Raw genomic sequence first — 72089 nt, forward strand, 5'->3', positions numbered from 1 at the left:
AAGAGACTTTTAGAGATCTCCAGTAGTACCTTCCAACCAAGATTTCTCTGCAGTTCTATGAAACTGATACAAGGTCAGAGACTTGTAAGATTGGAATGTGCAAAGAGTGTTACAGAAGTGATGTCAAGATGATGAGAATGTACCACCAGTCATCCTGTGCAAGTGCCATAGCCTGCCAGCTACCTACCAAACAATAGAAAAGATCAATATTTAGTAATATTAATAGATCTAATAGTTCATTACTAATTTGGAGTCTGGCCCCATTATCATTCATTATAATGAACAGATGGCATTCACAGGGCACACAAAACTGGAAACCCCAAAACCCAAGTAGGACAATGGAGTGATACAAAAGGACCTTCAGAGACTAAATTAGAGGTATGAAATATAAGCAAGATTAATGCTTTTTCTGTCATTTGTTCTCCCAACAACAGACTGCTACCCTGGCCAACTCAGATCCTCAAGTATTGTTTATTAGCTACATGCTATATACAATTAACTTCCTACCCACATTGCAGCTCTGATTGTTTCTGTAGCTCTGACTTTTTTTTTGGCAGCCTTCAAGAAGCCAGAATGCAGTGAATGTCACCAAATGCCTCAGATTATTTTAACAAGCATACAGCTGGATTCCATTATATTTAAGACTTAAAAAAGTAGATATGCAGTGGGAAGAAGAGAACTAGATAGCAACACTACTGAAGAATGGCACTGAAAGCCAAAAGAGAAACACATGGAACAAACAGTTTGATGATACTACCAAAAAATCCTAAACCAGATTGTATAGGAGCATATCATAGTCTAATCAGTTCTGAAAATTGAAAACACCAGAAAGATACTTAAGCTATATCCACCACTATCTACATCTTGCACCATTAGACAGTCAGGAAGACTATCAAGTGATGAAGAATGAAAACAATCACCAGCTCCAGGCATTTGGGATTCTTATAGGACAGACACAGGATGGAGAATTAGAATGAGGGACTACAACTAAAACTGATGGACTTAAGTACAAAAAGAAAGTGACCCAAGTGTCGGAAATGTCCTAACCTGGAAAATAACCTCTCCAAAGGAGAAAGGCTAGAAGCAGCACCACATCAGCTATTTAAAAAGTCTGAGGAATACCCTGGAAAGAATTATCCCACATTGGCTGGGAGATGGACTCCCTGGAGTAATCAGGTCTTTCCAATCCCAAGCTAATAAAATGCTATAATTCAGCATGTTTCCCTTAGGTATATCTATATGAGCTATTAAAAAGCAGCATGTGGGAAGCCATAAGGCAGGACATTCAATTCTCAGCCCCAACTGGGCTAAGCAGAAATCCCTTGGGTGTAACTAGTTGCAGTAAATCAAACAGCAAGACACACAGAAAATGAGGAAATGCAGATCCTCTGAAGCTGTTCTAGTACTTCCCTCCCACCCCACCCCGCTACTATTAAGGGAATTTGCAGGATGGCCTGAACCATCCTACAAAGTTTTACAAGCTTCAAAAGCAAGCGGCAGGGAGAACAAACATAAGCTGATGGCCATCTCTCACCAGCTCATTGACTGAGACTGATGTGAGGAGGAATGACACTATACTCTTCCAACGCTGCTCTCCAGGGGTACCTGCAGATCCCCCAAGCCTTTCAGCCAAGGCCTCCACAGTGGCACACTGAGCCCGGCTTCTCCCTTACATGGGGCCAGATCCCACAGCATTTCCCATTTGCTAAAGACCTACAGCCAACAGTAACTAGAGAGCCCAAGCCTAAAGTAAAAAGCTGCAGCCAGTTCTTCACAAACCCTTTGGTTCACCTGGAGGCAGGTACTGGTGCTTATCTGATATAAAAAGCAGTCTACAAACTAGTCTTTTCTTAAAAGAAAAGAGAGATTTAAAGAGGTGTCTAATACAGGGATATAGGTCATGCTGTTACTTATAAGATGGTGACTCCTGTCAATACTTCCACTATGTTCCTGAACTTTATCTTCCATTAGTGACAACAACAGACTGAGTGGTATACAAGAGTCCTTTCAGGCTTCTGTCTGTAGAGCTGTACAGAACAATTATGAGGAAATTCAAGAGTTAAATACCAAAACAGTCACCCTCAGTAGAAGCTTTTTCCAGATTGGACCCTCTCTCAATACGCTGAGAAGAAACTCATTGGATTATTCTCACTATTAATCACAGAGTGGCTGAAGTTGGTAGGGACCTCTGGAGGTCATCTGGTCCAACCCTGCCGCTCAACTGGGGCCATGTGTACAGCTGGTTGCCGAGGACCATGTCCAGACAGCTTTTGAATATCTCCAAGGATGGAGACTCCACAATGTCTCTGGGCAACCTGTGCCAGTGCTCAATCACCCTCACAGTGAAAACAAGTGTTTCCTGATGTTCAGGGGTAACTTTGTGTTTCAGTTTGTGCCCAATGCGTCTGGTCCTGTCACTGGGCACCACCGAAAAGAGCCTGGCTCCATCTTCTTTACCCCCTCCCATCAGATAGTTTTTGATAAGATCCCCAAGAGCTCTCTTCTCAAGAGTCCCAGCTCTCTCAGCTTTTCCTCACAGGAGAGATGCTCCAGTCCCTTCATGATCTTCATGGCCTTTCATTGGACTCTATCCAGCATGTCCATGTCTTTCTTGTACTGGGTACCCAGAACTGGAGACAATATTCCAGGGGTGGCCTCACCAGTGCTGAACAAAGGGGAAGGATCACCTCCCTTGACCTGCTGGCAATGCTCCTTCTAATGCAGCTCAGGATACTTTTAGCCTTCTTTGCTACAGGAGTACACTGCTCATGTTTAGCCTGGTGTCTGCCAAGCTGCTCTCCAGCCAGTCAGTCCCCACCATATACTGGTGGTGCATGGGGTTGTTCCTCCCCAGGTACAGGACTTTGCACTTCTCCTTACTGAATTTCATGAGGTTCCTGTCAGCCCATTTTTCCAGCCTGTCAAGGTCACTGTGGATGGCCGCACAACCCCCTAGTATGACAGCCACTCCTCGTAGTTTTGTATCACCTGCAAGCTTGCTGTGCGTACATTCTGCCCCATCATCCAGATCATTAATGAAGATGTTGAACAGGCTTGGACCCAGTTACTGCTAGTTACTGACCTCCAACTAGACTTCATGCCACCGATCACCACCCTCTGGACCCAGCCATTCAGCCAGTTCTCAGTCCATCTCACTGTCTACTTATCTAACCCATACTCCATCAGCTTTGCTGTGAGGATCTATGTGAGACAGTATCTAAAGCCTTACTGAAGTCTAGGTAGACAATATCCACTGCTCTCCCCTCATCTACCAACCCAGTCATTTCATCACAGAAGGTTGTCAGGGTTGGTCAAGCATGACATCCCCTTGGTGAATCCATGCAGACTACTCCTGATCACCTTCCTATTCTTCCTGCACCTGGAAATAGTTTCCAGTTCCATCACTTCTCCACAGATCAAGGTGAGTGTGACCAGCGTGTATTTCCCCGGGTCCTCCTTCTTGCCTGCTAATTTTCCAGAAAAGAAAGCTGACAAGTGTCTGGCACCTACACTGTGTTCCAAAGGGGGGAATGGTAGATTTAGCCATATAGAGAGCCAGCACAGCTCTCAACAACATTACATTGCTAATTTGAGGACTTCAATGCCATGTAAATAATGTACAGACTTCAGGTTGAACTTCCCCAAAAGTGAATACTTTTCCCTTTACAGGAACAAAAATCTATGACATAAAAGCATATAGCAGACCTCAAGAAAAAGGAACTGCTGATTAGGTCATAGTATGAAAGGCCAACATACAAACAGAAAAGTATATAGAAAGTTAAATAATTAAGAAAAGGTACCTTTCATTTAAGAATTATGCCTTTTTTGAAAGCAGCTGATCTGGAGTTCGAAATAAAATCAGACTTCCCACTGACTGCTTCCCTCCCCCATTACTTGATTAATTTTCCTCAGAGCATTTGGACATAACTGAACTCCAATTGATTCAGCTACCAAACAAACACGTCACGTTGTCCTTAGGCATCTTGTAATAATATTTAAGTTGAAGTTAAAGTCTATTCAGTGTAAGGATAATTAATAATTTTTTATTAACATTCCTTTGGCTGAACTACTTGGGGTCAGCTAAAAAAAGTTTTCTTCAGTAAGAAGAGTTTCTGGAAGAAACAAGTGTTCTAAGAGAGTCCTTTTTCTTTCAAGCCTATCAGTTTAGGAGGCAAACCCAGTGCAAAAAAAAGAAAAATAAATGATCAGTTGGATGTTTTAATTGCTGTTATTAACAAACAAGAATTACAATATGTGACAGTTGGCTTTTTTTTTTTACTTATAACTCCAGACCAAAAATACGCTTTAAATATTTTTCTCAGGTACCTAAATTAGCAGATTCTATCAGTAACTTAACAGTTTAAATAGATGCATTTTTTCAATCCATTTGGAAATGTGCACACAATCAGTTGCTGCTAGGAAAATATTTATTATTTGCAAGGTGCAGCTATAAACAATTGCACAGCTATTTCTGCAGCATTATTGATTACCAACAAAGATGACAGCTTCATGCATCAAGAAGAGTGAAGTGCTGCCCTGTTTTCTGTTTGCACCAGAAGAATACCACTCAGCATTATCTAACTAGGATCATTATCTGACTGGCAGTAAGAAAGCTAGATAAATCATTTTTGTTCCAAAGCTCATTAAAACATGCTTGGAAGGACCTAATGCAATGCCCTTTCACATCAGTGGAAAACCTTACTTCTTCATTGAAAAACCTTCATCAACATCAAGTTTTATCTTCCACATAACTCACTGAAAATTAGTCTGCATAGCATAATTATTCCCTTACTGGGAAGCATTTAAACCCTAAAGTTTCAGTCACCACTTCAGGAGAGAAATTACTCTTAAAACCAGTAGTCAGGACTTGCGTAAAAGTTCAATTATCTCTGAGGGGCTAATACTACTCCTGGGATTCAGCAGGTTCGCACTTACTTATGCACAGAAAGGTTATGCTGCCATCAACAGAAAATAAAACAGCAGCCTACCCACTTAAACAGATCCTTACAGCTGCCACTGCACAGAAAGGATGCAGCGAAGGCATAAGTAAAATAAAAATGGCTTGTGTGATGCATTCACATTAACTGCAAAACCAACCTTTCCCAAGAAAGCCCTGATTAAGTACTGGAGACAAGCCAGATAATAAATGAAGCATTTCTATGAAAATTTCAGTTACTGATTCATTTCTATTGGCTGCAAAGTTGTTTGTTTAAAGATGTTTCATTCCCACCACACATTTAAAGTAAACAAGTACACAAAAAGCTTTAGGACTTCTTCAACCTTTCCCCTCCTCCTTCTGCCCCCAGTTCTTAAGGTTCTCTCAGCAGCTTGCAAATGGACTGTCTTTCTGTACATCCTTTTACCACTGTATGTACACACCAATTCCCTTCTTCCAGCAGAAATGCACATAAGCACGAGCCGTGCATGCTGGTTCAGCACTGAAAGCAGAGGGAAACGGCGACTTGGACTGCCTGGCCTCAGCATTTCAGATGGGGTTGATCTTACTGGCTGATGTCTATATCTGCTACATCAATTAATTTATCATGGGGATTTTGTTTGCTTGCTTTTGAGCAAAAAAGAATGAAAGCATTTGCTGGGGGAAGAAAAACCACTATGTACAGTCTCCAGAAATGGTCCATTTTCAGCCAATTCAATTTAATTTATAATTCATCTTAATTTATGATACAAGGAGTCTGTAATAAGCAAGTGGATATTAGTGACAAAGTAAAATGACCACAATGAATCACTTAATACATCTGCATGTGAAGTGGGGAAAAGCATTCTTTGACAGTTACTACAGTTCTGTTAAAGCAATGCAAGCTGCTCAAGGTAAGCCTATGCCACAGAATTGAGTAGAGCACCAGAGTACCTAAAGCGAGCTCCAGCCCCACACCAGCCCATGCACACTCTGCCCCACACCTCCCAGCAGAGGTTGCAGCTGGGACCTCACATCAGCAGTACAACAGCTGAGGATCTGCCTGGGTGAGCAACTCCTGCCTCTCAGCTGCCATGCTGGTGGCCCTTTCCCATCCTGGGGACAGCACAGCCTCCCTATGCACAGGAGGACTTGCGCTAGGTTTCTTTGCTCTGCCATGCCCGCAGTGCCTCAGTGGGGATATTTTCAAGGCAAGATCTCAGTCACCTTTAGCCCATGTGAGACTGTACTGCCACTTGAAGGAATGGTCCTCACTTTTTGCCCTGCCCATAGCTTTGGGTATCCTATTCTTCCCCCACTCCCCCATTTTGCACCAGCACCACTAACCTTCTAGATACACAGTGATCAGACCAGCAGACTGATCAAGCTGAAAGCCAGTTTTCAGCCAAGCTCGGGGAGCTGACTGAGTCACAGCACAGCTTCAAGAACACCCAAGTAGATATGGGCTTGTTGGGAACATTAGCTGAGCGCAGGCAGAAAAGCTGCTCCTTTTGGCAGCAGATTGTAATTCAGTCAGGATAAGCTGACTGTGAAGCCACATTCTCAGTCAAACACTTCTTTTAACTCAGCTCCAACAGCTGTAGCCACAGAGCAATATACAGTTAGCCAGTAGGTTGCAAAGCTCCCTGGACTAAGAACCACATTTTCACATGTCTTTGTGCTACTCCCAGAACCAAAAGGCATCCCAGCTCAAGCGACATTCTTGAGCCATCCCATTTTTAAACATTAAATTATTATAATCACCATCCTAGATCCATGCTGATCATGCCATGTCAGACTCCAACTCTTTCTTCTGAGCAGAAAACAGGCATATGTTTCACAAGCATGTTTCACTCCTAAGCATACCCTGTCCCCAGGTCCAAGAACCAAGATCTCGGTTCTTTTCCCTCTGAACCCTATTAGGGCTTTCTGCAATCTGCTATCTCTGTGACAGATGCTTGTATAACTGACAGATCAAACTAAATAAGATATCAGCACCCCCATATGCTCCAACCACTCCAAGTTTAGTACTCCTATTGTATGCAAGGCCTAAAGACAGTAAGATGAAACAAAAACATCTTTCATGTTGAAGTATTCTTCAGATTGATGATGCCTCAGCACAAGGCCTCTAAAGCTTAAGAGGGGAGGCAGGGGATGACACCTCCCGAGAGTGTCATTAGGAAATTAAAAGCATCATTTCCAACTCTGTAGCAATCCCCAAATGAGGATACTGCACTCTGACAAGCAATGCAGTTGAGCTTAACTGTGTTTACCACCACGGGTACAAAACCCGCATGCTATGGAAGCTCACTGTCAGAGAGCAGCACACTGTAGACAAGACCAGCTCAGCTTGGGAGGGGACTGTCATATTTTCTAGGCCTGTAGGCCAGAAGCAGATGTTCCTCATCTTGCTCAACAGAGCAAAGCTGGCCTCTTTTCCAGTGCTTCGGGGACAAACACGGGTAGAAAAACTGTTTTCTTCTCCTCCCCCAGAGCCGCAAGGCTCATATGTCCTAACCGACAGTGAAATCAGGGAAAAGAAACCCTTTGCAGACTGAAGAACACCCAGCACCCACAAAAACTATTGTTTCTGTAGAGCTTTTCACCTTGAAGTAACTCAGAGTGCTTTACGTACTGCAAGTAGCCGTCATTTCACCCACCACAGAAACCCAGCTACCCATCTGGTGAGAGGTGGCAGCTGCTTAAGTAGGCTATCAGGTGAAAAAAATACTTTCAGCATGGAAGTGGAACATACCATTGAGAAATAGTATCATGGGGGAAGGGAGAGCCACATTTAATTAGGGGAAATATAAATACCCACACAGGACTTCAGCCAGCTACTCTGACTCGAGAAGCCTGTTAACCACAAGGAGCCAAACCCTTCATTTTTGTCTCATATAAAAACCATTGACAATGCAAATACCACACTGTCTTCTGGTACCATTGCAATGCACAGATGCAGTACTGCATCGGATGAGCCAGAGCTACCGATACCATTTTCGAGGTTTGACTTAGGAGTCCCCTGTTCAGGTACTGTCTGTTTTACAGTATGACTTGTTTTGTGAATTAAAATGCAACCTAAAGATCTCACACTGGTTTTGCAGTCCTGCTTACTACAAACAAAACTGACTAGCCCCTTCTGACTCCGCACTTAAGTTCCACTGAAGACAATGACTAAGCTTTGGGTGACTTCAGCTTTAGAGTACATCCCAAAGGGTTGAATACCTATCTATCATCTCCAACAACAGAGAGTTGGCTAAAAAGCTAGATGCTATGCACCATCAATCAGAAAACCCTCCCTTGCCTGCCTGTTCCTTAAACTGTAAAGCACAACCACACCAACTGAAACAGGGAGTACATTGTGCCTCTAAACTAAAGAATTATGTCTCTTATTTTATTACAGCTTTCCCCCTTCTGCATTTCGATGTAAGTTAAAAAGCATGAAGACATCGATACCCCATTTCTATAAGTACTCCTATGCTCAAAACAGATCATTGGTCTCAAGCACCAAGAGCAAGGGCTGCACAAGCATAGAGAGCAAGCTAGGAGGCAAGAGCAACTGAAACACAAGCATTGCCCTCACCAACCAGGGCACAGTGCCGCAGCACCCAAGTCGAGCCACCATAGTCACAGTGACCAGTTCCATTGACAGTCCCATAAAAGATGAGGTAGAAAGTCAGATCTAAAGTCAGTCCATGGAGACCAGTCAGAAACAGCAGGAGATGGACCCAGAGACAGGACTAGATAGAAGACTATAACATATGCATGAAGAACGCATAAAGAAGATTACACCCGAGAGAGGGCCAAAGAGAAAATAGAAAACAAGCTACCTAATATCTAGTTTTGAGACTCATCTCGGGGAGAGAGCTAGAGACAAAGCTATCTACAGCATACATCCAAAATCCATCTAAGAAAGCCACTCAGTAAGCCAGGAGAACAAAAGACAAGACTAGGTACAAGCATACATACCACACAAGTCAGACTGAGCCTACATGACCCCCAGCCAGAGCTTAAATGGAGCTCCTGGGGCAATAGGTGTCAGCTGTGCTGTGGAAGTCTCAGGTGAAGCTGATCAGGGTAATTAAGTCCTATTAGTGTCCTCAGGATCATGACACCAAGCACAGAAGGTAGCTGGAAATTGTAAACAAAGAGACTGAGAAAGGGTGGGCAAAATTCCTGTCTCATGTTCAATACATCAAAACCTTTAGATAGCTGATAGCCATAGGATACAAACCCCACACCTCAGAGAGTCAACACAGAGAGAGACAGAAGCTTCCAGAGAGCTTAAGACAGGAATGGCAAATGCATGGAGGAAAAAGCTGATCAGGATATAGAGCAGGAACCAACAGTGACTTGATAATAGTGGTCTCACGGGCATCTGCTTGTCTGCTATCTCCCCAAGTCATTCAAACTACTTAACAGTTCCCAACTTGAAACAGCCCTGACGTTGCTTATACGACCTTTCTCCAGCATTGGAGCCTCACTCAGACATCTTGAAAGCTATCTGTACTTCAAAAAATCAGCAGCTGGCCACTGTGGGTGGTGGAACGTAACCCTAGTATTAGCAACATCAAACATTATCAAAGAATTTGGGTCCCAGAAATGACTAGGAAAAGAACATAAGAATGGGTCATCAAAAGACAACTGTTATGAGAGGTGGCCATAGTTTCAACAAGTATGATATGAGAAGTATGCTTATGCTCCATTTAGGAGGGGAGGAAGAGGACAACTGAGTCCTCTGACCACAAGGTCAGTGCTGCAGAGAGTATCTAAGAGATGTGCTGAGATAAATCATCACTGAAGAAGCTGTTACTACAAGGTGGCATAGTCAGAACAAAGGTGAAAGGGACTTCTACAGTTCAGTCCCTACAGTTCTACAGAAAGGGAGGTCTACAGTTCAGTCCAAAGTAGGGCTATCTTAAAAGCTAGATCAGGTTGCTCAGGGCCCTCAGATCTCCTATTTTGCCAACTCCCACTGACATGACTTCCCAGTCAGGAAAGAAAGAGGATAGGGTTAGATATTCCAAATTGCCACCCTTTTTTGGGTGCTTCAGTGTTAATCACCTAGCTTGAGACACAGAGAGTAGGACTTTCATGCCTGTTCAACAGCAAAGGGAGAAGATCAGGGTGAGAAGATCGTTAAAAACTCTGTCCGTTAATACTATCAGAATAAACATAGTAGCAAAAACCATTGACCTCACTTTGGACATTTTCACAAAAGTACTTATTTTTAGCCAATTAAAACCCACAGAATGCCTTTTAAAAAAGAAGATGAAGATTTTTCCTTTTCCAGACAAGCTATCCTGCAGCAATATCTGCTCTTCTCTAACTGTTCAAACTGAATAATAAATATTTGCTAGCCTAAGGAAGTGTTGAAAATCGCCACTGTCAAACTGCATACTGCTATAACTCCACTGAAGGATTTCATCTCAGTGCAATCTCCTTCTGAAAGCACAAACTTTTTAGCAGGCAAAACAAGCTGTGAACATACTGTCAAGAAAACTTTTCAAAAGGCGTTCTTCAGAGCAGTTACAGAACACTGACGCAAATACTTGCAACAGCCTCACAGAAAGTCATGCACAACTTTTGTGCCAATATTTTTTTCCACTGGAAAATGCAGGTATTTGATCTGTTTCAGTAGCTTTACTGATGCATGTGTAAAACACAAATTCAGTTAAACGAGTGTTCAGCTGTCACTGGCATGAATAATTTTTAAATGATCCAGGCCCTTTCCTTCCCCATGAATTTTGTTTTATGTAAAACTTTTTTCCCCCCCCTGCTTTGGGAAGCAAAACAGTGAGTCCAAGAAAATCTAGTTCTCACCCAGATCAACATTTCAATAACTTCTACAGCATTTGGTCAGTAGGCACTTCTTATTATATATAGGTGTGAATTCAGGATTCAAACTTGCATGACCATTGCCTGAGCTTCCCCAGGGGTGAGACTGGAGTCAGGCACCTGGAACAGGTCAGGAAGAACACAGTGAGTTAGTTCTTTGCAGACTTTGCATGTAATGCAACAGCAATTGATACATTGTGGATTTTTAAATATCCAATTAAGACTCGGGACTGAACAGTGATTGCAGCAGGGCCCTATGGGGACCATACACATAAATGAGATAAATGAGTTTGTGTTCCCATGGTAATGTTCTAAACAAATCATTACAGTATGTCTATCAAATACTTCCAAGGACATTTGCAAATGATCATGGGGAGAAATCTTTTGGCTCAAGGAATGGATACAGCATCGTCTCCTTTCTACATTCTTGTAATGCCTCCATGGTATCTGGGCATCCTCCCACTGTAAATTCAGAGATGTGACTGCTGTCTGCAACCTCTTTCCCAGAATGACCATAGGCGAGCAGAAGTCATCTCCTTTTCCCCAAAGGAGTCTGGGTGGGAAAGCACAAATGTAAGACTGATCAAGCCCATGCATTGAAGGGCACGATTCAGAGACACTTACCGACAGAGATGAAATGGGATGGCAAAAAAGGAAAGCACAGCCATTGGGACCATGACAGACCCATGCTGAACTGCTCCAGTTAAATGATTGCCTGAACTACGGCCACTATGCTTAGCCCTTTCCACACAAGGGAGAAACAGTGATTCCACAGGCAGCAAGAAGCATTTAAGCCCTTGTCCTGGTTCTGGCTGGGACAGAGTTAACTTTGAGGACAAGGTGAGGCTGGGATGAAAGGCTTTTAGCCGTTCTGTGGTCCCAGCACAGCACTGGCAGCCATGGATGGGCTACACTGGTGCTGTGGCCCCTCTCTAGTGGGAAAGCGAGGACATGTCACCTCCTCAGCTTGTGTCGTCTCTGGATACCCTGGTGCATTCAAACTGGGTTTTCAAGAACCATGCTCTCTTCCCAAAGACAAATGTCTCCCTATAATTTTAGTTCTACCTGCTTGCTCCTCTTTCTCAGCTCAGCTATAGTAAGAACTCCCACCAGAGCAGAGGTGACCGCTGTTCCCCATACACACAAACATAGCAGCAATAAAACACCTGGTACCAGACCACAATCATTTCACCCAGCTCAGGAACACCAACTGCACATGCTGGAATAAAACACCGAAGTTAGAAGAAAGTGGCATCTTCTCCCCAGTGTATGAATATGGCAGAAAGCATTGACATCTCTGTTCTATATCATAAAAAACCTCTCTTCCTTCAGTGCTGCTACAGTCCCTGGGCTGAAGTAGTTTGCACAAACTAAGCCACAGCCCCTCTGCACCAGAAGAGACTGGATGATGCATAGCACTGAAGCGCTCAGCATTCACCTGTCCCTTCAACCCTAGCATTTCCCACAGTGTAATCTTTCTGCTGCAAATCATCTGCAGAGGCTGCTTCGTTACCGGCATGCAATGGATAGGCAAGGTGATTTCTGAGCTGCAGGCTGCAGCTCCACTAGTCTCAGAAGGATCTGTGTTGTCTTGCTCTCCCCTATCTCTTTTTATGCACGTAGCATCTAGTCTCAACACAAAAGTATTAGTTGGAAGTGACCCTGTACTGGGTTTTGGCTGGGATGGAGTTAATTTTCTTCAAAGTAGCTTGTATAGGGCTATGTTTTGGATTTGTGATGAAAACTGTTGGTAACACAGGGATGTTTTCGTTATTGCTGAGCAGTGCTTACATGGCATTAAGGATTCTCACACCACCCCACTGAGGGGGAGTGAATGAGTGACTGTGTGGGGCTTAGTTGCCGGCTGGGGCCAAACTACGACAAGAGGTCATCTAGGATCAACCTCCTGCTTAGAGCAAGATTATTATCAATGCTAGATCAGGCTAGCTGCAGCTTCATCTAGCCAAATCTTGGAAATTTCAAAGGTTGGAGTTCCCAACACCTCTCCAGGTGACTCATTCCATTGCTAAACTACCCACCTGGTGACTTTTTTCCCTAATGTCCAATCTGACTCTCAGTAATATCACTGGAGACCTCCCACATGGATTTTTCTCTACCTCAATATCATTCCTCTTTCAGATAGCTCCCATCCTTATCCATCAAATTCTCACACTGATACACACCACTTTGCCCTTATATTTTCAAAAGTTTATATAGGACATACAGCTGTAAAGCTCCTGTTAAATATGACCTAATTTGGTTCCAAGTTTAGTATTACCAGAAGGACAGTTTCAGGGATGGGAATTTCACAGGTTTGTGCAGTCATGTTTTTAAGAAATAGTATTCAGGTGCAACATTTTCAGTGAGGCACTGAAGAACAGGATGTTTCTGAAGGTGGTTCCAGGGGACTGCTGTTTTCCAGTGTTTCTAGGGTCTCAAAAATTACCAAGGCCCATTTGGCTGTCTTACACCAACACAAATTCGTGATTCTGTTTCAGTCAGCCTGCACCACAGAATGCCCACGGAGACTGCCAGGCACCTTCCAGAACCTCAAGTGTTATTTTAAGAGCATCACAGAGAGACCATGCAAAAGGTCAGGAGATCTGAGTACCAGGAGCATAAACTGCAATATCAGACCTTCCAAACATGAAAGAAGCAAGCCAGGCAAGTCCTGCCTCTACATTCTCAATGGAAGATAATAATCAAAGGAAACCTGCAAACTGTGAGGATACAACTGCCCTCGGTCACACTGTGCAGCTCCCCTTGAAGCCAGCAGGACCTGTAACTATGTACCCACAGGAGAATATACTTCTGAGATGATACAGGGGTGCTTAGAGCACTTAGAGTTACTTTAGAGGGTAAAAAAACGCCAAACCTCAAAATCCATGTTAGAAAGACTTGATTATATATTCTGACAAAAGAACAAAATGAATGGGCATAAGGAGGCAGGAGATGCAGTGTAGGCGACTCTCAGCAAAGCACTTAACTGTCTCTCAAAAATTATGCTTGAAATATAACTTGGACATAATAAATAGGTTGAAAACCAAGTATAATTGCATAAATGAACAGTAGCAATGGGCTGCACTGTATCAGAAAGCATTAACAACACATTGGAGGTGATAAGAACTTCTTAATCACCTCAATGTAAAGGAGGGACGTGGCTGCAGCTGGACAGCAAGAGAAATCAGAATGGTAGACAGCAGCTATGAAATCCAGCTTGGAAATCCCACAAGGTAATCATGAAATCTGATTCTTCACTGACCAGTACATCAATACTAAAGCAGACCCATGGTTTTCAAAACAATTTGGCATAGTAAGGGGTTGAAAATAGTCCTAGGGGGTGAGGGGAGGATCAGTCTGAATTTAAGAATGGCAGATTGATACTGTTTCCACAGCAGCCAGTGGCAAAACTCAATCCTCTACTGCCTTGTACTACTGTGGCCAAGCAGCACGCTCATGCAGATTGAATGTAAAAATAGTACCGCACCAGTACAGCCATTGGAAATAACTCATGGAGTGGGTATCAAATAACAATGCAAAATACATAGGAATTGTAAACAGAGGCTAATAGTTTCAATGGGAGAAGGGCAGGACCATTAGAAGAATGTGTCAAGAGATCTGGGATTAGCAATATTCTCACAGGCTATACATAAACTCTGTTACCCGATATGTCCAAGCTGCCAGTATCCTTTGCAGGGTTTGTCTGCACCAGGAAATGGATGAGTGGGCAGAGATACCCACTTAACGAGGGAGCTCCAGAAACAGTTTTACAGCCACAGCAGAAATGAAGTGCCCAGAAGTCAATGAACTAATTTAAGATACAGCTTCTCTGCAGACATAAGGTCCATGTCTACATAGTGCTGTAAATAGCAACATGGTATGGATTCTCCAGCTGGTACTGTGTTGACATGCTGCACAGATATTTAGAGAGACTGTACCTCAAATTACTGCATTGATTTCTGGGATCACCTGTATTGAAAGCATAGCAGCAACCTGGAACAATTCCATTCAAGTGTGACAAAAAGACTTCAAGGTATCTATTTATGAAGAAATTATTTCTCCCCATCAGTCTGCCCTGCTTTTATTCTCCCTTTTGCTTCCAAAGATCTACCCAGTCTCTCTCATATGGCAAGTTACATAAAGTCCAGGTAAAAAGCCAAGGGAAGTGACAGACATCTGCCATGCACTTGAAAGAACCAAAAGGCAGGGTGGGGAATTAGCTGTCACATACTACAGGGAAAAGTCACAGTAAAAAGATACTGGGGAAAAGAAAATTTAGTATGTCACACTTTCCAATGATTAAACCCTTTCTGAAGATGTGTGAATGGCAAGGAAGATTGCTGGGGTTTTTTTGTCTCTCATATAAAACCAGCATAACTGGGACTTCAAAGGTCCCGTGCTCAAAGGACTATATTTGGATCTTCTAGATGTATGAATCAGGAGTTACTGTTAGTGAGATTAAAATACTCTCTAGAATGGACAAGCAGAAATTCATAGAACAGTGAATTTTTTTATGCCTAATCACTATACTGATGGGATTCCCATTACTAGAAATTTATGGCCACAAGCCTTGTAAACCCTGAAAAACATCAAAATAATAATCATTTAGACTGACTGAAAACTATCCATCAAAGCCTTTTTCAAGAGAAAGATGTGATAAAGGTAAGTTAGTTTTCCTATAAAATGTTGAGGTTTACAGACTCATATTGAGTCTCTAAAGCCTTTGGGATTTCTGAGTTTAAATAGGAATGAGTATTGCCTCTTACTGCATCACATAATACAAATACAAAGCTTCTTTCAGCTGCCTTCAGGGGCTACCTGAGCTGTTTTGATCACATATCTATAGAATCAAGACTTCCCTGTTGACCCTTCAGTAAGTTATATTCTTCTCTCTACATGACAAGCTCTGCTCTCCCCCCCTCTAGCTAGCAGAGAAAGATGTAGCTGGAGTGGAGCTGTGAGAGGTTGAGAGGGGAACAGGGAGCAGTAAATACATTAAGAATCAGTTTCGCAGGTAAGGACTTATATAAATCAGGGTGCTCGCTACAATGAAGTCTGCTTAATGTGAGGGGTTTTTTCAATTTTCAACTCCCTCTCACCCTCCAAAAAAACCCTGACAATAAGTCTAGAAGTCAAAATTATTTTTGGTTTGGGGATTTTTTTTTTTCTCTTTTGACAGCCAAATGTTTTCTTCTGGCAACAAGAGAAGTCTTGGGTATTTTGCTGAAAATTTCCGGAGAAAAGAAAAAGTTTCTATTTCAAACCATGTTTTTGCATGTTTCAAAAAGCTTTCCAGCTAGTTTTCTCTAGTTGAGATTTTTATATTGTTGAAAGTAAGTAAACCGAGGAAAGTGAAAGCTCCTCTCTCTTCTGCTTCAGCTGCTGGTTTGTGAAACCCCATCAATATTTCAGGAAGGGTTGTTTTTAATCTCTTTCTTTAGGCCAAAGATTCACCGTCTCTTCCTTCTTTTGGTCTGGTAAGCTGGGAAGTGAGCTCCGTTCAGTGACACACTCCTGCTTTGTGTGACTCCACACCAGTCCGATCCCTTCTTTGTTTTCTCTGACTCTTATGCTCACACCAGAACTTCTGCAGCTGGAAGAAAACTAGCACCCCTCCTTCCACGCCTTCTGGAAATTAGATTTCAGGTCAAAAGATCCCCTAAATCAGAGGAATCTAAGCATCTGCAGAGACTGCTAGTCCCAGTTGAGGACAAAATTCCCAGCCTATAACTCTGTCCGTGTTCCTCTTCATAGACAATGATTGACTAAAATGAAGACATGACTGATTTATAACAGCGTATTCTAGTGCAGAGTTTGTCCTTTGTCTGTGCCTGGATTTGTACAGTGGCGGCATCTGCTTCCCACTGCCATCAACTCACAGCGATGTTTCCACCATCTCCTCAGGCTATGATGAATGTAATTTTTCAGTGTTTGCCTGAATCCCACACAGCAGTAATCAGCAATTATCAAAAACAGCAAACACAAATAATTAAGACATTTCCAGGACATTCAAGCACAGTCTTCCCTGGGATGCGTGCCTTACACTGCCATGGGTAGAAATGTTGTCTGCACCACCCATGTGATATCATGAGGGAAAGAGCAGCTTTACCTCCACATCTTGAGCCCAATTCAAGTAAGTTGGACAAAACAGTGAGGATGAAGTGATTTGACTTTTTCAAAGGAGACAGGGAGCTTGAAAGTGACAGGCTCTGTTCTCGTTCTATAATCAGCCTTGTAAACATGGGGAAGCACAACCAGTGGATTAACTCTGGCTCAGCAACAGCATAACTACCTTCAGTATCTGATGTCATTGCATTTACTTCAGTATCTGACATCATTACATGTACTATGGCTGATCAGCCAATGTCCTTCACCCCCTCATTACCAATTTCTCCCAACTACATTCCAATACCAAGACATTTCAATCTTCATTGCACTGACATGTCTTGACATGTTGCTTATCAGTCACATGTTCCTGTTGTCTTCTCTAGTTTGGGCTCCTTGATCAGCCTCCATTACTGTAACGCACTGCAGTCAGGAGTTCCTATAAAACTTTGACATATGGATATATTTTGCTAATATGTAATATTTCCTACCCCTGATAATAGCAAAAAAAAAAAAATAGGCTTTTTACATACTTTTTCTAATGAAATGCGTCTTTTCCAAGTGAAATTGTTGGACACCCATACAATTAGAGGGATACTAAATGAGTGTGCTTATATATTCAAGTGTACTTACCTCAAACTTAAATTCTAATAAATAATTAATGTATATCTGTGTGCATACTGAAGGGGTGGGAATGCTGGCTGAATAACCTACACACCCATCTCCCCCCTCCTCTCTCCAACTAATTTTTGCTGCTGAAATCACCAGACCTATTTGCATCTGCTGTAAACTGGCATAATTTAGTGGAAATCTATGGACCTACAGCAGTTCCCATTACCTGAGAGCTTCTATGCATACAAGGTACTTACAAATCTAGCAAGTTTCATTAGACTGCTGGTCTACCAAAAGTCCAGTCCTAAGAACATCTACACCCAGAATTAGCATCTTTGCTCTTATCTTATTAACATCTCTGCTTTAATCTTTATGTATGTAAATATGCACAGAATAAACTCTATTCAAGTGAATTGAATCAGCATCAGATCCATCTTAAGAATTCCTTAAGGAACAAGAAACATGAAAGATATTGCCTCCAGATTTTGCATTTTGGTTCTTGCCTTGACCTTCAGAGAAAGAAATATATTCAAAAGAATGTGTGTGTGTACATATATATATATATAATCTCAAGAGTATTTCTCATTACTATAACTACCTGTTTAACTTTTGAAAGAGACACTGAACCCTACCTTTGAGGTTTTAAAGCAATCTCTATGTACCAGAAATCAGGATGAGATTGCATATGAGAATATGTATAAGGTGACTTAGATGGTCCTACATGTATATTCTCTGGGGTGTTGTGCATTCCTCTGTAGCACCCAATGCTACAGAGGACAGACAACTGGACTACCAGTCATACCAGCCAGAGACAGACTCCAAGCTACTAATCTGGCATGTATGTGCAGAGATGGGCCTCCAAATGCCTCTGTCTGAATTCACAGTTACTTGTGATCACACTGTCCCACTTGTGATCACACATCCCACAAAGATCATCAAAGGACTGGAGCATCTGTCATATGCTCCAGGGGAGGCTGAGAGAGCTGAGACTGTTCAGCCTCGAGAAGGAAAGGCTCAGGGGGACCTTACCAATGTGCAGGGGGACCTTACCAATGTGTACAGATAACTGATGGGGGATGGTGTAAAGAAGACAGACTTTTCTCAGTAGTACCCAGTGACAGGAAAACAGTCAATTGGCACAAACTGAACCACAAGAAATTCCATCTAAACATAAGAAAAACACTTTTTTTTTAATCAGAAGGTGGTTAACACTGGAACACATTTCCCAGAGAGGTTTTGGAGGCTCCATTCTTGGAGATATTCAAAACACAACTGGACACGGTCCTTTGCAACTGGCTTCAGGAGACCTACTTGGAGCACGCAGGTTGGACTAGACAATTGCCAGAGGTCTCTTCCAAACTCAGTATTTCTGTGATTCTGTACTACTGCTCAGCAAAAAATAACGACTTTCAATATCTGACCCAACACAAATGAAAACATCACTATTCCTCATCCCTGGCTTTCCGGAGAACTACACTTGCTTGTTGTTAAAAGAGTGCAAAGAGAATGGCAAATATCCCTTTCTGGCACTTTGTGATCAGTATATTAATTCCCCCTGTATCATAAAACTTCAAGTACAGATGAACGTGTCCTTGGAAAGCCAATGTGAGGATGCAGTAACAAGTAAACCAGTTTTGTCTTCCCTATATTATACTTTCCTTCCCTGCTTCCTGCCATGCTACTGACCTGCATCACTCCAGAGCAATGATCCCTCTCCACTAGCGTGAAATTTGCCATGACCTGAACCAGCTCCAGGTTATCTAAATCACAGAGAAAGTATGTGATTAGGATGGAGCAAGGCCTTGTGCTTGCAGCTGGCAAAAGCATATGGTGCCCTCTGAGAAAGGGTAGGTACTACAGGCTATGGAAATATTCACAGATAACATAAATTCTGAAACTGGGAACACAAGGGAAGGTGAGGGGAACAGCAGGGAGGGGAGGCACAGGGAAGGGAGGGCAAGGAACAGTATGCCCTCCCCAACTGCTCTTTATACCACACCATTTCTTCACCCTCCTAAGAGGACAAAACTCTGTTGACTCCATGAGCCACACACCAAACTGTCCATGTGGCCAAGAGCTGTAAGACAAATACCACGTTCCTTGGAGAACTGCGAAGAAGTGGAGTGCTGGGAGTGATTTCCACTCATCTCTCCTCTCCACTGCAAAATGAAGATGGGCACAGCATTCGGTTTTGTTGGCAGCCCTTAATGGTTTGCTCATTCTGCCACGGGAGGGAGATACAGATTACACAGCCTTGCTGCCTGCCATGTGATGCAGTCCCATGACAAGAAGCAGGCCCACACCTTGCCAGCTCTAGATGATTAAAGAGTCAACTAGTTGCACAGCTGTTTATCATCACTTACACCTCATGGTGCTTCTGCTGCATAGGGCAGGCTGAAGTTCAGGAGCCCACAGGGATCACAAGAAACTCCTGCGTGCCCTAGAGACCAGCACGTCAGGGATTTTCTATACCTCTATGGGCAAGGACTCTGCAGAGTAAGGTAGTGACGGAGGCAGTAAGCTGTTAGTACCCAAATTTTCTCACAGCAGATTGTCACCCTGGTCATGTGTGTTGGACATTGTAGACATGGCTTTTTTATGTAGCTATGCATCCTAAAGACTGGGAAGGCTAAACCAATTACTTGGTAGGCTGTAATTTAGTCACATTATCAATAGATTATAGTGTCTCTATAATATTCATAAGCAGAGAGGCATTTACCAAATCCATTTCCTAGCAGACCCATAAAAAGACTAGCATCTTACTGCTTCTACTGAACTTTACTTCATATTACTCAACAGAAACCCTGAAAGAAAGAGTACAGCAAAGAGTAAACTAGTCTTCTATACATCCCATAAAAAGTATTACCCTGGAAATGTTCAAACAAATGAGAAATAGCAAGACCTTTTTTTATCTCCATTTCCCTGTCACTCACAATCTTGGCTTCCACAGAGACACTATTCACACAGGTCGTAAACAAAATGAGGCAAAAAGCTTTTCTCCCATTTATCCATAAAACACCTGCCTCGCTCCAGATGTTACAGAATAGAAATAATCAGAGAGGGCTTTATTTTAAACACTAATCACCAAGATTATGAAAAAAAATCCCTGTTTTAACTCATATTTTTAGTCACACCCTGAGATCCAGGGCTCCATTTTACTTGGTGCTTCACACCAACAGTCCCTGTCTTGAGTGGGCAAGAAGCATGTAAGTTTTATCTGAACTAACTGCCAAACATCATTCAAACAACAGTGTCTACTGCTTTTCCACGTCATTGTTAATATAATTCCTGCTCAGTAACATATTAAGAGGTGCTGAACTCAACAGGAATTTAGGGCACTTGGAAAGATCAGCTCGGAAATGCACGGGTATTCGCAGACAAATGCCCTCAATTGCTCTCTGCTGCCATAAGCTGCTTTTGTACTACAATTTCATGGCTGATGCCTGCTCGTTTTCTTCACACTGGTAATCTCATGGGGCCACTGGCTTCCCTGGAACTCAACCCATTTAAACCAGTTGAACGTCTAAGTGGTCCTTAGTCTGCCTCCGTGCTACAGAGACAGGGGCTTCATTCCCTCCCTTGGCACCATCCTGGAAAAAAGGAAACACTGGCTCAGCCAATGCCTCATGCTGGGCTCAGTCAATTTCCGACATATCCTTCCCAACTACAGAAGACTTAGACCATGGGCCAAGTGGTCCAAACCGCCCATGCTATTCTGTGCAGCAAGGTTTCTGGTTGTTTAAAAATGAATTAAGATCCTTCTGTGACCATAAAATTACCTGGTCAGGCTTTGTGTCTCACGACAGCTGGCAAAAAGCTGAATCATCTCCCACCCTGAAACCAACCAAAAAATCCCGTGAGATGTATCTAATCTTTCTGAGAGATGTAAAGGAGTCACTCACATCCTACCAGCCTTGACACTCTGAAAAGATCCAGCTGTTTTAATTGCTTTATCATCATCACTGCTCATCAGTGTTTCACTATGGAGTGTAAGAAGTCTTGAAGCTGGGTGTAAGTTTTAGTACGGTTTAGACTACATCAGAGAAGATTCAATAGTATTATTACATAACAAAACCTCCAAAGTGCATGTAGGTTATGTTTGTTGAAAAAACTACTGGTATGGGTTTTTAACAATGTTCTGCATGAAGTAAGATACATGAGCAGATTTAAAGTATCATAGCAGAGATTTACTGTGACAGAAATTGTTACTTTCTTCCACTACACTTCTAGATAATATTGATCTGCAGGAGGTTTTAGGCTTTCTTGTAAAAGCAAATAAAGCCTGGAGCATATTAACTTCCACTACAGTAAATCACATCTTTTGATACTGCTACACTAGCTTTATCAGAGGAGTGTTAAAAAAACTCTGGAGAAGAGTAGGAATTAACAAGTTAGCTTGCTCTGTAAATGTCTCCAGGAAAGCTGACATTTCTCCTGTATCTTAGATAATACCAAATTAATTCTCCAGCAATCACTTATGTTTTTCATAAACTGTTCCAAATTAAGTTCAAATCTACGCACAGTGAAAAAGAAGAATTTAAGTCTTCACTGAAACAGCATCATGGTTATGAGGCCTATGGGCAAAATAAAGGGTGTTCATGTATATATTTCATTGCCTCCAACTTTTAATTTTATTATCGTAGAGCACACATTCTGTGTGATCACAGAATACTGTCCAGAGTCACAAAACACCAATAGATGAAAATGTATTTGGTGCCACTTTAAAACATCTCTCCTTTAAAAGAGGGTTTTTTTTCCTATTTATTGTACTACAGTGGAACCTGATGAGCAAGATTCTTCCTTGTTGGCCATACAAAAGCTCTTATTTATGTAAAACATTATCAGATATGAATAGGAAAGAAAGACCCTCAGCTGGCTAGTTCAGAAGAAATAAGTTATGTTGACTTGCACCAGGGCATTTTTCATTTTATATAGGAGCAAAAAGCCACGCAAGATGCAGGCAGTGAAGTCTCAGTTCCCACGTTCTTCATATTGATTTTGGTACCCAAGTCATAGGAGTAAGAACTTAATGGGTATTACCGAAAAGAGACACAGAAACCAAAAGACCAACACCCCTGCACTTTGCTGCCTGTCTCCCCATCACAGATATTCCAACCTAGGATGTGGGGTTGTGTGGACATATCGATCCGTTCTGAAGCAGAACTGAGTTGCTCTTTATGTTAGTGGATTTCAGCAGCCTTTTTAAAGTGTCATAAATAGATAAGATCACAGACATTTGAAGACTGGGAAAAATACATCACAGCCCTGTCAGACAGAATGCATGCTTTGAATATGCATTAGCAATAGTGGATGTATACTATGCAGTGATAGCCAGCTTCCATTTACTACCTTTAATTAATAATTGAGGATATTGACTACCATAATTTCAGATTGCTATTTAGTATCCTCGGATATATATCCTCCGATTGATACCCTATATTAACATGGCACGTGTCATCCGGAACAGTTCCCAAACCCTTTATCAATTTAATAAACTGACACACAAGCTCCCTTCCTAGTTTTGAAACGCAGCTACTTCTGGGACAAAACACGGCTGCTCTTCAACAGCACACTGGAATGCTACCAAATGTCGAGAACAGCACATAAAATATTTAGAGGGCAAACAGACACAAAGCCAAAGTTGACCAGAGCAGAACTCCAGTTCTTCCCAGACACCAGGAAGGCATCACAGTCTTTAAAGACACCAAGATCTTATTGCATTTCTCGTCCCAAATGCTGACAGGATGCCCCTTACTGCCATGTTGGAGATTAATTCAACATCACCCCAGAAGGACTGAATCAGTGGCTTCGAAGTCTCCACACCAAACATATAGACTTGCTGGAGCGTTCAGCAAAACAAATTTCACCTAAGTTAGGGCATTCAATGGTGTTTCTGACAGACTAGCCACAGCACACAAAACATGGCAATGTTCTGGTTCATGCCAGTTTTATGTCTCAAACTCAGGAGGATAAACAAAAGCGTAGAGGAAAAAGGTGCAAAATGTTAGAGCCAAAATGACAGAAGCCAATGTGGCATGAAGTCCGCTGGAAGATGTTAGCCCATCACAACTTACTGAACAAATTTGTTCAGGACAAGCAAGTTTACACCAGATCAGTGTTTTTCTCATAGGCAAAAAGATTTCTCATTTGGTATTTGGAGCCTTAATGTTAATTCATTCTTTTGTTGAACCATTGCCTCACTGAAGCAATGACTCAGGGTGACTTTGCGGTCTTAACCAGGCTCTCAGCTCAGTGGTCAACTCTCAGTTCCAGTTGCATTACTACACTCCAATGACCAGTTGTGTCTGTTACTCCAGAACTGCATAGTCGCCACACCGCAGAGATATCACCCTCTAAACACCGCGCTGTTACTGTACAAACCCAGCGGCTGTTCACGCTATATTCATATCTTATCCTCTTCAGGATTTAAATATTAAGTATCACAAGAGTTTACATTAAAGCCCCATTAGCAGTAAATGCTCTTCTCTTGGAACGCCAGCCATTTTTATCATCTAAATAATCATAACAAAGGAATGTACCCCAAGTAACAGAGATCCTTTTTTATTTTTTTATTCTTTCCCAAATAAGTAATGCCAAGATAACTCAATTCAAGAAAAAAAAAAGACAGTTTCAAAAATTGCCCCTTTTTGGGAGGAAACCGTTCAAGTACATTTTCTGAAACATTCATTTCCCCTTTTACCTTTTCAAATTCCTGAAAAAAAACACAGTTTGCAACTGAAACAACCAAACTTAATGGCATTAATTGAAGCTGCAGATACCAGGGTAGTGGGAAATAAACACTTCTGAGTATTTCAGGAACATTTGAAAGTGATTTATTTGCATCAAAGCCACTGCAACAGTCCAAGTTCAGCAAACCAAGTTCATAACAACATTTGGCTAACTAGAAAAGGAGCCAAAGGAAAGCTACCTTCCTTGTAAGCTGGAATTTGGTTTTTTTGGCTGAAGAGGAATACCGCACACTGAAAACAGAAGGGAAGGGTCAAAGTCGCCAGAAAAAGGCAAAGATACATCTAAACACCTACCATTGCCCGAGTGATTCCACTTGGAGGCAGGACCCTGTTGGCAGTCTCAGCTCCCACAGTCAGTCCAAAACGTGTAGGGAACCAAATGCCATAAGAGTCTAGATATTCCTTCATTCAGAATTTTAACGTGCAGATTTGTATTCAGAACAGCCAAGCAGCAATGAGCTAAATATTCATTAAATTAAAAACTTAGTTTTTTCCAACCTGAAAGAATAGTTCAAGTCTATATTGTGTTCTCAGTATTCATGGAAAAATAGCTGGAGAATCCCTCCACCGTGTATCTGGAGAGCTAGGTTTTTGGATGGCTGTTTTTTGTGTCTTGCTCACCACTGAGTTATTCTTAATAATGTTTAGCCTTATACTGAGCTATGGGCCTGATTCAGGCCCTATGTATTCCTTGTCAAGCAGAAGCAAATCTACCAAAAGTAAATGAGCTACTGTAAAAGTAGAATGTGACTCCATGAATGTGGATGTGTGCGCCCGAGAGTGTAACTGTGGGCTTGCCACTTCTTTCCCCGGTGAACCTGTCTGTATGTATCAAGATGAAAAATATGACTTATTTCTTACAGGGACTGAAATGATAAAGGAAACCCCCCACATATGCCCACTATAGCAGGTACATTTGGATTGTCAAGCCCTCAGGCATTAGCCCTCTTATCACTTGTACAAATCAAAGATGTTTGAATCTTTTTAAGTGACTGTAGGCTGTATCAATGGTATCAGCCTAGGTAACTGTGGGACACTAAACCCCAGTTCACATTGCATCTGAATGTCACATAGCAGGCTTCTTATGTGAACTGAATACAGGTGAACCTCCCATTCCTCACATTCTGCTGTTAACCAGGTGGGGTGGAAATGGTGACTCATGAAACACATCTGTCCTCAGACCTGTCCTCCCTTTAAGGATCATCCAGCCTTTTTTATGCAGCTCTCTCTGTCACACTCAGTGACAACTGCAGGCTCCCCTGCTCAAAAGCCAAATGTGCCAGTGTTCCTACCTAGTGAGAGGAGGTCACCAAATATACCAGCTACAATTACATTTTCATCTTCTTGCTGTAAAAGCTTTCTATTCAAGAGTCATAATTGTCTTCTCATTGGAATAAAATGTGAGATATTTTAGGAAGCTGTTAGAGAAGCTGAGTGGATTGAAGTATTGTTGTGCTAATTAAAGCATCTTTGATTTTCGAACGCTTAATCTCAACACTCTGTAAAGTGAGCATTTTATAGAAAGACCAACCATGGGATATAATGCAACTCTAAAAGTACCTATTAGAAGCCTTGAGTACAGAACGTTTCTCATCTTCTTTTCTTAGCAGACTGAAAGGGAACATGAAATCATGGTCTTTCTACAGTCTTCTGAAGTTAAAAGATACAATCCTATTTACTTCTGTGGGCTCTGGTTTACTTCAAGAGCACAACAGTTCCCTCTACATATTTGCAGAGCTTGGCTGCGGCAGTACATAGCAGCTGCTTTCAGGGATAGCACTGAATCAGATGTCTGATTTTCTTTGGCAGTCAGGCCATCTGACTTAGACTGCTAGCCCTGAAGGCAGCTGCTCCAGATGCTTTAGAGGAAGGATAAAACGTTAACAGTGGGTAACAGCACACCTGTGAGAAAGGTTTCTTTTTGCTTTCAGAGGTAAGAATCATTTTATGCTGTGGAGTATTAGGATTCTTATTTGTTAAAATATAAATAAGGGCATACATATTCACACCTGAGATTCACATGTTTCCATAAAGCAATTATTTTGTATCCATTAATCAAACAGCACATGTAAGCTGAGTAACTTCCAAAACTAAGTGTTGGGTAAATCAAATTCATGTTGAAATCATCAATATTATACAAAGAAGGTAACATATAAAAAGAGCACCTTGTTACTGAATGGAATCTCTCCCTCTCTGTGTTGAAAGGCTGCTGAATTAAGGACAAAATAAGATCATATTAGTCTTTGTTCCCCTTATAACCTGAGTGCCAGTGCATCTGAAGAAGATACGAGCCTCTTCCATGGATCATCAACATGTCTGTTATCTCAGTTACATCTGCAGAGCCACAATTTTTTCCTCAGTGTAGGTTGCTTCAGAGAAAACCTACAAGATAAGGAGGCTGCTTGGTGTAACCAAAGGAAGGACTCAATATGTAAAATTTTTGTAATTCATGAAGCATAAAAGACAAGATAGGAGGATTTGCATTTTGAGCGGAAAAAACCCACACATCTATTTACTTCTGAGATTAACTAAGAAATTAACTCACAGACTCAACTAACCCAGTACACAATGTTGATTTTTTTTTTTTTTATGGAGTCATTTTAGAGGGAAAAAAACATGTCCTAGGACCTGGTCCTGAATGCACGTAGTTTTGCTTAAAAACCTCCACTTAGCAAAACTGACCACATCACAGTAAGTATCTCAGTTCAAGATATACCAACGGGTACAGTGACTGCACAGGCTGTGGGAAAGATGAAGAATCAAAAAGTATGAGATGTTGTTTTGTTAGCATCATGGCCAAAGGAACCTCGTGGGAGCATTTTCCACACAGAGGAAGCAGCACAGAGGTAAACAGGCAAGGTCTTTCTTCAACAGAATGGATGACTGTGATACCAGAATTGGCATTCCCAGACCTAATAGAAAGGAGTTTTTTGAGTTAGATCCATGACAGGTATGATGAGACAGACCACGAAGGGGGTAGGATATCACAAGATGAAGTGTGGCCAAGAAGGGGGGAAACTAATAGAGGGATACAGAAATGGGTAATACGGCATGTGAATTGTAGATTCAGGAAAGCAGGTTACACAGCAACAATATATTTGATCCAAAAAATGCAACATAAGCTTTGCTAAGGACAAAAGGGAGAAGATTGATACTGTCAAGTTGGTAAACAAGCATTTCAATTTTTTTACACAGAAAAGAAAAAAGGAAGAAGCAATGAGACTTTCGAAACACCTAGAGCCACCAAAACTCAATGACAATGATCAAACTCTTCAAGTAAGGCATGGACATGAGTACATTAATTAAGAACACCACCACAGAGCAGCTAACAGACAAATGACTTGGAATAGACCCATTTAAGACTGATAACTGCAAATCCTTACTGTCAGCTCAACAAGACAATTTTTGTCAATTTGTAAGTGAGATTCAGTAACACTCACTAAATATACTTGAAGCTATTGATGAAAGAGGATTTCCTTGATGAAAGCTTTTCTTGACCAAGAAAGCAAAACAACAAAGCAAGGCCACACAAAATATTCTTCCTCATATAATGTTAGGGTATTTTCACTTCATTTCACCGCATGTAATCAGCACTCTACCATGTCTGCATCTCATGTTACAAACTGCACATATCTACAGAAAGACCTGGCAGTCTTTATAGATGGACTTCTAATACACAATACCTTTGGCATAAAATAATTAGCATTTATGTCATTGCCTTCTTTATAAAGAATACAATATTGAGATATGGCATGACTGTATCAGACCAGTTCGCATGAAACGCACCTTGAAAAAACAAACAATTTTCAAAAGAAAACAAGACCAAGACAGTTTGACTTGCTTACATTTAACTCAAACCAAAAACCATGATCAGTCACACAGTTGTTAGAAACCTGATTTCAAGTCAGCACTTATATGATAATGCAACAGGCAGTGGTTCAAATTCAGGAATGCAGCCGTTACATGCAAATTGATACCCACAAGCCTTTGGAGAATACAATCAGTAAACTTAATCTTATTTCCACCGTTTTTGGTGGAACTGAGTGCTGTCTCAGCAGTGAAAGCAGCAGAGTTTGGCCCCAGAACATTACTCACTCAAGGCTAGATCCAAAGCCTATGGAAGCCAAACCCTTGGATTAATTGTACTGTAAAACCTGAGTTGACATTTACAAGCCTCTCAAAGTCCACAGCCACTTTTCCCACTCACTACATTGCCATGTCTTATACCATTCAATAAAAAACCCATCAATGAACCAACCATTCATTTCAGATAGAACTGGCCAGTAGTGACAGCACAGAAACCAGACTCCAGAAAATAACCAGACAGAATAATCCTGGGTAAGATCCTTAAAAATTATCTTTAATTGATGCCAAGTATGAACAGATGAACAAGTACAGAAGCAGGTAAAATTGCATAGATGAAAACTATGCATTTCAAATAGTTCAAGAACTCGTAACATTAGATGTTCTAAAAATGATAAGTCAAACAATTTCACTACTGGAAGTAAAATGAGCTGTAATGTGACAATGAAGTACATATTTGACCCAAAGTGTAAGCGATTTGTAAATGATGGAAATAAGTACAGCTGTGTCAGCTTAAATGGTTTGTTGCCCTGATGGTGCACTTTCTTATGGAGACTATTCAGTTTATATATTTCACATCGGTAATATTTGATCTTTAAAATCAGAGGTATGTCTGAGAGGCCATATACAATTCTATTGACAGCTGTTATTTATTCATTTCAAACCGACATACTGCAAAAACAATAGTTTACATGTAAAGGAAAGGAAAAAAAAATTTCATCTTAGCAGGTTATAGGTAAGGGTTTGCTGAATTTCGTCATAAAAATATCATTTTTACTTTTGTACAAAAGTAAAATATACATTTGATCCCAATTACATTATAGAAATGTCACTGAAACAATAACATGGATCAAAGACTGATGCACCTAAAGGAACTGAATGCAACGTCTTCATTTTATTATAGAAACTAGAAATCGAAGATGATTTTTTTTATAACTTGTAGTGACATTTGCTAGAGCCTGTGAACAGGTGAAATATACAGAATTACATAGATATTAACAGATATTTTGAGACAAATTTCAGTTAAGACCTCAGTTTCATTTTATTTCCTTTGAAAATATCAAAGCATGCTATGCCTTGACAGCATAAATTGTTGACCTCACCAGTGGCAAGTCCACCTATACTAAGTGAAACAGCAGAACACCCTGAAGTTTCATTTTTGCAGATACGAATACTGACACCTTTAAGAATACTTGATAAGCATTTCAGGAAAAACAAATTCTCTACACCTGATTAAGTAAAGCCAGAACAACAGAAAACAGAAAAAGAAACTCAGCCTGAAATAAGTCCAACCAAAACTGAAATGTAGGGACCTGGTTAAAGCATCTCAGAAAAGGAGGTTGTTTCAGACTTGCAATACGCAGGTCTGGAACAAACTTGTCATGTTGTGCAATTGCGAGGACAGCTTTCCAATTCCATCCAGCTCCGTGGCTATGGAGGGTAAATCACACTTTGGAGCTGATTCTGCATTCCTGCGAGTCTGAAATTACTGCGACAATCAGTGGCATCAGGCTGCTGGAAGCCTACGGGATCAGACCATTCCTGGAAAAGCTGCGGTACTTCCCTCTTCTTTATGCTAGGGGAAATTAATTAATCCAGAATGGCACCCCTCTAAAAACAGTTATCAAGCTAATATTTGGAAAGGAATATATTCTCTCCATGTATTACATATGCATGCCGAAGGTCTTATTCTAAAATACAACTTTCCACCTTTTTCTAGTAAATTTCAGATGTTCCTGTGCTAATGTTTATTTTATTTCAGTTAATACATGTGCATATAAGAAACTGCATTGTCTGAGTGTGAACTATGGAAAAGTGAAACTTGCCCTCAGTTCCTTATACTTAAAAATAAGCAGGTTTTTATGTTACACTTGGGATTCCGCTCTCTCATAATAGAAACAAACTTTCTGTACTTCTGTCTAATGAAAACAATTGTCCCTTAGTAAAAGATTTGTCAATAAATGTTGCCACTGCTCCAATTTTTTATTTGGGCCAATGCAGCCTCTAATAAACGATACACAGCTGATTTGCTAAGAAGGGTCTGATCCCTAAAATCTCTACTTGGGCAAAATCACTGCTGAAAACAAGAGGACTCTTGCTGAATTTTGTCCTGTCTCTAGTGCTTTGTACTGTCTTTCAAGTGCTTGTCCACGTGATCAACAGTACGTCAGGCTAAGCACGTGCACAGTTAGAGACTTTGTAAGTGGAAATTAATTTCCTTGGGCCATGATCATTTGTCAGTGTAACTTCCCAGAAGGCAGTGGGATTGATTCTCCTCACACCTACAAATGTGTAATCCAGGAACAAAGGAAGGAAATCACTGGAATTGTTACCAGGAACAAGATGTTAGCCCTCAGTAAGCCAGGCTGTGAATTTCCAGCGCTCACGTACTAAGAGTTTTATAGCATGTGGCCACACTCTGCCCAGCCATCCCCTGCAAAGTAGGGTCAGTTCCATTACACTTAATGATTACTAAAGGTTCATCTGTCTGAAAGAACTTGTGAGGCAGATGAGGTAAACTGCATTAAGCCCCATTGTGTTCAGAATTAAAGCAGCCTTAATTCAATTCAGCTTTCTTTCTTTCCAAAAAGAATGACTCCAAATCAGATTAAGGTTGCTTTTATACTGCAACAGAATGTCCATGCTGGGCTTTAAAGCAGTTTAACAAATCTACTTTAAATGCACACCTTTCATTAATTCGGATTAGCTTTCCTGAAGTCCCCAGTGGAGATAAGGCTTAAGAGTCTCCATGCAGGGAATCTGCATGGGCTTGCTAGGATGCTGTGAACTCACACCCTGGCTTACTGCACACTAACTTCCTTATGAAGACAAGTAAATCCAGTTCATTGTCTCTGCTGGAGCTGCCACACAGAGGATTTGAGCTCTTGGCAGCTTGGCAGCAACCTCTCAGATCTGTGAAGGAAGGGGGTATAGAGCCTTGCATTTTCACTCTCCCCCTTGCTCCTCTGCCTGTTCCCTTGTGCTCTATAGCTAAGGATGGCAGGACCAGATGGGGAATTTTGGCAGTGATACCAGCCTATGGGATTCCTGCCCACTGCCTCTCCGTTCCTACCTCTGCACCGCAGTGCACTGCTGCCTTGCTCAGGCCAGGTGCATTCCCTCATCCCCTTCACTGAGTGGATGAAGAAGCAGCTGTATGGGGGCAACTAAGAAGGCAGCATAGAGCAGTGGCTGGTAAAGAAGGCTTGGGTAGTGACTCCTTATGCTGGAATTGCTGCCTTGCCTCATCAAACTACAACACAACTAAGACTGCTATATCTACTCGTTTCTCTACCCAGCATAACATGGGCATCACTTCTGGGAGGTCCCTACCAAATGAAGGTCTCTTCTCTCTTTCAGAGGTGCACTAAATTGGCCATCAGCTCATTTCCAGTCCTCTTCCACCAACACAAACAACCTCATAGAGCTCATGTGTGGCAAAAAGAAACATATGCCAAAAGGGGGAGAAAAAAGAAGAAGGAAAAAAAAAAAAAGAAAAAGGAAAGAAAGAAAGAAAGGAAGAAAGAAAGAAAGAAAGAAAGAAAGAAAAGAAAGAAAGAAAGAAAGAAAAGGATGCTTACTGGTAAGAACAGGCAGTTTAAGTGCACCTTCAGGCCCACAAAGACATTTCAGCACTCCTGTGTAAAGGGAGTAAGAGCTTTTTTTGTTTGGGGTGTTTTTTTTGTGTCAAACTAGCCGAAAACACATGCCTATGCTACATGAGGTTAATTCCTGTACTCCAGATGTATTGAGATCCTTTGCAGTGAGCTATAAACGGACAAAGCAACATTCAGGCTCCCCAAACCACCCCGAGTCCTAATGATCCACCCCAGTTTCCTGACAAAGAAGAATCACTACTTTTCTCTTTACATAGGCAGAATGATTATCATTCTGCTCATTGAACTAAGGTGTGCATACTCAACTATGGCAGAAGTTAAGTTACCGAAGTGAGGCCTCATCTCCCAGATGCTGCTTTCTGATCATCAGTCCCACCGCACTGAATTGATTATTGCTGTTTAGTTTAGTTAGTTAGTTGTTTTGTAAGCTGAGTGCAGCGTTCAAGTCCGTTTTGACACGAAAAGTCGTAGCTTAGAAGTCAAGAGTTTGGGAAGATCAGGACCACCAGAATTTAATGGGGAGAGAGGATGGGCATGAGCAGGGAACAGGAAGAAAGATTTACAGCATCTGCCTAGAGGATGTAATGCCCTGTTTTATCTGATACTTTGCATTTCTTGCAGAAGAGTTAGAGCTCTCTCAGTTCTTGATCGCTTTCTCATCGTTAAGATTCATAGAAGCCACACAGTGAGAAATAAAGTCAAGTCTTTCTGGAAGCCTGGCAGATCAGGCTTGTGCGTAACTGCAGAGTTAGGGTTTGTTTTTTTTTACTCTAAGTGCCTTGGTTTTATATACATGTGCGTCTGCGCATGTGTGTGACACACGTATGCAGACACACATACATATTTATACACATATATACATATATCAGAAAGATAGGGGAAGAAAGGATCTGTACAATGTGGAAGGAGAAGTGTTCTACAGCAGTTGGCCACATGCTAAGTGCAGAATGAAGATCCTCAACTTTGTCCATTTAAAAAATAAAGATTAGTGCCTATGTTAGCTCAGATCAAAGGTTATCATCTTCCAGGGCCTAGCAGTCAAGGCTGGCATATTGCAGAAGATACCTTCTCCTAGTTTTGCTTCCTTCACCAGATGATGGTGGAAGTAGAGTAAGGTTAGGGACCAGAAAGAAGAATATGGCTTAAAGGATCTGTGATGGGATTTAAGATCTGACAGACTGCTGAAAGGGGATGGAGGAGGCAGGGATGGGAGGGCACTGGAAAGCCTCTCTCACCTACCTGCTGGGGGAATCCAAGGGAGAGAAAAGCATAGCCCTGCAGTCTGGTTGCCTGACTGGGTGATGCCGCAGTTCATGCTGGTCCCTAGTTCCTCCTGTGTCCTGCTATGCTGGGACAGGCTGCCAAAAAGCCATCTCAGGGAAAGGAGGGGCAGATACAATGATGGCAGCGATGTCTCTATAAACAACCTAGCGAAACTTGAATTCTTGCATAAACACAACTACGAGTTATTTGGCAGAAGCAAATGCTGAGCCCTGCAGCATCGGACTGGCTGGGGAAGGAAGGTATCCCATGGGCGCTGGTGGTCTCCGCCTGCCTCTTCTGCGTCCCTCTCACTCAGACTTGCTCTTTCTTTCTTTCTCTACCCCCTTCTGTGCCGTGCCAGGAGGCAGCACAGCACACTCCTGACAGCGTGTTGGTGCCGTGCCCTTTCCTTCGCTTTCTCTGATCAGCTCAGTTCCTGGAGGCACTTTCAGCAATTTGGGGGATGTAAGATAAAGGCACTGCACAACTATCTAAATCAATCTGTTGAGTCTCTTCAGTGAGTTTTAGGGGAATACAAAAAAGTCTCAACTGATGACTGCAAAAGAAACCAGCTGCTGCAATTTGGATGCATATAATAGATAAGTTTCATTTACATTCTGAGAATGCACCAAAAAGCATGCATCTGCACCTTTCAACTATAACTGATACTAGGTTTTAGGTGTTGTTATATATAACTTGACTTCTTAATTTTCCATATAGCTGTCCCTTTAAGGGATGGGATATGTTCCTTTCCGACAACTCCTGGACAAAAGCCAACACATTTCCCTGAGCAAGGCAGGAAAACAATCAGGTTTCTCTAATCAGTTCGTTCAGGCCCTCAGTCTATCAAGCACTTTTTTTATTTTGTTTTTATTGTTATTATTATTATTGTTATTATTATTATTATTGAATTCATGCATTAATTAATTCAAGTTACACCTTAATCAAATAGGCCATAATGCTGAATATTTGAACATGCTTTGATCTCCAAAAGTTATTGTTCCCATTTGACTAACATACGCACTTAAATACAGTACTTTAAATTACTAGTCAACGATTTAATAAATTAAGGAGTGCACTTCTGGTGAATGCAAATCAGAAAAAAAAAGAAAAGAAAAAAGAGGAATAAAGGACCTATTTTTAGAAGATTCAGTTCAAACGAAAGCTTATCCGCTATTGTCTGAGGTAACGTTTCAGGCATGCGATTATAAAATAAATAGTATCAAATTCAAACATGCTTATATTAAACTCCATTGTGCTATCTTGCAACAGAGGGGCTTGAAGTTTTGTATCCAGTTCTGGACAGGGAAAAGGAAAAGTGTGTTTAAATCATCTGCATGTAAGAGAACTTAGCAGCATTGCAGATGTTTTGTCTTCAGTTTTGTTTGTTATTTTCCTTTTAGAATAGTTCTTCTATGGACAGCAAAAGAGACCAGGCTTAAGTATGTATTTAATAAGGTGCTGTGTGGATCTGTAGTTTGGAAGTATGTAATCTTTCACATAGGGGGCGGAAGGAAAATTTGCGCTCCTTCAGAAAAACCATGGCAAAGGCTCGCTGCAGGTTTTTGCTAACCTTTTTTTATTGTTATTATCTGATGCACTTTCTTGCAACTGTGCAGTTTTGCAGAATATTTTTACTGGAATCCATGCATATGTTTTATAGCTCTAAAAACTGTCTTGCTTAGTTTAAGTTAACTTCATAAAAAAAAAAGGGAGATGGGAGAGGAAAAGTTTAGGTCTAGCGTCATACAATTTAAAACTAAACTAGTTCAAATGGTTATCATTTACCAGGTGGAAAATGCATTTCAAAAATAAACAAATTCTTATCTTTCATGGATCCTGGAAGCTTCTTTATCGCTGAGCAAAAATTCGCAATGCAACAATGCATTTACGAGGTAAATAAAGCATTCAAAGACTATCAGTAAAGCATCTACAAAGTGTGACTGTGTCACTAAAGTCTTCAAGCTGTGAGTGGGGATTTTGGTTTTTTTGTTTACACATCAGTCAGCAGCTTGCTTTTATTAACGCAGTTTTGGTTGGCTACAGTGCAGTTGCCAGTTCTGAGATTAGCCTCTCTAAAATTGTCTATGCTATTATTCATATCCTCTTCGATTTCCATGTACTCAGATTTGCTGATTGTGGAGGAGCTGCGGCGACTGAGATCACTGTCAGATGCTAAATTAGGGGAGCTAACGTGAAGTAACTGAGCCTGTTCTTCCCCTTCTGTTTCTCGGTGGTAGAAGTAGTTGAAGTTGGACACGATGACAGGTACAGGCAGGGCAATTGTCAGCACACCAGCGATGGCACACAAGGAGCCTACGATTTTGCCTCCAATTGTCACAGGGTACATGTCACCATAGCCCACAGTGGTCATGGATACCACCGCCCACCAGAAAGCATCAGGGATACTTGTGAAATGAGACTCAGGTTCTTCAGCCTCAGCAAAATATACCGCACTAGAGAACAAGATCACCCCAATGAAGAGGAAGAAGATTAGTAAACCTAGCTCTCTCATACTTGCTTTGAGGGTCTGTCCCAAAATCTGGAGGCCCTTAGAGTGCCGGGAGAGTTTGAAGATTCGAAAGACTCTTACCAGTCTGATGACTCTCAGGATGGCCAAGGAGGTGGCCTGCTCTCCTTTCGGAGTCCCCTCCCGCTCGGCCATCTCGGTGCCCAGCGTGATGAAGTAAGGGATGATGGCCACAATGTCAATGAAGTTCATGATATTCTTGAAGAATTCAGTCTTGCTGGGACAGGCAAAGAAGCGCACCACCAGCTCAAAGGAGAACCAGATGATGCACAGGGTCTCCACAACAAAGAAAGGATCTGTGAAGATGTTGGATTTGTAGACCTGGGTGGTGTTGTCAGTGCGATGCACTGTATACTCCTTGTCCTCCTTCAGCTCAGGTAATGTCTCTAGGCAGAAGATCACGATGGAGATGAGGATCACCATGACAGAGACTATTGCAATGACCCTTGCAGGCCCAGAGCTCTCTGGGTATTCAAAGAGGAGCCATACTTGGCGCTGGTACTCCGCCTCTGGCAAGGGTCTCTCCTCATCTTTGATGAAACCTTCATCTTCCCGGAACTTCTCCATGGCCTCCTCACCCAGCTCATAAAATTTGATCTCCTCAGAGAACATGTCCAAGGGCACATTGACCGGCCGGCGAAGCCGCCCCCCAGACTGATAGTAGTAGAGGATGGCATCAAAGCTGGGCCGATTCCGGTCAAAGAAGTACTCATTGCGCAAGGGGTCAAAGTACCGCATGCGCTTCTTGGGGTTGCCCAGCAGAGTGTTGGGGAACTGGGCTAAGGTCTTCAGCTGCGTCTCAAAGCGTAGTCCAGCAATGTTTATCACTACGCGCTCACAGCACTCATGGTCATCATGGGCAGCAGGCTGGTAGCTATCCTGGGGGTGGCCAGGTAGCGCAGAAGTCTCATCCATGTTCTCTCCAGCCATCACGGTCATGGTGGCACACAGGAAGGGGGACCCAGGGGCAGGGGAGGAGAAGTGAGGGAGAGGGACTTGAGAGGGGGGAGGAGGATGGAGGAGAGCAGAAAGCCCCAGGGCAGCTCAGTGGAGGGGGGAAGGTGAGGGGGAAGGCTCAGAGTCTGCAGGGGGGGATAATGAGTTGGGATGGAGAGCTTGAGGAAGGGATGGACAAGGAGCCTAAAGGATGGAAATATCCAAAAGGGGAAAGGAGAGGTGGGATGAAGGGAGAGGCATCAGGGATGATGGGAGGGTGAAGAAAGAGGGAAGAAGTACCTTTAGGGGGGGAAGAGGGCAGGTAAGGTGAGGGGTCCTGTCCCCCAAGCCGGGAGGCTGAAGGTCTATGGAGTGCACCCCCAGGCTGGGGTCCCCTCCCCAGCCGTCTCCTTTTGCTTTTAACTCGATCCGTCCACTTTTCTTGCCGACTCGACCATCGCCGCGGCTGCTGTCACGAAGTTACCACACACACACACACACACACACACAAATAAATAAATAAATAAATAAATAAATAAATAAATAAATCACGGGGCGGCTGGGAGGCAAGTCCTTGCAATGCCAACTCAGCAAATTTCCATCGCCTGCCCCCCCCACTGCCCTGGTCCTCTTCTCTGGTGCGCTGGGGAAGGATGGAGGTACTCTGCTTTTGAAGGCATAAAGCTCACTTGCAGGATGGAGGCTGCCAGGGAGGAGAGAAACATAATAAACCAGCCCCCAAGCCCCACCACACACACACGCTCAGGCGCAATGGATTGGCTTTCACATCAGCAAGAACACCCCGCTCTGCCCACTACGGCAGCACATGCGGAGCCCTACGCATTCCCACACATCCCCGGACATGCACCAGGGCCTCCAAGGCAGGAAGGGGCCGATGTGGACCCTGCAGTGCCCTGAGAACATCGGGAGGGCTTCCGAGACAATTTCAGCAGGGTCAGCTCCAGCGATAAGTCTCCTGACCGGCACGCTCCCCACTTTACAGACGGTGGAGACTTAGCTGAGCACTGACAACTTCATCATACCAATTGGGGGGATTAGGGGAGGGGGAGCAAGGCACCTCCTCTCTGGCTTTGCAGCAGCTAAACACAACTGAGAGAGAGACGGGGGGAGGGAGATCGGCATCCCAGACCCAAACCGTCCAAAATAGAGTCCAACAGTGCGGGGGGAGAAGGGGCTTTTCCTTACCTGCTCCAAGTGAGATGCGCTGGTTAGGAGTAGGAGCAGGAGCCAGTGCCGGAATGCGTCAAGTCGCCTTGCAGCAGCATCCAAAAAAACCAAACCAAAACAAAAACCGCAGCGGCAAACTCAACCCTCCTCCTCCTCCTCCTCCTCTTGCGCCCCTCTTAATAAGACAGCGATCGCTTTACAGGTCTGCCTGCGAGACACTGAAATATTCATACACTGTCTTAGGCTGCACCAAGGGCGAGTGGGTTTAATTAGTTTCTGCTGAGAACCGCAGTGGGGGGGGGGGGGTGGGGTGGGGTGGAAAAGTGCAAAGCACCTTTTTCAAAAGGCTTGAGTTAGTAAATTAAATCAAGGAGTCCTAGATAGCTGCTGGCTCTCCTGCTCTCTTCCCTTAAGATAGCTGGAAAAAGAGCCGGGCGCTGGGCAGCGGCGGCGGGGGAGATGCAAGAGAGCCGCAGTCCTGCAGCCGCATCCCCGGAGTCGGTCTTGGCTCGTCCCGGCAGCAGCAGCAGCAGCAGCAGGAGGCAGAGGCTGGACGCGTGTGGCAGGAGCGAGAGGGCTGCTGAATGCCTAAGAGCGAGGAGCAAACTCGAGCCATTTCTTGACGCTGCAGTATCAGCAGAAACCTGAGAGCTGTTTGGTGCAGCTCGGGGAGCGGGAGGGCGGCGGGGGGGGTGGGCGGGGGACGGGACCGGAGGGAGGAGGAGAGGCACGCTGCCCCCCGGGCCGGCCGCCCCCGCCGCCGCCAGCGCGGCCCCCGCCGCCGCGGCACGCTGCGCGCCGCGCCCCCGACGCAATGCAGGCGGCGGCCCCGGCCCGCCGGCCCCGGCTGCCCGCTGCGGGACACCGCGCCGCCCCAGCCCGCAGCGGGGGCTGCGGAGAGCGAGTGGGTCCCCGGGGAAAGGGGATACACAAGCGGCCCGGGCGGGTGCGCGGAGCACCCGCCCCCGCCGCGCAGAGGGGCAGCGGGGAGCGGGTCGTCGCTTTTCCCCGGCCGCCCCCCGCCCTTCCCCAGGTGGTAGGCGGCTCGGCGCCGCCCGCAGGCCCACCGCGGCACCTTGCAGAGGAGGCGGCCGGAGTGGTGCAGGGCTTTACACATCCCGCACGGAGCGCGATGCTGCAGCCGCGGCGGGCGGAGGCTGCGCCTGCAGTGCCCGGAGCCCCCGTGGTGCGGGGCCGGCCCGCCACGGAACGGCTCGGCCCCGGGTCCTGGTGCTGCTGCCGGACCCGAGCCCCAGCCGACCCCCGCCTGCCGTGCGCTCGGTAGTGGACGGGGCTGCGCAGCCGGAGCCTCCTGGGCATCGTGGTAGAGGCTGAATCCCGAGCAGCGTGGCTGAAATTGGGAGGGAAGAGTTAAATCGGCAGGCAGCGTATTACAGGGAAATTGCCCTTTCATGCTGCTTTATCCCACTGAATTCATTTAATTGATGAATCACATAACTTCGAGATGGAGAAGACCCATTATGTCATCAGCTTCCCTCCCCTGCCAGTGCAGGATTGTTCCCTACAGTATATGATCATGTACATTATGTAAAAGCCTGCTGCTCGCTTTGTCAAAGCGGGAGAAGCGATCAAATACAACCTGGGCCTGTGTAATTTGAAGCACTCCAGAGCTAAGTAACACCAAGTCCATGTTTAACAGACCTGGTCTCATTAGTTTTCCACTGCATAATACATTATCTTCACTTAAGATCACCACCTTGGCCGACCAAAAATACTTAACCACCTGACTTCACGGACGGTTTCTGTCTCTTCTTCCCTTCCTCTTATTTATCCCCATGTTTTGTTTTTTTGGGGTAGGGTTTTTTTGATGGTGGTGTGGTTTGGGTTTTTTTGCTAGAGTACAAACCATTCTAAAATTCTCAAGCCCTAGCTGTGCTGTAATCACTGCTACTTTGCATGCTGCATTCACCAGCCCCAGTGGAAACAAAAGTGCAAAGAGAAAGAAACAGATTTCCCGTCTAGCATGGTATAGGCTTTTTGTTTTCAGCGAGCGTCACATATGCTGGAAGTTTTTTGAGAAACTTCTGGTGAAGTTCTGAGCAAGAGAAAAGTGTCTTTCTGCCACTCCTGGGCAAAACAATCAAAACACTAAATAAAAAGAGCGAGTCTTCTCCTAGTGAAAATCGCAATCACTAATTTTCTGTCTGACAGTTTAGCAGCTCAGCATCAGCACCCAGCCTTGGACCCAGCAGCCCTAGACCCTGTACAAACTAAACCCCCCCAAAAAAGAAAGGCAGTCCCATTGCCTAAACTAACCAGCCTGTTTTTCCACCCTCCAAGAAACTTGACTACAGCCTTTGACTCGACATCCTCTTATGGCAGTGAATTCCACCCCTGGATGACATGCTGCACAGAGCTGACTGCAAAGTATTCGGAGAGCTCTGCATTCAGTGCGCTTGGAACTGCTTTGCAGAAATAGCTCTGTAAGCTAGCACTCGCCCGGCTCTGGTGCAGTATTATATCCCCCTGTACTAGTTCAAAGACAAATACGTACGCTCAGGAGTGTGATGAAAATGCAGATCTGACAATCAGAGGCCTGAGTTCAAGGGGCTGTTCTGCCCTTGGTTTCCTGCCTGATTGCAGGCAAGTCTATATGTTCTGCTTTTATATCTGAAAAACAGGACTAAAAGTGCTTCCTTTGCCTGTCACAACTGCTTAGGCTGTTTGTTCCTGAGGACTGTCTTAGCACAGCAGAACCCAAATCCTCATTGGAAGCTGTGGATACACCAGTAGCAGAAAAAAAATAATCATGCCCTTTGTTTTTACATTATAGGGTAGCAAAAGGACAACTGGGATATTGCTACTCCCCTCCTCATTTTGAATAGCTTTGAACTCTGTGATTTCTCATTCCAGTCTAACTGACATTACTGGCAAGCAGTCATGCTGGAAAATAAATGTCTTACTAAGAAAAGTGGACTATTAGCCATAGGGTCACTCAAAATCTTGTTAAGGTACATAGATTAATGAGCAGTAACACTAGGGCTTGCAAAGAGGTCCTATGTTACATGTTACAGTGCTAAGTAGCTTGAATTAAATGTTGAGGAATGGAAGGAGACTCCGACTTGCTGCCAAATTTGAAGTCAGGCTGCTGATATTTCATACTTTCTATATTATATAAAATGGCCACCAGCAGTTGAACTGGTAGTCCTCCCCAAGGGTCAAATCGAGAAGCTCTGTTCAGGTTCAAAAGTTTTCATAGGGAGACTACAAGTTGCAAACAATCAAAAGCTTGAGATAAACAGCAGGCAGTATTTAAAAAACATTTAGAGCAGCTGCTTTTAAAAATCCCACTAGGCACCTTTCTTCTTCCATAGATGCCAAAAAAGCAGTTGCTGTTACTTTCCTTACCTCTTACTGATGGCCCAGCTTTGCGTGGTGGTAGGTCTGGTGGTACAATGCAAACGGCATTACGCCTCTCCGATAGCCATTCGCCACGAGAAACACTTCCACTTGAGCTCCCCCATGGAAAGTGCATCCAGCCTGCTGTGGTAGTGCGGATGAGCACAAGCAGATGAGGAAGCAGCAGGCGTTCTGAGTTGCACAGGTTAAGGAGCTTCGCAGCCATCTTTGATGGCTGTTGATGTCACTTTTTGTAGGCAACCAGAACTGATAGACACCTTGTGTCAAAGATAAGTCAGCACAGCAAAAGCAGAACTGTTTCTGCAAGTTCAAAGCCTTGCCTTGTAGAGAAAGCTGAAGGGTCCCGTGTTTTGGTCTGGCAAACTAAAGATTTCCCCTGGTGAGAAAGAACAGAAAATTTTTTTTTAGAGAGAAAGACAGATAGAGAGAATTGAGTTGTTGATTAAAACTCTTATTGTATTGTAAGGATTAAAGAAAAATTGTATTGAATTACTGTAAATCTGAAGCTGGATTAAAAAATAACCATCGGTTTTATGCAGTGAAATAGGCTTTAAACACTGTCACCAGGGAACTTGAAAACTACTGATTGAAATCAATGGATGCAGAAGCAGAGTGGATTTCCCATTACAACGTCATTCATGTAGGTGTCACAAGTGACACTCTCAGCATGCTAAATTTCATCGACATGAAGAGGCAGTTTGTGTGATAGAAACCATTGCAAGATCCAAAGTGGCAAGTGATGCCCTAGTTGTTTGAACCTCATGGATCTTCATAGGCATTGTAGCTCCAATTCATCCAAGCCTGGAAGACAACCTAGTAACATTATAGCTTCATTTAGAGCTGCATAAACCCACAAATGAGTTGTGCAAGTGTCACCATAGACACCATTTAATAGCCTTGGAGACAGACGATGCTATGCATGAAGGGAGATGTTTTGGCCTAAATTTGCCTTGCAGAGCCTCTATCAGTCATAATGGTCTATGACATGGAAAGAGTCAACAGATAGAACCAAAGGTAAGCTTGTGGTGTTGACAGTTGGATTTTATTCCTTGGGGGGAACAAAGGATCTTTTAAAAGGTTTTTATCTTTTAATACTGATTTATGTGCCTTGTTACTATCCTCCAGTATTATTAGGCATTGTTATCACTGGGATAACCAAATCTCATGCTTCAAAGCACACTGATAGCTGATGAGAGATGACAATGACTTTTGTTCCCTCTTGTCATATTTCATTGTTTTTCCTGCTCCTTTTTAAAGCCTTAAATATGGGCCTTCTATGGTCAAAAGAAGAAATGAGTAGATCCAGTCCTGTTGCTACACGGAGGGAAGATGAGAGCTTGGGAGTGCATCCCTGTGAAGAAGGAAGCAGAAGCTGCCTTCACTCACATGTACAGTTTTGCTGCTAGGACCAGGCTGGAGAGCCTTGCTGCTTTTTATCCCACATCAGTGGATTGGATAGGGGCAAAGTATGGCAGTGGAAGGATGGCTGGGCAGGGGAGAGCAGAAAATGTGCTGTATAAGGAAAGGGTTGAGCCTGCTTTTGTCCTCCTCCTTCTCTGACCTCCTTTCCTGGTCCTAGATTTTCTTTCCCAGAGTTTTGTCCAGCTGGCTGCTTGCTATTGAGACAACTCCATGCTCAGGCAGGCTGGTGTGGCCTGTGGAAGGAAGAGAGCATATTTTATTGAGACCTATGCACTAAGCCTTTAAAAATAATTTCTGCTTCCCGTTTTGCATACCAGGAACAGCACTTGGAGAAGTCGTCCTGAATGACTTAGCAACAGCTTCTTCTTTGTGTGATTCCTGAGCATACCTGAATCAGGTACACATGACTTCTTTCTTAACAGTATCCACTTTTGGCTTCCTGTGATTGTATTACTTGGTATGAGACCTTACACAAGCACTGGGGCAAGAACTTTGTTCATGAATGCTGCTGGCCACGGAGTATAGAGACCAGAGAGTGAACTTTCCCCACGCCGCTAAGGGCGAGCATCACATGAAGCGCTGCTGCCAGAGAAGGGGAACACCTGAGGAGGGCACAACAACACCAGAGCAAGTACGTTCCTGTAAAACCAAAAAGCCATTCTGGCAGTGAATCCTTGTAATACACAACCAAGAAGTCAACTTTTGGAGCACTGATGTTTCTCCTTGTGAGATCATTTGCAGGATGATGCCAGCTTATAGGAAAGATGCTTCAACAAGGATGACACATATCTAAAGAAAGCCCCCCTCATATGGAATTTTACTTGAACTGCCCAGGAAGGAATCAGAAAGTGCTGGTTCTTATGGCACAACAAGTCTTGTCAGGAAACCCCAAGCTTGAGGCTGAAGACTGCCTCAGAGTGGTGATGAACACAAGCATCATCATTTAGTTGAGTTTTCTGAGAAAATAAAGTGTGGCTTAGTAAATCAAGGCATTTCAGGATACTCACAGTCCTTGAATAATCTACCAGTCTTACCATAGCCATAATTACAGCTATCCCACCGAATTAGAGCCAAATTTAGTCCTAGCTGAGCTGCAAGGTCAACAGCAATAGAACTCCAGGAACACTCATTAACAGCAACATTAGACTGCAGTAATGGGACTTACAATTTACAGCGATGATTTACAGTTGAGGCTATTTTGAGGCCAGTGGACAGATACAAGCTCTTGGTAAGTTGCTGTGAAATATGGCACATTATCACTTGGTCTTATGATAAAGGACACTCAGAAAGTCCATCCATCGCTAAGTAAGCCATGTGGTAAGCGTAGTACACCACCAGAATATCTTCAGTCTGAGAGAGCAGGGGGAGAAGTCCCCATGGGCCCCATTTAGCCTTCCAAAAAAGTGTTGCCTTATAGTTTAAGGAGGCTGACGCCTACCTTGAAAGCTGACTACAAACCTGACATTCAAGCTACCAAAACATGAAACTCTGTTGGCACTCTCAATGTTACTGAGGGAAAACTCTGTAAAGGAAAGATGTCAAGAGACCTACAGAAAAGGGCAGAGAATAAATCAGTGACAGTGGAAAAAGAAAAACAACAGGCATCTGCATAAAATGAGAATCTACACTGATGCCAAACCAGTGTATGCAGGATTGGAGAGAAGTCACCAGGCTCAATTTGATGTATCAAATTCAAAAGTATTCAGTGTTTCTTATGAGTTAGGACAGGATCTTGAACTGGATTTGTGATCACCTTTATCACACCTGACAGTGTGAATGCCAGGAACATGGTCATGATTACAGTGTTCCCAGCAGAAACTGAAATGCGCAATGGAGGGATTCCCAGGCCCCAAGGCGGTGGCTGATGATACTTTCTACTGTAACTGAAAGTGTTGAAGAAGAGGGAGTCCCCAACCATGACTCTATGGCCCCAAGGAGATGCTGAGAACAGCATATTAGCCTGAACGCAGATGAGCTGAAGCTTGCAGAGAATGGTGACCTGAACATCTGTGAACTTTTGAGTGTCTCCAATTGTACCTCAGAAACCTTAGAGCCACTAAAGAAATGCCACGAACAAAAGTGGTGAAGGATTTCTAGGGGTTCATAGAGAAGATGAACTACTAGATTCTTCTTGTTTATCCTCCCGCCTCTCAGGACACAAGAATCGTCTTAAGCAGTTAACACACATAGACACCATTTGGCAGCAATCAGAGCTCCATGTGATGGGGTAAAGGCAATTCAATGCAGGGAACCAGTCCCAAATTGCTATAAACCCCTGGAACAGATAAAGCCACAAAAAGCTTGGAGCCACACTGCTGCAAAGTCAGCACCTTGAGCACTTACTGGTGGAGCCCTGAGACAACCAGGATGGAGTCAGATAAACAAGGAGCTGCTACCCCTGCGTAGGGGGGTGGGACAATCCCACTGTGGCACTTTTGGGTACTGCATAAAAGTGCAGTGTGAGCTCCAGCAAAAAGAAAGCGTGCTGAGGAAGTGCTGAGTGCTCCTGAAAGCTGTCTGGGTGGGGTGATGAAGGCATTAAAACAGTTCGTACACAGAGTGTGTGGCTGTACTGGAAGGAAGAAGGCCCACAGGCATCGCCCATCTTGTTACCAGGCAAAGGATTGAGTGTTGTTGGTGTGTGTGCGCACATGTGCAAGATGGGATTTTATTTAAAGCAGGACAAGCAGTAATCCCTGCAGATATAAGAGCTGACATCAGGAAATGAATAACTTCATACCTAGGGATAGAAGGTGCTTTATTTGAACCAGACTATTTCCATTGGCCAGGCACCGATGTGCGTTGCAGAGCATATATGACTCAGCGTGACGTGTGTGCAGGGTACACTGATCAATTATGATCTTTCTGCCACTCCAAGACGCCCTTGGAAATGGTCATTTTTAAGGACAGGAGATGGACAGTCTGCTTTCTGAGAGGTGACTCTGGAGGAAGCTCTGGCAAGAACTGATCAGGAGTCAAGCATACTTTCCACAGTATGGCACGCCTAACATGCTCTGCTCTGACAGGACTCGTAGCACGCTGCAGCAGAATTTATGCAATTCAGCACTTAACAGGGCAGATTTGAGCACCAGATGTCTTGCCGTGGGTATCAAAAATGAAAAAGAGCGAGAGCAAAGAAAGTTGGCAGCATAAACAGTGGAGGGACTGATAGCAAAACCAAGACAGTCAGGAAGAGATCCTTACCTGCCAAAGCTGGGCCACAGCAATGCTTTTTCTCTAAGACGAGACAGGAAGCGAGGAAGGCATCGACTGAAGAAGAAGGTGTGGAGGGGGGTGGGTTGCAGTCCAGCAGCCAGGCTTTAGAAGCAGTTACACTAAACAAGCCACTCACAGAAAAAAAGGAAGAAAAGAGACAGTCATTTGCGGCTGCTGTTCAAAATGGAGCAGGTATGAAGACAGACAGTGAGTAGCAGCACGGGTAATGGCCAAAGGAAAGCAGCTGCAGTCTGGCAGGGATCATAACTACAGTGACAGGACAGTGGTAGAGGAAAACTGAAGATAGCTGCAGAGCTGGGAGAAATGACTAAGGAAGAAATTTTTTACAATGAGGGTGGTGAAACACTGGAACAGGTTGCTCAGAGAGGTGGTAGATGCCCCATCCCTGGAAACATTCAAGGTCAGGTTGGACGGGGCTCTGAGCAACCTGATCTAGTGAAAGATGTCCCTGCTCACGGGGGGGGGGGGGTTGGACTAGATGACCTTTAAAGGTCCCTTCCAACCCAAACTATTCTATGATTCTATGATTTGACACAACCTGAGCAAAGACCAAGCGAGTGCAGGACCTCACAGAAGATATCAGCACTAGGCTTCTTGTGCAGCGTAGCAGCACAAATAGGAAATGGGGAATAACTTGAAACGTCTGGGGGAAATCAAAAGCCCTGCAGTAAGGGGCTCCATTTCTCTTGGAGGGACTCAGGATTTGCAGCCTCAGCTCTAAGTCTACAGAAAGCTTGAAAGAACCACACAAGGGCCAAAAATGCTGAGCAGATAGTTCAAGTACCTCTATGACAGAGGATTGGAAATGCTTCCTGCTACTGTTGTCCTTCTGTGATGAAACCTCCCAGTGCAGGTTGCTTTGCATAGCTGCTTTGGCAGCATGGCTTCCTCTTGCATTATTGTCAGCATGCAGGAGAGGCAAAAATGCCTAGCAAGGTGTGTTTCGAATGTATACTTACCGCATAGCCTCAGGTTAGAGATACAGTGGTATGTCCTCTTCCAGGAGTAGGTTGGTTTCTTCTTGAAGTGCTTGCTGACCTGGCCAGAATGATTGTTGTATACTGGAGAGACAGATGAAGTGAAGCAGAAGCAATTATTTATATAAAAAGAAGGAACTTGAATAAATAAAAATACTGGCAGCCACTGTGTATTAAAGTGAAAGACCCAGATGCTTTGAAGCCTTGTCCTCAGGTGATTTTAAGCTCTTCAAAATAATTCTAAGTCTTACCCAAAATGAAGGCAGCTAGGAGCCCCTTAGAGACTATCAGTCCATCAATGTCCAATCTTTTCTGTGCCTTGGGCACTGCTCTTGTTCTAGCTTCTCAGTCTTGCTTTTCTGTGTGTTGTCCTACTTATGTCTGGGCCAGGGTCTATTTTGGACTCTAGAGGTTTGTGACCTATTCCTTTTCTGCAGGACTGGAGCCTCTCCTCGTCTGTGCTGTCTATGGCAGAAGGGAATGGTCCACCTTCTGTTGGGTGTGTTTCTTAAGTGCTCTGTCAGATCCTAGCACTCGAGTTCTGAGCATCTCCTTTTATAATTTATTTTCCCTTGAAGTCTCAAAATCAAGTCTCATGATGTTTAAAATGCCACTGAGAGCTTAGTGAGCACATTGCAGTAGGGCCATTACGCTTCAGACAAATCTTTCCCTACATGGCAACTTGCTGATTTATTTACAAATTGCTTGCCTTTTGAATTTCTAAAGCTTTTGCCCCGTTACGTCCCACATTGCAAATCCTTGTGCATTATGTAGAAAAAGAGAAAGGACCTCATCTGCATTACCTCCTGTCTGTGTCCCATTGCCTCAAAGCAATAGTCCATGAGCTAGTATTCAACACTATACAGCAGTGTTTTCTGACTTTAATAGTGTCTAAGGATTGATCCCAGGATAATGATCCCACTGTACTATGCAGCAGAGAAACACATTGCTAATGCAAGACATGCCAGGAAGAGCCTTTCAACAAGGTACATATAGCAGTAAGTAAGGCAAGATGTATGTTTGTGCTGGTTTTGGCTGGGATAGAGTTAATTTTCTTCATAGTAGCTAATACGGGGCTATGTTTTGGATTTGTGCTGGAAACAGTGTTGATAATACAGGGATGTTTTCGTTATTGCTGAGCAGTGCTTACACAGAGTCAAGGTCTTTTCTGCTTCTCACACCATCCCACCAGCGAGTAGGCTGGGGGTGCACAAGAAGTTGGGAGGGGACACAGCTGGGACAGCTGACCCCAACTGACCAAAAGGATATTCCGTACCATATGACATCATGCTCAGCATATAAAGCTGAGGGAAGAAGAAGGAAGGGGGGGATGTTCGGAGTGATGGGGTTTTGTCTTCCCAAGTAACCATTACGCACGATGGAGCCTGCTTTCCTGGAGATGGCTGAACATCTGCCTGCCGATGGGAAGTAGCGAATTAATTTCTTGTTTTGTTTTGCTCGCGTGTGCAGCTTTTGCTTTCCCTATTAAGCTGTCTTTATCTCAACCCATGAGTTTTCTCACTTTTACCGTTCCGATTCTCTCCCCCATCCCATTGTGGGGGGAGTGAGCGAGCAGCTGTGTGGGGCTTAGTTGCTGGCTGGGGTTAAACCACGACAAAGTTGTAGGGCAAACATAACAGCACAGTGCAAAATGTCTTGCCAGCAGCTACTTTAAAATGTTCTACTAATAACAGTGTATTATAAAAGGCAAAGACACATGCTAGGCTTCTCCAAATCTGAATCACAATACTAAGCTTCTGTTCTTACTCAGTCTTACTGAATATATTATTTTTCCTACACTCCAAGAGGTGTTTTGGAATGGGTCATCTGCTGGCCAAAGCCAGTTCCCCAACATGGGACTGCAACAACATAATCCTGGGTGAATATCTCAGCCACTGTGATATATGGCAGGAGCCAGCAAACCCAGTCATTGTAGAAGGATGCCAGGTGTCTGCCTGAAGCCTGAAGGTGACCCAGTAATTGAACTAGCAGGCGTGCTTTTTGGGGACACATCATCCTTGTTCCACGCTCAACCCACTCACTACCTGTATTTGGATTCAGAGCCTGTCATCCAGTCATAACCTTTGATTTTTCTTATCCTAATTGATAAAGCTTAAAAACATGAACCTTATGCTTGCCTCTGTCCTCACATGCCAACACCTTGCCTACGGAGCCTTTCATGAGCTGGGTGAAATGAAAAGCACCCAACCTGGCTGCAGGAACAGATACTACCTGCCACCCAGGCCTCCTATGTCTTGGCATGCTTTATCCATGGCAAATCCATCTCTTTTTCTACTGTGAATGAATATGGATTTTTTTACCCATTTGTTTATAATTTTACAGAATTCACAAACTACCACTTACATACCTATGGACAGATTTCAGATTTCCTTATGAAAATTTTACCTAGGCCTGTATTAGGTCACTGTGCCTAGTTCAGTTCACTGAAGCAGTAGAAAAGTAATTATGACATTTTGTTTCATTAATAAAAAGAAATAGAAATATAATCATGAAGATGTGATATTGCAGATATCTTTATCTGTAACACTAGGTCTGTCTTTGGGTATCTTGTATGGTGGGGAAAAAAGCGGAGATTGAAAATTCATTGAATATAGCAATTGAAGATGGTGAATGGTATAGAAAAAAAAGAAAATGTGTAAAAATAAAGTATTTCAAAATAAAACAAATCCTTCTTTAATTGGTCACTGCAATTTATTAAATTTATCACAAATTGTGAATAGTTTCAGATTGTCCACAGCTGTAAATTTTTTAGAATAAACTTTGTTTAAAAAAGGTCATCCTTCTAACACACAGGCACTTGTGACTACACATATCTCATTGGGTTGCTACCAGCTGGAAAATCAGAGCATGGAGCAGAACTTTGACCTTTCTGCTGCAAAATCAGAGGAAACAATCAACTGAAGGAGGTAAAGGAGAATCCTCATTAAAGCGGTAGTGATACATGGCAATAGGGAACAGAAATCAAATTTGCTTGTGCAAAGATACGCTTTGCCAACTAGCCCATAAAGGACAAAGAACTCTACTTGTTTAGCGAGCAAGATGAAGAATCTGTGAATTACGACTCGGAGCATTAAATTAATCAGAATACTGTTATGTGTTATTACAGCAGTAGTTGGAGGGCCCATCGGGTGTGGAATCCTGCTTTGCCAAAACGCTGTAGGAGCAGACCAGGCTGCTCTTTTATGCTAGCCAGGGGAACAGCAAAGACATTCAGGGACATTAACACCAAGTAAATACAGAACAACCAAAGGAGCTATTTCTTCGCATAATGGGAAAGTCGCCACTGTATTGAGGACAAGCACAAGTCATATGTTCCTCTTAAGTCCTACCTAATCCCTGCTTTGAGGATTTAAAGGACATTCGAGTGATACATAAGCCCTACGCATGTTCTCTGCACAAGAATGATTTTTACTCACTGTAGAGTCAGCTGAGCCATGGAAAATTCGGCAGTGGGTGGCATCAGCGGAATAATACTGCTGTGTTCAAGAAGGTCTGGCTGATGCTCTGTCTGCTCGTTGCAGCTGTAGCTTTAACATCTAACATACTGATAATCAAAACTCATGGGTTATGGTGTGCGTTGGTTCCCCAGAGGGTTCTGGAAGTAATGCATGTCTCTTACCGGCATCATTACATATCTGGCTGGGAAAATAAGTCAAGGAGGAGCTTTTACCAAAGCATCAGGCACCAGCCAGGAATAAAGGCAGGAGGTCTCTTCTGACAGTTCATTGATCTGATCCAGCATGGCAGAGTCTCTGTTTTCCACAAAAAAAAAACCGATAGAAAATGTCTGTTTGCAGAGAAATGGCCAATCACGAGGTGGGTCAAAATCAGTAAGACAGTGCCTAAATTTTGCTCCTTTTGAAGGTAACAACCAAACTGTGAAAGATGGCTTCAGATACCTTTTGCATACTGTATGTGAATTTATTTTGCTTGGATTTCTGGTTTATGCATCACTGTGTTAATCTGTTATTGTTCCTCTTGCATATTTTTTTGCAGGCCCTTTGGCAGTGACTCCTGCATCTATCACGGCTCAGTTTTGCAGCATGCAGCGGAAAGGAGATGATTCTGATCTATAATTCTGTCAAATGACACTCCTTAAGATATTGTATAAGCTTATAAAGGTGAATTTGTGCTTCTGGCTTTTACTTCTCTTTGTGCCTAAGCCACTTTGATGCCTAAGAATCTTTCAATAAAAGGAAATAAAAACGCACCCTCACCACTTGCTAGGACCATGAGCTCTCAGAGTTTCTTTGTAGGGGGGATGATACTTTCATTTCTCCTTTCTTAAAAGGCAAAAGAAAATGCCTGAAGAATGTAAATTTGACTTGAAAATTGCATCCTGATTTTGGTAACATCTTAACAGGCAGGGGAACAGAAATTCAAACACATTGGGAGATGCAGAGAAAAATTGGTAATGAAAATGTATCAGAGACAAACTCCAGACAGAGCAATCTTACTTTCGTCCAGAGAATAAATCCAGAAGTGGGTGGAGGAGGGTAAGCTCACAGAGTCACTACTCTTCTCTGTTAGAGACACAGTGTGGTCCTTGAGAATATGAAGGAGTGGCAACATGTCTGACAGTATAAAGTGCTAGATGCCGAAACCTAGATAAAGTTCTAGATGCTTGACGCTAGTGCTAGAACCCTGGTTCCCACTTCTAACCCTCAGCAGCGGTATTATCTTGGTCCAGACACTTTTCTTTTCTTTCCCTTCCCATCTTTCATCTTGCCTTTTCTATGTAGACTGCAGTCTCTCTGGAGGAAGAGTTTACATGTCTGTGCCACATCTGACTTGGGTGACCCTGATCCTGTGCCAGTAGAAGAATACAAAAATCTTCAGCTTGGCACTCAGCAACACAGCTGGAAACCCGGAGGGGGACTAATAGCACCGTTTGTTCCTAATGGAGCATGACCTCTGCCTTTGTCCAACTTTGATCACTTAAGGAAAGAAATCTTTCCTATATCCTTTTGTACTACTTTCCCTACTGTGGTGTCCTTTTTTGTTACTGGATAGTTCCCCAGCTGCGGCAGAAACCCCCACGGCTCTGTCCCTGCTGAGAGGAAACAGTGCTTCCCCACCAGTAGAGGTGTTCTTAATGCAATTATAAACCAAAGACATCTCCTGTGCCATGAGGTGTGTTGCATTTACTCTGGTAATTTAGCAAGAAATGGTGATCCAAAGCTTGCCGGTCCCACTGCAGCCTCCCTTGCCTGCAGTACCTAGCAGGCACTTAATTTCCTCCAACTTGCAGCCATCCGCAGCCACGCTGGAACACCTTTTGCTTTGCAGCAGATGGCAATGCAGTACTGCCCGCTGCCAAGATAAGCCAGTTCATTTTCCCATCATCTGCATCTTACTATGAAGCAGTAGACTAAGAAGAAAGAAAAACACTTGGCAGATGATTTGTGGCAGGTATCTCCTGTTGTGGGGTTCTTAGCAATCTGAGCACACTGATTCAAATAACTAAGAAATAAGAAAATGAAGAAGTCTAGAGGCCAACATGTAGTTGGCCCTCATGCTAGCTCTTACTGACATGGTTGACATAATCCTAAAGAGAAACTGCAGAGTTAGCTAAAATCCCTTGGTTCTTAAACAGTTCTTATTTTAGCATGCTCTTGGCAGGGGAGGGGGAGAGCATGTGCTGTCAACACCGTATTTGGATGGAACATTTTCCTGAAGATCTCCAACAAGATTTGTGGCATTGTACCTTTGATATCTGCTCTCTTCCCCCACTCTTATCACATCACGTCTCAGCATTAGCCTGGCTTTTGCTGGATGACTGCACAGGATGTTGTAGAACTGAACACTTTAATTTCTAACAAACAAGTCTAAACAAACTTTTAGTTGTTAGCAAAAACAAAAGCAACCTTCAAATGGGGAATCAGATGTCACAGCAAGGAGTGCACGAGATATCTACAGACAGCCTGAAACACCCTCTAAAGAGGGTGAGAACTACCTTTATTAGTTCCTCAGTTACCTGTGTGTGGTGGGTTGACCCTGGCTGGACACCAGGTGCCCACCAAAGCCGCTCTATCACTCCCCCTCCTCAGCTGGACAGGGGAGAGAAAATATAACAAAAGTCTCATGGGTTGAGATAAGAACAGGGAGAGATCACTCACCAATTGCCATCACGGGCAAAACAGACTCGACTTGCGGAAATTAGTTTAATTTATTACCAACCAAATCAGAGTAGGATAATGAGAAATAAAACCAAATCCTACAAACACCTCCCCCCCACCCCTCCCTTCTTCCCGGGCTCAACTTCACTCCTGATTTTCTCTACCGCCTCCCCCCAAGTGGCGCAGGGGCACAGGGAATGTGGGTTGTGGTCAGTTCGTCACACATTGTTTCTGCCACTCCTTCCTCCTCACACTCTTCCCCTGCTCCAGCGTGGGTCCCTTCCTTGGGATGCAGTCCTTCAGGAACAGACTGCTCCAGCGTGGGTCCCCCACAGGGTCACAAGTCCTGCCAGCAAACATGCTGCAGCATGGGCTCCTCTGTCCACGGGTCCACAGGTCCTGCCAGAGCCTGCTCCAGTGTGGGCTTCCCACGGGGTCACAGCCTCCTTTGCCATCCATCTGCTCCAGCATGGGGTCCTCCACGGGCTGCAGGTGGGTATCTGCTCCACCGCTAACCTCCATGGGCTGCAGGGGGACAGCCTGCCTCACCATGGTCTTCACCACAGGCTGCAGGGAAATCTCTGCTCTGGCGCCTGGAGCAGCTCCTCCCCCTTCTTCTTCACTGACCTTGGTGTCTGCAGAGTTGTTTCTCTCACATATTCTCAATCCTCTCTCCCGGCTGCTGTTGCACAGCATTTTTTTTCCCCTTCTTAAATATGTTATCACAGAGTCACTACCACCGTCGCTGATGGGCTCAGCTTTGGCCAGTGATGGTCTGTCTTGGACCCAGCTGGCATTGACTCTGTCGGATGTGGGGGAAGCTTCTAGCAGTTTCTCACAGAAGCCACCCCTGTAGCTCCCCCGTGCTACCAAAACCTTGCCACACAAACCCAATACACTGTGGAAAGCTGATAATAGTGTAGAGATTTGCAAAGGCAAAAATCAGGGGTCATTTACCAAATGAGTTACTCTGTGAGTCAAGGACCCAAGTCAGCTCTACTCAACAAGCTTCAGATCTACATTGCATTGTCCTTACCAGCATCCCAGAAAAGTGATGCCTCTGCCCTTAGATTTTTCACCATTTTTCCAGTTTCTGAGGAGCAGCTGTAGCACACTGTCAGCATTTCCAGTTGCTGAGGCAGAGCTGGGCCAGCACATGCATTCCTTTCACACAGACACTGGTGAAATTACTCCACTGGATCTTTGTTTTGGACCTGATTTTATGTCTGGTGAGCAAGGCAGGCAATGGAGATCGCACAGTAGTTCTGGGACACATCTCATTTAGATATCTCTTGATGAAACTTGTGCAAATGGCATCTAGTGTATTCTGGTATTGCCAGAGTATCATCTGTACCAATAGTAATGCCATTTCCGACATTTTTAATAGAAAATGATATTAATCCAACTGACCTTCTGCCAGCTGCAAAGCTGAGAAGGACTGGTTGTGGTAGTGCTGCCATTTCATATTCATACAGTGTTTCTTAAACTTTCTCTCACCCTTCACGTCCATAAGATTCTCTAGCCTGAGGATGTGATGGGACAAATGAAACAGAGAAGTGATTACGAAGTTGGGGATTATCTTGTTATGATTATCAAAAACCAAAGAAAAATAACAAGTACTTGAGGTAAATGCCTTCCCAGACCAGCTATGAAGCTACAAATCTGACTTTTCTCTGTACGGTATGGAGTTGAAAAATAAATCCTGAAAACAAATTATGTTTTGCTACGTGCTTATTATTCAAACACTCAGAGTTATTTCAATTAAAAGTATCAACTAGAATTTTATTTCTCATTCCTTCTATGTGTTTTTAATCACTTAAATTAAGGAACATCAAGAGCTTTCAACTAGCTCAGGCCCACATTGTTCTCAGTTTAGTACAAAATCATATTTTCTGAAGACAGCAATTTCCAATTTCCTCTTTTGGAGCTAAGCAGTGTTTCCCATGGCCCACTGACTGTCTTCAGAATAATAGACAAAAAATTCATAAATACAAGCATAGCCTTCCTTGCCCTGTAAAACTCCGAAACTGGAGTAGAAATGGCTACTCTAGGCTCCCTCAATAATAAATAGAGAGAGATGGACACTTCTAGATGATGATTCCCATTCCAAGACCTGAAGAATTTCACAGAGGTCCCTGTTCCTGCTCTTCTACCTTGGATCCCTTAGATTAGGGCTTCGGCAGAAGAGGAAAGCCAAAGAGCCTGATTCAAGCAGTATGGAGTCATGGCCTCTGGTGGATTTGCTTCTCATCGATGATGCCAGAAGGGGGAAAATAAAGGGTCAGGTAATTAGGATACAGGTCTCAAGGGTGAGCCTCCAGCAGCAGGCAAGTTAGCAGAGCTAAGAGACGTAAGGACGTACCACATATTACACTAGCCTGGAGTTCGCTCAGTGCTGGTTTTATTCTATAGTGAGAGTTTCTAATGTGTGTTTTGGCTGAGTGGGAACCACCCAAGTCCCACAGTGCTCCAGCCATGCTAACTCGCTAGCAGTTTCAGGGGGAGAGGGTGCATCTCTCTTCCCTTTGGCATTGCCCTGGCAAAAGCAGCTTTCACTGGCAGCATTAAACCAATTTTCAACCTGTGGAATGGATCCCACTACAACTACATTAAAGCAATTTGGGGATTTTGGCAATCCCTCTTATGTTTTTAAGGTAAAGATTTACGTTGACATTTTCAAAGCTTGATGACTCTCTTTGAAGGTGTTGCAGATTTCAGCTTCCCTTTTATTTAATGCAATTGAACCAGGAAATCTGTTGCATAAAGCAGTACATTTCAACTTATTTAGAATCATCATTTTTCAGGGAGTTCAACAAAGTGTTCAAAGTAAACAGCATTTCTGCTACCATGTACAATAAATACAATGCTATATCGTAAATCAAATTAGGCAAAAGATAGCATCGTTTCAGCATCCAAAATAAATATTCAAACATTCAAAAAAAACAAACAGAAAAAAATGGGAAATGCAAACATCATAGCTAAAATGTCAATTTCATCTTCTTGTGTCAGGAACTTAAATTTAATTTTTATTACAGATCAGCAATATGCTATCCTGATGCATACTTGTGAAATATCCATAATAAATTTTTGTTTTGACTTGAAAACAAAAAAAGACCATGCAAACTATTTCACCTAAGTCCAAGGGATCATTTTATATTTCCAAATACACAGACAACTAAAGCCACTTGCAGTCAAAAGCACTTTTCCCAACATAAGGGGATTCATATAGGCTCTGCAGAATTTTCCCTGAGCTTTGCCAGAGTTTTGACTCATGTAAATCAGGGTTGTCGTGCCTGTGCAAGTCTGTGCAAGTTTAGGATATTATCACCTCCAGCTGGTCATCCTGCCCTCTGCCAGAGCATACTCCCTATATAACAGGGATAGCAGGCAGAAGTGTATACATAGAGCAAACTCACCTACCTCAGCAGTTTAAGTTGATATCTTGGAGTACAAACCAGAGAAGTTAAGGAAAGAGAGTGTTTTCCTATGCTGCTTCTACTATGGGTGAAGCAACAGCAGAAAGTCGGGGTGGACAATTGGAGGCATATTTCAAAGCACTGCAATTGGACTCTCCAAAGCTCCCAGAGTCCAAAAACATTTTATTTTGCTGAGCTGCAAGAAACTGCTGGACACAGAAGTCTCTGCCTAGGTGAACACAGACATTGGCTATCTGGATATAGATAAAACGACAGTGAAAATTACAGGATACCAGGCTTCAGTCACGGTGTCTTAGACAAGACTCCATGAAAACAGGAAAGTATGGACAGAAATCTGATGACTAATTCTAAAGATTTATCAATTCAATGCATCAAAGTTTGACACAGTCCAGATATTTCCGACTCTCGGAGACAGGAATTTTCCTATATATTTAATGGTTTTCAGACACTAAACTTTGGTTTTAACAAGCTATTTTTCTGCCAGTGTTCTGAGTTTCTCTCCCAAAAATGAAAATAATCACACTAAAATGTTATACTTCTGAGTATATTTTTCTCAAATTTCCTCTGTGTATTTTTCAGACTTAAACAGAGCTGACTTAAAAATATTAATTGTTAAACATAAAGGTAGCAATAGATTCCATGTCAAAAGCAACTCATGCTAACTGCATGCTTTGAATGCAAGGCTATCCTTTAGGGATATGTATATACAATGGAAATATACAGAGAGGGAAACGGAAATAGAAAAAAGCCTCGAACGTTTATTTCACACAAGCTCTTCCTTTGAGCTTTCTTATCCATAGAGAGAGGTGGTGCAGAGTAAGTTCTGTGGACTAAACTTAAATTGTACTACTAGTATTTTGCTATCTTACAGTTTCTTTCTGTGACTTCCCCAAGTATATGTTATATGTCAAAATGTAATTTCAAACAGTTATTTGCTTCACAGTGTTATCTTTTCCTAGTCAACGTTTGTTAGGATAAATGAATAGCAAGCTTATCAGCACATTTGAGCTTGTTAATAACCATGTTTTAATACAATATGAGCGAAGACATTTCTACATGGCTGATAACTCAGTTACTTCATTGCCAAATTTACATGAACTGTGGGCACCAACCAAAAGCCCCAGGGTTCAAATTTACCAAAATTACAATTTACCATCTTAAACCAAAATGTGAAAGATGCCTTTTAGGATGATCAATTCAAAGCAATAGCGGCCGCCCTCCTCCTTTCCTCCACATGCTGATACTATAAACAGCAAAGAAAATCAACTATTGTCACCAATGCAAAACTCAGGATCAGTATTGCAATAAATAATTCTCTGTGTGAAAAACACTACAATAATCTAATCTGCACTGTGGATCAAAAGATCCCAATCACTGGAAACTTTGCAATTCTGACATATGATTTGGGACTCTTCAATGGACAGCTTAGACTTGATTAACTATTCTATTCCATTGAGGGGTGATGAAGTTTGTAAGAAAGTGATTTTTTTTCAATGTAAAAAGTTATTTCTGCAAAAATATATTTTTTGGAGAAAACTTTATCAACATACATGTTTTGCATTATTGGGAAACCCTAAAAAAAGTTTCAGTTTCAACCTGGACTGAAATAAACTGCATTGCTGAACCACTCTTACCTTTCTGTCTCAGATCAATTCAATGTCAAACCGCAATACTCCACAGGATACGTTGCCTCCTGGCAATTGTAGCTGGGAAATCTTATGCCCTCATCTTCCCCTATGTTCATTCTGCACCTTCTAACATGCAGTGAATATGGTAATACCATGTGGCTGATACAAAGGGAGAGATGATGTGCAGCACTGAAGGCATCACCTGTCCAGAAAACACTGCATAACAAACAACACTGAAATCAGACCTGGAGAAAATGGATTAAGAGCAGTGTGCTTTGCTTCACCCTGGTGATGAAGAGAGGGAGCCAAGGACTGAGTGTTTCCCCGATTCTCTCTCCTGTCTCAGAAAGCAAGCAGGTCCCAGAGGCCCAGATCCAAGAACTACCAGCGGAGAGCTGCTGCACAGGGCAAGAGGACAAGATGTGCAACGGAGAATCAGATGAACCTTTGTGGCCGATGCAAGAGAAGTAAGATAGGGTGCAGATGGTGAAACTGAACTGAGGCCCAAGCTCTGAGTTATAAAGAAGTGGGGATGTGAGGACAGTAGAGCACAGGCTCCATTTCTCACCCTGCTTCACCTTTGACCAACCTCACTGCATCACGGAGAAAGAAAAGCTCCAGTGGTGCTCACTTGGGCATATTAAAGTCTTTGGAGAGTGGCGGTGCGGTGGGGGAGGACATATTTTCTCTACGTGACCTTAACCCGGCCCCTGATCTACACAGTATTAATCAAGACTCCTAGCTCTACATCACAGAGCTCAATAAAGACCAGAAAGAGGTGTTGGCAAGAGAAGGATGACAGTGCAGCAACATTCTCCATGAACTCAGTAAATTCTCTGGGGAAAACAAAAAAAAAAAAAGCCACAAAGCAAGCCTTTTGAAATTATTTAATAATGACTGTGAGATGAGCTGACTACTGGGTTGTCTTCTGAGATTTGAATGAAGAGAAGGTCCTCAATACCATCAGACATGATTGTCTCCAGCCATCAGAACTTTTCATTCAGAGATGCCCCTCCTTTGTTTTTTGTGGGGTTATTTTTCAAGGTTTATATTCTGTAGTTACTGAGACACACAGGCTAATGCCACAGGCTAATTAGGAACTGCAAACTGACTGTGCAAACACACTAGTTAGATATCATTGTTCTCGGGGTATATAAAGCGTCATGGATAGACATGAAATGTTAGTTTCATGCCTGTGTCCCCAAGCAGAGCACTAGACAAGTGACATTTTCATGAGATCACAAAATGGAAGTCATACCAGGGCATTCTACTTAAGAAAGGATTACAAAATGCATCAACTAATGTTTATCCCCTCATAGCCAAAATAACATACTTAAATTACACAGAGCAAATTGCAACACCCCTATGGGGTGACACACAAATGGTGAAAATGATAACTGCAGAAAATTCATACTGCTGTACTGGAAGAGGAAAGTGTTTTCAGTTGGGAAAACTACAACTCTTGCCATTAAGCAGTGTTGCCTCTGTTCATATTCTTCACGCTGTTGCATTATGATGTCAGGCTAACTTCAGTGCTCAATGTAACTTCCCTTTGGTACACGGAAAGAGAAAGAAATGAACTTAGACCCAAGCCAGCAGAAATGCATTCACCCATGTAATTTTATTGGCTTCAGAGAGATGGAAATAAGTGGGGTACTACATACACCCAGGTTTCATAGGTGGAATATAATACTGAATTTCATGTGTCCTATAGTAACCCTCAAAAAAATTTGCCTTTACATCTGGTGGAAAGAAGCCTATATATTTGCAGCAGACCTGCCACCACCTCGAGCCATAATTTAAATAAAACAACACAGGCGAAACATTGCTTTAGCCTTTTGCTCTTTGGATAATATTACCAGCTCTCCCAGGCTTCAGTATAAGGAGCTTAACTCTGCAGCATTATTGTGACTAATCTCATCAGACACTACTGTGGCAGCCAGGCTCCCCTAAGACAGCCTAGGGGAGGATCCCAGGGAACAAGTGAAAGGCAGATGGGGAAGCCCTGAATAAAGAATATGAAATAAACACTCAAGAACTCAACAGAAATCCCAGATAAAAAACCAAGTCTAGTCTCCAGGTCTCTTTGGACCCAAAAATACCAAAATCCCATTTCTACTCTTTCATAGACTAAGGGAAGGTAAATATGTGGAATTTGAGGAATCCATATGTGGAATATGAGGAATCCAACGTGGACATGAATGTATGTGGGACATTTAATACTGGGCTTCCCATTAGTTTAAGATCCATTTTACACTTCACAAGTGCTACTATGGTAATGGCAAGTTCACCAAATAATGTGACTACATCATTCTGAAAATTACTTCAGCCTGGACTTCAAGGCAGCACAAAGCTGCCTTATGAAGAGATTCATTAAAACAAGCCTTTCTTTTTGTTTTCTTTCTCTAGGAAAAAGAAAAAAAAATCACCTGGTTGGAAATAATGGGATGATAAAAGGGGAACTCCACCTCAGGTTGTGATGGAGACCCAAAAACCTAGGACATTTCAGATTTTCGCAGGGCTTCCAAAAGAGAGCAAGAAAGATACTTATACCATAGCAAGGGCCAAAGGGATAGATCCAGCCCACTGGGATAGATGGGTAGAGACCCTGGCAAGGTTATGAACCTTCAAGAGAGAAAGGTGCATTGGTGGGAATCTGCCCTAACTTTTCTCTGGCTACAAGCTTCCAGAGTCATCTAAAATGTGCTGTCTCCAGTGAATTTCATCCATATGCTGGGAACTCACCTGCTAAGGCAGCATTTTTTTAGTAAAAAACAGACAATCTTACAGAAAACTTGGGTTTCTGGGGGTATGTGGGCACTGAAAAATGAAGGTCGCGAAGACTGAACAATATCACATTGCTCATGATCCTAATATACAGGTAGGCCTAACCTTTTTCAGAACTGTTGCAAGACATGTCAGAAGAATAGGAATAGCTGGCTGGGAAAACATAAAACATAAAAATGCATGACAGAGCAAATATCTATCCATCCGTATCTGTCCATCCATGCATTCATTGATCTTGTAGACATCCTGCCAACAAGATATGCTTCTAGGTTCCTTTCTTTCTCCCCTCACACATCAATCCAGGCAGTTACTGGACATCATAATTATAGTAAGCTCTTAAATCCCGATAAATACTACCAAGCTGGCTACTCAGAGGCTTCCATGCCATCAACTTTCTAACACAGTAATAATAATTAGACTATATTGCATCTGATTGCTTTTAGAGGTTTACCCTTTGATTAGACTTGGGGGGAGGGAGGAAATACTGGCAAAAATGGGAAGAAGATATTTCAGCTTGGAAAGAGATTTAGAGGCTATGTGTCCAAATGTTGACTTTATAAAATTTGGCAGAATAAACATGTAGAGATGCCTGTTGTTAGGGTCTGATGTTCTTTAAAATGACACCTCTGCTGCTGTGTGAGCTCTGGGGTACCCAGTGCTATAGAAGCTTAGCTTATCGCTGGCTGGTTCATATCCTGCAACATGAGCTCAATTTCTCAACCTGTGCTTGTCAAAAGGGCAAAAGGCTTGGTTTACTGCTCGCATCATGGTTGTGTCTAAATTGGATTGCACAGCACCTCCAGTAGAAGCGCTCAAGGTTTTCACCACCAAGACCAAAATCAGTCTATGTTTCAGAATTTTTCCCAGTTCATCTCCAGTGGTTAGCACTGTCGTAGCTCTTAATAGAAATCTAGGCTCTGGTTGTCCGTGACGCTGAGGAAGGACAAGAAGACTTTAGAGAGTTGTGTTGACTTCAGTAGGGCATGCAGGACTTAGCCTGTAGAAGCAATGTATAGGGTAGGTGTATAAAATGGCACGCTTAGGAAATGATATAGCAGTCAGGAATAAAGGCCAGTTTAATTCAGTTCCTGTCTATGAGATGGCAATATCAGGTGCCTGCAAACGCATATGATTGAGACAAAATTAAAGAGGCCAAAGATATGTCAGCTGAAGAGGAAATAGGTTGAAATAGTCAGCCTGACTTTCTTCAGCAAATTGCAGTCCAAAGGCTCGACCACTGAGGAAGAAAAAAAGGTAGGTTTTGATATTGAGGTTATTTTATATTCCTCATGTCATTTATGGCTGATTTACAAAAGAATGTTTATGTTTCTACTACTTTGAAGTGCAATATACGTTTCAGCCCATGTTTATTTGTTGTTTATGTGCCTACTCACTTCCACTGACACTGAATATATTTAGAAATACCTGTCTTTATAAATTTCAGCATCTCCCTCTGTGAAAAACGGAGCCACTTCTAGAGCAGAACATGGCAGCCATTTAGCAGCACGCAACATTCCTGTGCATCACTTTGGGCTACGAAGGATTTGCAGATTACCATATCTAATTGCCATTGCAAGATGAAAGCTTAGATACTTAGGCTATAATTAACCACACTGAATTTGAGCGGTAAGCTAAGGTTAATGGTCCTACAACACTTAAGAAAAGTGTAATTGATCTCTTAGAGAGCATAAGTGATTAGGATATCAGTTTGTGTCACTGGAAAGATAGTGCTGTCAACACTACAGTGTCCACTAACAGTGTACACAGTGCACCAGTTCAGTACCAACCTAATGAAATGGATGTGCTAAATACCACATTTTCCAGCACCTTACAAGCATGGACATAGACTGACTCCATTATCTTTTGTGTTTGTCACAACCAGATGAACTGCTCAAATAGGGATTCATACATCTCATAATAATCCCTTCCTTTCCTCCACCTCCCAAGTTCAGGTAATGCTGCTATCCCCATTTCATTGGATATGGCATTAAGCAAAGAAGCTACGTGAGCTAAACCTGAGACAGAGCTACACTATATTGCCTAAACCACAAGCGATTAGCATGATGCTGCATCCAAGATGGTAAAGCCTGAGCCACAGAGGATATGGCAAACTGAGATCTCTATATTGATGTGGACTTGCACTTCTGGCCTTGCCCTAACACCACAAAGAAGATAACTTGTCAGAGGAAGGAAACTAAAGACAGATCCGATGAACCCCAGGGTGGGATTCCAGCATGGAAGAATCTATCCCTGGAAATACAAGGGAAAGAACAATAAAAAACTTTTGATTCATCAGATTCACCAGAGTTACCTTCTAGAACACTTCAGCATTTGGAGAAGAACTGTTCAACCGAAAATCTTTTCTTCCCAACAAGACAAACCAAAACAAAACAAAAAAATGATTATGGAAGTGTGGAAGGCTCTCTCATTTCTTCACAGATTCGTTTCAATTCACGACCTCAGCTACCCCATCACACAAACTGATTATTCCAAAGCGACCAATGATCTTTGTAATTGCATGCCCTTTCTTAATACAGACGTTTGCCTAAATTTCCTTCTCAACAATTAGTTGTATTTCTACTTGAGCTTTTCACTGTAGAACAGAAATAGGTCTTACCTGACTCCAAGTGGATTGTTAGCAATGAGTGGATTAGATAGAACACTGATGTTGGGTCAGGAAAGATGTAGTTCTACTTGTATTTTTAATCAGAACTAGTGGTTGTCCCCAAATTAAGAAACACTCTTCACTGCAGGCAGCCAATGTGGACCTACTCAGGGCTGAATATGTATCTATCTAAACTGCTGCTGGTGTAATTTTAGCAAGGCTACGGATTCTGCCCCAAAAACAACCTCAAAATATTTTTTCCTGTCAGTGTCTTTCTGGCAATGTCTCAAATCCCAGCAGTAATGAGTGGACAAATCAACTTCTAGAGGAGGACCAAAACTTGCGATCTTTTCTTATGCCACAAACCTCACTGAAGTCAACATCACACATCAGCCAGACCCTAACACTGGGATCTGCTTCAAGGACAGGCTCAACCCTGGTGTTTGACTCCGTTCCCGCACTACAAAGGAAAGGGTTCCTGTAGGAAAGGCCCCAACACACAAATAATGTAGGCACTCCTCCAGAGGGTATAATTTTCAACAAACAGAAGCATTTTCTGCATGTTTAGGGTTTTGCTCATTCATGGACAGAGAACCACTATTTGTTAACTTAAAGGAGCCATTCATCAAGTACACGGAAGATACATTCTTGTTAAGAGCAGTCCTCCCTTGACATTTTTCATCCTACTGCCCTTGGATTTTAAGAAGCTGAAAGTATGTGTCTCTTACCAGATGAATACTGGATTCTTGCAGCATGGGTCCAACAGTCATGCAGGTTGTACTATGTCTTTGGTCAGTTTTGCCTTGTTTCCCTGGTGTCATGCACACACTTGAATACCTCTATAAGAAAGATGGATGTGAAAAAGTGACATTCTTCTGTTTGCTAATAATGGAAATATAATTTTGTGGACAAATGAGGACAGTTGGATCACAGCCACTGTCTACCCATGTTGTTAGAAATTCCTCTGAAGTCATCAGTGTTATGCAGAGTAGTACACAATGTGGAGAAGGTGTACAAAAGCTCTCATTCAGAGCTCTGGCAGAGTGAGCTGCAGCTGGGTAAGATTTTAGCCCCCACATATTTGTCTTCTCCTTTCCTCTGCTGAGCTAAAGCACTAGAAATTAAAATGCTGAGCCAAATTGTAGCATTTCTTGCAGGGCCCTGGTTTAAAGGCATATGAAATGTGACAGTGGAGACTCAAACTCATGTTTTCCTAATGGCAACTAGAGAAGAAAAGAAAAAAAAAGATTTTCAAGGACACAGTATTGCTTCGGTTATCCAGTCAGTAGCAGAAACTTGTTAATAGAAGAGCAAACAACGTACACTGAATATTGGTGGCACCTACAAATTCCAGAAGAGCAGGTATTCCTGAATATTTGTGGGTGTTGTTTTCATTTTTAAGGCTAAAAGAAAGCTTATGACCCTGTTCTTGCATGTCCATATGACAGAGCATCTTGCCCATTAGTTCTTGCATTAAGCCTGCATCTTGCCTAATCCGGAACAACTTACATTAAATGGCAGCACAGTGACTAGGAAAGGTGCAGGTTAGTATTTTGCCAATTTAACAATAGTTTAACACAACTTTAATCCCAGGTATGTCAGCCCAGAATCTGCTGGGCTGGGAAGTCTTCTGTTAAATGTGTGTTCCGTTGTTTTGCCAACACCACTTGAAATTTCACTTAGGCAGCATTTGATTTTTCTACAGTTCATTTCTCTGCCACAAATATCTTTACCAACAGGCAGTCAAGCAGCATAAGACCACATATGGAAACCACCAGTCTTTATAGAAATGAGCAGAACTCTCTTGTTTCCATCAGTGGTGCAACTATACCAAATGGCATGGCCCTACGTATCTGAACAGATACAAGGTACTCATTGTCAATATTCACAGTATTAGTGTTCATCTTTTCTTCATCAGTCAGCCATCCATTAGAAAGGGTACAGTTGAAATTGTCATCCCTTCTGGAAAAACTGCAATTCTGAACTTGCACACCTATAACTGAGAGCTTGATTTTAATGAAAACAACAATGATGAATGAAGCAAACACCGCTGTGCTGAAGAGGGAAGTTCTGTCCAGCACGAAACACTTTGTCTAATCTAGTGTGATATATGAGACACCTTTTGTCCTTATGGCACTTTAGTTGCTGACTGGAGCCAGCTTCAGTTTATAAAGGCTTATCGAGGTCACACCTCAGGGTAGGGTGGTTTCAGGACAGATAACTTTGCTATTATGTCACGTAACAATGATTTAAGACAGGAAAAAATAACTTTCAAAAATGCAAGTGGAAGCCTCTCATACTGCAAAGCAGGGAGCAGTTCAAGCTAGGCTTCTCTCTTGATGCATGTCTAGTCAAATGCACGGAATCTGCTAGGGGCCGAAAATAAAAAATCTGGACTGTGCCTTTCTGCACCCCCATTCTCCCAAACTCCCATCACTTCAGATATATACAAAACCAGTCTAAAATCTGAGCAGCAGAGCCTCAACTTGTCTAGCATATGCTTGCCTAGCTCAGTAGCTGGCCTTTAATTTAAAACAAACAAACAAAACCTCAAGCAAGCTGCTACAATGCATACCGTGCATTGCTGTCACCACAAGTTGATGTAACAAGCCTGGAAGTCCAAGCCTTTTTCAGATGGTCACAGTTTCCAGTATTTAATCATGCCAAAATTCACTTAGCCCTTGAAATCAGACAAGATCAAGCTTATGAAGTGTGGGAAGCTCCTTCAACATTCATTCAGTGGCAATTTACTGTAACTCCAGTAATGAGTTCCTCCCATGAGGCAGTTGCACTTCTGAAGTACTATTTCCTGAGGCTGTCATGTCATTAATTTCCAGTGTTTATAGGCTAGTGGAGCTCTTGAATTTGCTGGGTGTAAAGGCTTTGAGATTATAATGCATCTACTGCAGTGCATAGCATGTATGTCAAGTCTTTAACACAACCTGCAGTTCCTCTTCAGAGGGCATTTGCATGGAGTTCAAGCAGCATTTAGGAAAAGAGGGAGAAGGGGAAGGGGAAAAGGAAGGAGAAGGCAAAGGAGAGGGGGAAAGGACACTGTTGCACTGAACCCTTAGCACACGAAACAAGGGCGTTTATCAGAATCTTCAGCATCTTCTATTTTTTTTCTCAGATATGTCATTTTTGTGATCAACATGCACATGGTGATACAAGATCTGTTGAGTTGAACCTTTCCTTCAAAGGACAGTGGGAACTCTAAGTGCTGGGCAGCCCACAAATCTGACTTGTCCTCAGCTCATGCAAAATTTTAGATTCACTCTAAGAGTGGATGGCAGAACACCAACTGACCACTGTGAACTAAAGCCACAAACCATATCTGCAGTCACTTGTAATCAGAATGACGGGAAACCCACTTTGGGATGCACTGGATGAATTCCCTAACCATGTTTTAATTGGTTTTGTATGGATACACAGATACTTGAAGACATTTGCCTTGTGCCACCATTTCCTGCTCCTCTTTCACATGCAGCACTGCAATACCACTGCATTTCCTATCAGATTCTCCTTTGCATATATTTCATGTATTATGCAAAGATAAAAGGCTCTGAACACTGGCCTTTTAGTAAGATTTTGAACTTTCTGTAAAGGACTTAGAAATAACTTGTGCCTGATCCAATTCATGCTAAAGCCAATGGGGCCCCGATGACCTGAATTGGAATGGGCTTTATCTACTGCAAATTAATATCATCCAAGCAGACTACAGAAGTCCTGAGGAAACAAGAAAGGAATTAAAGGCCTCCATTTGTCGTGGCCCAGAACAGAAAATTATTATAAAGATTCTTTTAAAATGATTATTTGAAACAAAATGAATACACACCCATACTAATGTCCAAAGCAACTCTCTTCAGTTGGATAAAGAAGAATTACTTGCATTCCAGCTGAGCAGGGGTTCCAACAACCCAAAGATGGCTGCTCTGATGTAGAGCAGATCTGAAAATGTCTCAGGTCTATGCACTCAGAAGTTTTAATTATCAGCTTGAATTCCAGTGTTTAAAATCAGAGTATATATTTAGAGATGGGAATACAAGTACCTTGAAGAAATTTTCTTTCAAATTATCTTTTAAGCTAAACACTTTCTCATCAAAATTAATTTTTTAATTTGAATTTTCAAATTCCCTCTAAGACAAATCAGATGGAGTGTTGTTTCTTATATTGACCCTACTTGAGTTCAAAATTTTCATTTGTTGAACCACGTGAACCATTTCAATCTGAGTAACTCTGATAAAACTGCTGCTATTTGTTGGTGCTGTAATGAAACATTTTGTTTCAGATGGAATATTTTTTTTTTTTTTTACATTTTAAAATAATTGTTATGCCTGAGTAGATTTTTTTACCCTAAAAGTTTTTTAATCAACAGAGTAAAGAAAGAATGTAGTACTCCATCACCTCTTCTATGAGTAACTACAAAGTGATTTTAAGGCATCAGCAATCTTCCTGTGAAACTACTGATTCTGACCAGAGGAGGGAAGATGTTGAAGACAAGGCAGCAAATTAAACAGTGGAGTAAGCAGCATGTCAGGAAATGCAAAGAACAGTGTCATTTATTTTGTCCAGAAGCCTTTTCACTTGACAGAACTGAAGAATCCCATTTTATAGGAGTTACCCATAGGACTTTCAGACTTAAAGTAATCACATCTAAATTTTCAGCCTGAAAAACCAGTATTTCTATTTAAGTGTGTGTGTTTGGTGGGGGGAAGGCAATGACATTTAATCATGCCATAGGATTTGGATCACAGCAGGAATTTATCATCAGAAAATCCCTCAAGAAGTCTAAGAAGTCCCCAGGGAACATGTGACAATGTAATCGTTATTTGATAGCTTTGTTATTGTTTTTCTCTGTATTCCTCTCTTTATGAATCACATCTTTAGTTTTTGAAGGTGATAATTTTTTCTTTAGAGTTTTCTTTGAAATAATTACCTTTTTTTTCTCACAAAAACAACTGATTTATACCTACATCTTGTCTCGTGCAGTTTTGACTTTTACAGCCTAGAATATTTGTGCATTTCCATAAAGTTAATGATACAGATCACTTATCTGTTGATTTCTAATATTGCTGTAAGGTAGCAAATTTGTAATATATTGTTTTGTGGTACCAACCAGGCAGTCTAAATGATCTAGTAGTCCCTGCCTAAACAGTCTACAATCCAAAGAGATAGAGAGGATGTTTTATGGGAAAATGAGACTTGTATGGATCATGCGTATCATACAATACACATCTGAATGTTAGACACATCAGCCTGTATCTGACTTGTCTATCAGCACACATCATCTGTGGCAGAAGTGGAAATTGATCTTACTTTTCTTGTACATGTGATCACATAAAAAAGAAGCACCAATACTAGGGTCCTGCAGCGATTTTAAAATAACTTTCCAAATTAAAAAAAAAAAAAAATCAGAGTGTTGTCTGAAAATTAACTGGAAAGACACAGAAGATTTGTTGAATACAATTTCTAAACAAAATATGAGTTTCCTGAAACCTGCAGCTATCCTTTTAGCCTCTGGATCAAAGTCCTCTGAGTCTTAGGAATGTCTGTTTTTCATGGAGATTGGACAACTCACAACTTTTATTTGTACCCTTTGATATCTTGCACAGGCACCATGCCAGACAAATGAAAGTAATTAGCCTCCTTTCTAGTCATGCTCACTTGGAGTCTGAGCTCAACCACCCACCTACTCACAAGTCCTTGTCAGCATGTGATTTTTCACCTCTTTTCTCATCATCTGGCATCCTGCCATTTTCAACATTTCATTAAACTCTCTCTATATGTCTGCTGCCTTTCCTTTGCCCAAGAAAGCTCAGCACTGCAAGCCTTGATAAGTGGATTTAACCTTCAGCATGAATATCAAGTCTCACATGATTCAGGCACACAGCTAAGCTTTGCAAGATAAGGGGCTAATTAATTTAATTGTCAAACAAAAAGAGTGAACTCCTACTCAGGTTTGCCTGAAATTGTCTGTTTATTTATTTATTTATTTACCATTTTGTTTGAAACCAGAAGGTAATGGAAATGTGAACAATAGTTCCCTTTCTTCCCCTTCCTCCCTTTAAATTTTGATTTGTCAGACCAATTATTAAAAATCTTCTCTTTTACTGCATGTGGAAAAAAAATGCACTTTCCTATGTTTCAGATAGAATTTCAAAGACTCTACTTATACTTTAATCAAGAAGTGATGGGATTTAACAACGATTAATACATGTTATCTCTAGCATGAAACCTTTGTATTGAATCTGATAGCATTAACAAATTGTTCTGTAAAAAACTGTTCTGAAATTGGGTGGATTTAGCTAATCAGAGTGCAGACATGTTTAATAGTGACTGACTCGGGATTCTGATAACCAAGATGCTTTAGAACATACCTGATTTTAAGTAGCGGAGCAGTTCAATTAATTTATGTAATATCTGCTCAAATGGTTAAGGTTAAAATCTTGCATAATAAGCATTTGACTGAATCAAGGCCTCAAATCTAAATCTGGTTCTCAGAAGAAATGTTTCTAATTTTTTTTTCCTTTTTTCCCCAGGAACTTATTTAGGCTTTTTGCAAAATTTGTGTATTGGAATAAATGTTGCTAATACTTTTCAACCTGTAAAAATGCTCTGAGTTAGCCAACAGTTATCCAAAAGTAAGTAGAAGCAAAGGTTTTATTCCTTCTTCAGAATACATTTTTCCCAGCTTTACTTTATGTCCATCCTCACGATACTGAAGATCATCTTTAATGTACAAATATCCTTTTATCATGAAACTCAGTGTGGAAATGGTGCAGCACTTAGTCACTACTTCTGTCCTGGAGCAGTGAAGAACCATACTTAATAACATATTTGCTATTAGTTTTGACCAGTCTGGCATCTAATAACAGAGCTTCTGCAGCATCGTCTGGGAGAATAAAACTCATAGCAGAAAGAAAAAAGTCAACTAAGTCAATCATTCCAACTCTGCATTGGTCTTCTGTAGATTCATTGCACTCTCATCAGCTGCTTTCTTATCCAACATTAAATGCATGAGCCATTGTGCCCATCCTCATGACTGGTTTGAGGAATTTAAAAGCATTCAAACAATAATCACAGTGTAGAGAATGATAGAGAAAAGCCAGCCAGCAGGCAGTACGCCCTGTGAGTTGGTTTCCCCCAGGAGGGGAATCTGTGGTGTCCCCCTCTCTGAGAAATGTCCAAACGCTGTCCCGGGATGGGAAAGGAGAGACTGAACACAATCACGTGTGCCTGGTTTCTCTGGGAGATGGAGCAGCAATTAAGGTTCTAAGTGGCAATTTGGAACAAGGCTCTGCGGCAGGATACAGGACAGAGATAAGTTAGTCATGAGCACAGATGAAGAGTAATCTTGCATTAGTCACACCACAGATAATAAGAGCTGGAAAATGATGACATGTGAGCCTCATGTTAAACCCACTTATCCTTAATTCTCTGCACTGAATATAAATTGTTCTAAAGAACAATTCATTCCTACAGAACAGTTCTTCACATAATGCCACTAACATCTCTGTCACCTTGATTTAGGCCATTTAAATGTCAGTAAGACAAGTTAACACTGCCTAAGGGCAACTTTGTCCTATGCACCAAAAATTTTGTTCTCTCATATTCTATTTTTCTGCAGTACCTCTTGAAAAGATCTAACTTTCTCACGCAGAGGTAGATCTACCGGGAGGGGGGCACAAGGCATAAGAATGGTGATTCCCCTTTCTCTCCTCAGTATTCCTACCCAATGCCGTAAGCACTGTAATGTAAAGAATTGAGATGTAATGTGACTAGGTGCATCTCTGCCGCTGCCACAATCCCTGCCCCTGCTGCTGCCATGTGCAAATGCTTCCCTTTTTTACTACTTCCACCCCTGAATCCCTTGTTTCTTCAGAGGTGTGTTTTTATGTCACAGAACGACAACTGATCAGACATGGATGATGAGAGAGCACAAGTCAAGTCTTCCATGAGAATACAAGGTGCCCATCTGCCGTATAACAGCTTTAAATGCCAAAAGATTCACAATTTCTACCATCAGACAGGATTATTAGAAGTGGAAAACGCAGAAAATATTATAAATCCATGCTGATCTGGCAAGGTCTGTCACAGAGAAACTGGGTTTTGAAGGGCAGAATATTCCTGGGGGAAGGGGGAGTTGGTGTGTTGATTTCTGAGAATGCAAGTTCAACAAAAAAGCTGTAATGAATTTTTCTTTTGGCAAAAGTGGGTGTAGATCCTGACAGTATTAAAACCTCAGAGGTAAAGGTTTAAAATGTTAGCAGATTATTAGCAGCATAAAAAATGTGCAGAAAGCTTCACTGTTGAATTAATTAAGTGCTGCCCCCTCAACCGCTTGCAGCCCATTTGAAAAGAGGCTCTGAACCACCTGCCACATGGTCTTCTGACCTGCAGCCATAGGTTGCATGGCCCAGGCACCACTCAACCAGGTGCCTTCTACCTGCTGAGGTTACGAGTTTGTCCCACCTGCAGGAGAAATTCAGAGCGGGTGCTCAAAGACACCTTTGAAGTTCAAAGCTCTAAGCAGAGTTAAAACACATCCTATAAACCAACTGTCATCAGGTCCTGGGAGAGCTGTTCCCACTTCTACAGCTTTCTCTAAAGGTAACGTGTAGCCTGAGACTCAAAGGAAA

At 42.5% G+C, this 72089-nt stretch overlaps 1 protein-coding gene across 1 annotated transcript; it reads right to left on the reverse strand.

Moving 5' to 3' along the window:
- Positions 1-35175: 35175 nt before the first annotated feature.
- On the reverse strand, positions 35176-37095 carry LOC142089623 (potassium voltage-gated channel subfamily A member 1). The gene is made up of 2 exons (XM_075166353.1): positions 36958-37095; positions 35176-36691 (listed from the first exon to the last, which is right to left on the reverse strand). Exon 2 carries the CDS (start codon positions 36649-36651, stop codon positions 35176-35178), a length of 1476 nt encoding a protein of 491 aa, XP_075022454.1. The 5' UTR covers positions 36652-36691; positions 36958-37095.
- Positions 37096-72089: the final 34994 nt, after the last annotated feature.

Source organism: Calonectris borealis, chromosome 1 (genome assembly GCF_964195595.1).
Source record: "Calonectris borealis chromosome 1, bCalBor7.hap1.2, whole genome shotgun sequence".
Taxonomy (NCBI): domain Eukaryota; kingdom Metazoa; phylum Chordata; class Aves; order Procellariiformes; family Procellariidae; genus Calonectris; species Calonectris borealis.

Coding starts and splice junctions, on each gene's coding strand:
- LOC142089623 (XM_075166353.1), bottom strand. CDS start 36,651: ATGACCGTGATGGCTGGAGAGAACATGGATGAGACTTCTGCGCTACCT.